The sequence below is a fragment of the Eucalyptus grandis genome, chromosome 1 (genome assembly GCF_016545825.1).
Source record: "Eucalyptus grandis isolate ANBG69807.140 chromosome 1, ASM1654582v1, whole genome shotgun sequence".
NCBI lineage: Eukaryota > Viridiplantae > Streptophyta > Magnoliopsida > Myrtales > Myrtaceae > Eucalyptus > Eucalyptus grandis.
This window is the reverse complement of record NC_052612.1, coordinates 38,893,542-38,964,423: the sequence shown is the minus strand read 5'-3', so window position 1 is coordinate 38,964,423 and position 70,882 is coordinate 38,893,542. Positions and strand designations below refer to the sequence as shown.

At 39.4% G+C, this 70,882-nt stretch overlaps 5 protein-coding genes across 10 annotated transcripts; 3 read left to right on the top strand and 2 right to left on the bottom strand.

The window, feature by feature from the left end:
• The first annotated feature begins 14,463 nt into the window (after positions 1-14,463).
• Positions 14,464-21,281, top strand: LOC104441352 (two-component response regulator ORR24). The gene is made up of 8 exons (XM_010054481.3): positions 14,464-14,585; positions 14,821-14,882; positions 16,641-17,135; positions 18,014-18,090; positions 18,236-18,272; positions 19,604-19,760; positions 19,927-20,335; positions 20,840-21,281. Exons 3-8 carry the CDS (start codon positions 16,745-16,747, stop codon positions 21,059-21,061), a joined length of 1,293 nt encoding a protein of 430 aa, XP_010052783.2. The 5' UTR covers positions 14,464-14,585; positions 14,821-14,882; positions 16,641-16,744; the 3' UTR covers positions 21,062-21,281.
• Positions 21,282-21,963: 682 nt separating this feature from the next.
• Positions 21,964-24,794, bottom strand: LOC104441341. 2 transcript variants are annotated; one of them, XM_010054469.3, is made up of 3 exons: positions 23,766-24,794; positions 22,462-23,668; positions 21,964-22,342 (listed from the first exon to the last, which is right to left on the bottom strand). In XM_010054469.3, the coding sequence occupies exons 1-2, from the start codon at positions 24,780-24,782 to the stop codon at positions 22,688-22,690; spliced, it is 1,998 nt and encodes a 665-aa protein (XP_010052771.2). In that variant the 5' UTR covers positions 24,783-24,794; the 3' UTR covers positions 21,964-22,342; positions 22,462-22,687. The 2 variants fall into 2 exon arrangements, with proteins under 2 accessions (XP_010052771.2, XP_018731384.2); XM_018875839.2 differs by having other exon boundaries at positions 21,964-22,276.
• Positions 24,795-32,424: 7,630 nt separating this feature from the next.
• LOC104441308 (probable serine/threonine-protein kinase SIS8) lies at positions 32,425-47,483 on the top strand. 5 transcript variants are annotated; one of them, XM_010054413.3, is made up of 18 exons: positions 32,426-32,750; positions 34,892-34,933; positions 35,027-35,287; positions 36,535-36,738; positions 37,248-37,436; positions 37,541-37,800; positions 37,931-38,029; positions 39,113-39,202; positions 40,848-40,943; positions 42,054-42,140; positions 43,105-43,222; positions 44,178-44,478; positions 44,721-44,844; positions 44,938-44,957; positions 45,206-45,362; positions 46,040-46,328; positions 46,858-46,930; positions 47,041-47,483. In XM_010054413.3, the coding sequence occupies exons 3-18, from the start codon at positions 35,039-35,041 to the stop codon at positions 47,109-47,111; spliced, it is 2,427 nt and encodes an 808-aa protein (XP_010052715.1). In that variant the 5' UTR covers positions 32,426-32,750; positions 34,892-34,933; positions 35,027-35,038; the 3' UTR covers positions 47,112-47,483. The 5 variants fall into 5 exon arrangements, with proteins under 5 accessions (XP_010052742.1, XP_010052759.1, XP_010052715.1 ...); XM_010054431.3 differs by lacking the exon at positions 32,426-32,750 and adding an exon at positions 32,801-33,138; XM_010054440.3 differs by having other exon boundaries at positions 32,425-32,750; positions 34,892-35,287; positions 44,184-44,478.
• Positions 47,484-48,827: 1,344 nt separating this feature from the next.
• Positions 48,828-51,616, top strand: LOC104457164 (formin-like protein 20). The gene is made up of 3 exons (XM_039299039.1): positions 48,828-49,148; positions 49,203-49,821; positions 51,194-51,616. Exons 1-3 carry the CDS (start codon positions 48,828-48,830, stop codon positions 51,205-51,207), a joined length of 954 nt encoding a protein of 317 aa, XP_039154973.1. The 3' UTR covers positions 51,208-51,616.
• Positions 51,617-55,268: 3,652 nt separating this feature from the next.
• On the bottom strand, positions 55,269-59,501 carry LOC104441299 (protein LIGHT-DEPENDENT SHORT HYPOCOTYLS 10). Its single transcript, XM_010054393.3, has 2 exons — positions 58,846-59,501; positions 55,269-55,565 (listed from the first exon to the last, which is right to left on the bottom strand). The coding sequence occupies exon 1, from the start codon at positions 59,377-59,379 to the stop codon at positions 58,849-58,851; it is 531 nt and encodes a 176-aa protein (XP_010052695.1). The 5' UTR covers positions 59,380-59,501; the 3' UTR covers positions 55,269-55,565; positions 58,846-58,848.
• Between the last annotated feature and the right edge of the window lie 11,381 nt (positions 59,502-70,882).

The following is a 70,882-nucleotide window of genomic DNA, read 5'->3' as shown; positions in this document are numbered from 1 at the left end:
CGTTCCTAAAACAAGCTCAAGACAAAGTTTGGAACACAATATCTTCCATATGAAACCCGACAAAAGTCAAGTGACCGAGCAATTAGACTAATTCAATGCATTCAGGTTGGAAATTGGAGAGAGAGCTGGTGCCACACGAAAGACGGCTCTTCATGAGGTCAGCTAGGCTATGCCTTAGGTAAAATCAAATGAAGAAACATGGGTCGAAACACAAGAAGCAACGGCGAGACAATACAGATGATCCTTCGATGTTCAATTTCTAGGAAAATTGTCCAAAAACTAATAAATCTATTGTATAATGGCTAATTTAATTTTAAAATTTTCAATTGTACTACAATCTTATACCTTTTTTAATGACGCCACACTAGATCTAAACATTTTAATGAGTTGTCAATCTAATCATTCATATTAATTTTGGCTAGATGTTACTGAAGCGGTACAATCTGCAATGATATGGATAATTTTTTTTTTTAAATTCCGAATTTATTATCATTTTTTTTTGTTAAATTTTATATAATCACAATTAATTGTTTGTTAGATAAAAACGTAGCTTAATATTTAATTATAATTAATTGTGAACATATTTAATTGGAGAGGCAAACGAAACTTGAAAAGATTTGAACTCAAAATTTTTAGCTCTGACTTCATATTAAGTTTTGTGGGACTACAGCCAATCACTATAAAAACTTAAACCTGTTAGATAAAATTGAACAAGGGCCAACAACCCCGTCAAATCGTAGGTAAGGGCTAGCAAGGATCACGAAGCTCTTGCCAACGGTGGGTGAGGGTTGCAACCCTTACTAGGGCCTATGAGGGCGCCACAGCCCTCACCTAGGCCTTTGCCGGCAACAAGAAGAGCGGGTGAGGGCCATGACGCCCTCATTTTGGCTCGCGGTGGCCTAGGCTCTACGCTAGGCTAAAGCTTGCAACTCCCTTGCTAGCCACATTGAGCACTCCTAGATTTGACTGGGGCTACAATGCCCTCTCCTAGTGACTAGTGGAGGTCATTGACACTTAGCATTGTCATCCTAAAAGAGGGAAAAAAAAATCAATAAGAATTAGAAAATTTTAAAATTGTCTACATTAGCACTAACCACACCATTTAGGACATTTGATGCTAACTAAACTGCGACATCAATAATATTTAGTCAAAATTAGCCGAGACGACTAAATATGCAATTTGTTAATAAGGTTTAGGACTAGTTTGATAAATTGTTAAAAGATTTAAGATTCAACTAGCTCAATTAAAAAATTTAGAATTAAATTGGCAAGTCGTCAAAAGGTTTAAAATTAAATCGACAAAATTAAAAGATTTGTAATTGAATTGGTTGCCTTACAATAAATTCATGACTTTTTAGATAATTTTCCCTTAGTTTATAATTTCTAGATTTGTAACTTAATTTTAGAGCCTTTAAAAATCCTGCCCATGTAATATTTTCAAATATATCGTCACATCATAGACTCTTCTTTGACGTGACCTGTTATATAAGCGTTTTGCTAGACCAAAATAATAATATGGACTGTCGTTTTCTTAGGTCTGCAAATATTTCTTTTTCTTCATTTTTCTTCTTTCTTTTTGGGCCACAATAGTGAGAGACGTACAGCGTGCAAGCTAGGTGGACGCCAACATAACAATCCGACATGAAGTTAACGGAAATTATGGCCATATCAGCCAACGACGTTGGAAGTTCTAATAGAATGATTGCTTTGATTGAATGTAAGATCAGGAGCTTGATCGAGCGCCAAAAAGAGAAGAAGAAGAAGTTTTATGGACTATTATATTCAACATTAAAGAAAAGTCCGTAAATCACCCGTGTCATTGTCCAAACTAATGTAAAAGTAGTAGCAAATTACACACAGCGACCTTTCATCACCAAGGGGAGTAAGTAGATTAAAGTGCAATTTTCTGCATAGACGTACGTGGTCCGGTAATCACCTTGATTTGGATGCATGGGCACGAGATATTGCATACTCAGTTTTCTGCTTCAACTCTTAGCAGCAGGTTTTCTTTGTAAGGCTGATGATTTTTATTCTTCTCACTCGACATCAAACTTTCTCGAGGTTGTGACGATGTAACAGAGAACCGGATTCACATTGAGCTGCTCTGTAGGTCCTCACTAGTTAATAAGCCCGTTGTTAAACTATCCTTGATAAACAAACTGATGAAAAGCGAATTAGGACAGCAAAATTTTGGATTTTTCGTTTAGGTGCTGGTTTCGAGCAGAACCGATTGCTCTTGTTCGGTGGTAATTTTAGTTAGACTAATCCCCCAGAAATTGGCGTGCTTTCCTGAATTGTATCGAGATATGTGAGCTGGGTGTATGACATATTCTGAGTGGGAAGTTTGTCCCAATCTTTTTCTTGCGAAATTTATATTCTCAAGATCTGTTCTTATATAAGTTGGAAAAGTATGGCCTCTGTAACAGTAATTGATGAATAAGTTGTTGTGCTTACCAGTTCAATGCCTAATTATAAAAAGAGGCTTTGCAAAATCTGCAAGGCACCATCTTTGCCGGATGGACCTGTCTAACATGAAGCTCTCGAAAGAGTTAACACCGGGCCACGTACGAAAAGATATTTTCCTGTGACTTATGCACTCATTCTGACCCATTAATGCATAGACGCTTCTTCCTTTTCTTTCAGCTGAATACTTAACTTACTGACCAAATTTAGATGTTGATCTGCATTACTGTACCATGGCAATGGCTATTTCCCAGAAATGAACTATGACTTACTTCACGAGCATTGCAGTGTGTCTAATTTGAATTGAAGGGAATCAAATTTAACATGCTTGTCTGAACGTAGAAACTTGGACTAGAACCAGCAACAGGATGCAGTATATATCAGCCCAGTTTTGTTCTATATTAAGCTGGTCAAGTCCACCGTTTTCACCCTGGGAAAGAAGTTGAGCACGAATGTCTGAAGCATACAATAATGTGTGTCTGCAGCTTTATCTTTTGGGATTCTAGGGACAGTTGACTGGGAGTGTGATTACTGAAGGAACACTGTTTGCGACTCTATCCAAGCAGAAGTGGCAAAATCATGGCCTCTTTTAAGTAGTAAATCTTATTCATGTCCAATTCTCGGTTGGACTTTCATTTTATTACAAAACTTCTTATGATGACATTACGAGGATAGAGGAATTTATTGAAGTTTTGGCATTCTTGGATGTTGTATTGTCGTTTCTACCATACACTGATGAAAGTTGCTTAAGCTGCAATTTAATTCAAAATTGACGACATCTCCATCTGATTGTCAGGAGTGCGTCATCACCAATCCCTTTGTAGAGCCTTTGGCTAAATGCATTATTCTGTAATCGAATATCTGCCAAGATTTTGCATTAGTGGGTGTCTCTAGAACTTCGAGATATGATGCATTTCTTGGTGGCAACGGTGAGTTTTTTCCTGTCATCTTTTAGGTCCCTGTCCTTCATCTATCGTTTTCTGGACTCAAGTCTGTCCGTGTTCTTGCATGAACTCTCATAACTAAGTCATATAAGGTGGAGACGACAATCTTTCTTTGCAAAAACCGAGTTTCCTGTGACATGAACGAGTATTGGATTTTACTGCTCGGAGGATATCCAAGATGCTTTTTTTTGCTCATTCCAAGAGAAACGGTGGATTTTATGTGTCAAGTGCTCTTAGAGCTAAAAAGTTGTCCTTGGGCTCCATACATCCAAACAATTGTGGCCGGTGTTTTATATGATGCCCCTCTATTTTTGCGGAAGAAAATATCTGCATTTACATGAATCTGATAGCTTCTGTGTGAGAATCTGCATTGCATTGTCCACCATTATTCTTTAGTTTTGATACGGTATACACCTGCTTTTAGAGATGAACAACTTGAATTTGCAGGCACATTCTGCTATTTGAGAGCCATACCATATTCTAGCTGCTTTTGTCTCGTGCAGATTGGAATGTTTTGCACGCCAGCATCCTCAATCATCCTGGAGTAAATGTTTAGCAAGCTTGTTTAGGAGGCCATGCATGTAAATTCACTGATTGCATTGATTGACTTGCACATGTAAATCTTCATCTTAACTACTTAAGTTTGTTCTTGTTTTAAAGTTCTTCTGGAAGTATGCTTACAAATTTGGTACCTTTTCTTCTCCATGTTTGTTATTGGATATCAATGTGTATGGAGATGACAAGAGGAGCTGAGTGAGTGTCAATTCACACATGCCTATATTCAGACGTGCATTTAGACCTCGTCTTTTCATTTCGGTCTTATTGATTTAGTTAAGAAAATATTTGGAGGCAATCTGTTGACTAAAGATATCTGATATGTGAAAATGGGTGCGTGATTCATCTTTAGGCGATTGGAGGAGTAAACTGAGTAACACAGAATGCAGTTTCGATAAAAATTTTGAGGAAAAGGAGAAGATTTAGTCACAAGCATTTCTAACTGTATCGCTTTTTCTCTTTTTGAGTAGAAATGGGCTCCTAGATGTTAAATCTATGTTACTGCATCCTGATGTATGAAAGGGGAAGCGCAAGGATCATAGAACATGTATTTTGAGTATGGACGAAAAGAATTTCATGAGAGATCATTGGATAGGCCTGGAAGTCGACAGACATCCCGTGGAGGAGATAATAGTGAGTTGTGACGCTTCGTTTTACATCAAAGTCTGCACCGAAGCAGCAGCAGGAGGGTTCCCTGACTGATAATCTAATCCAACAAAGTGGACTACTTTTTCGGCCAGCAGTGGATTCCTTGTTTAAGCTTTGAGTTTTTAATGGTATTTTAGGCTTGCTATCTATTAAAAAGACAAAGCAGACGTCTTATATCTTCATGTAATGGGGAGATTGCTAAAATGCTCTGCCTGAAGGAGTTGATTTTCTCCCTTGTTTTTGTTTTCCTAAAAGCAGTATATGCTACAAGAGTACAGGGTTGGTGCCATTGTTTTTCCTTAGAATTTCATGAAGAGGTATCTCACTGTTAGAACAACTGAACAGCGACAAGGGTGACCAAATATTTTTTAGCCTTGGGAAGATAGTTTAATGTGTTCCCCTTACTGACGTGACTCGACCTACAGACAGTAATACCAGCACCGTCAAGAAGCATAGCTATATGCAATCTCAAGTTCTTTTCTTAGGCTTTATCTCTCTGGGTGAAGCTGGAATTGCTTCTTGCATGCACGTGTGCTGAGGGAGAGAGATTTCACAGTTTCAGCTTCACCGTCAAACATATTCTGCTTTGACTGAGAATTTGATGCCGAACATGTTAGACTGCCTTCCATGGGTGACGAAGAATCCCCTTTTTAAGTCTTACATTGTGCTCACTCTATGGCGTGTGAATTGCATTTCCTTGTTGCACATGTTAATTGCAATTCCTTGTCCATTATACAAGCCAAGGTGCTAGCTATGGTTAGCACATTCCTAAGGAAGTATTCTAAGATAATGCCACGATCTGGACAATGCTTTAAAACAAATGCAACTCACCATCCTTATCTGGAGATTATTGGATAGCTCTGAAATGAATGCAATCTGTGACGCTTCTCTTGGATGCAGAGAAAGTCAAAAGAATAAATAGTCAACGCCTTTGCTTTGTTTATTTGTCATGTCCACTTTTGTTCTTAATGATCTCCCCCTCGAGGGAATTGGTCATGATTCTTTTAACTTAGGAACAGGACTCTTTCTGCAGCAAGACCTGCAAAGTTTGTCAAAGATGCTGAGATGGCCACACCAAAGCTGACAACCATTCTTTAGACCACAAGGGGAGGCAATATCCATTCTTTCATTGGACGACGGCCCCCAATATAATTTGGTTAGAAGAATTCCAACCCCCTGATAACTCTGATTCAGAGACAGCTGAGGTCCTGTAATTAGAATATGACAATTCTTCAGGCAGTGTACCCCAAGTTTTCACGTTTTCTTGTATCTTTCTGGGAAACATAGAGGCAAATGCCGTGTCGCTATTGTTTCCTGTCACTAACCAACAGTCCAGCTGCTTGAGGTAGTGTGTACGGACAAAAGCAATGTGCTCTGATTTTCTGACCTCAGTTCCTAGTATGGAATAGCCAACTATTCAGGTTGGAGCAAATCATTTGCAACTGACTACTAAGAAAACAGTCATGGCAAAGTCTGTTTGGTGTCTTTGTGAGAGATCCTAATTCGAGGCCCGTTTGATTTCTTCAGCCCATGGAGGAGAGGCTAATGCCTTTCTCTTTAGCGCATCATTTCCCAAATTGCTGTCTGTGCTGCCTTACAGGTTACACTCTCTTGTTTTCACATGCATATTCTGTCTCCAGCAATCTGTGACAGAGCTTTCAGTATGCTTGCCACAACTTCTTAACACCTTAAAACCTTTTCGCTATCATGGTTAATGTGAGGATGTGGGATTGTGGATCAACAGATTCAGTGTTTAAGAGTTGCACTACATCGAGCTTCTTCATGTTGTGTTCTCACAAGAGGCTTTCGCGCTCCCTTTCACAAAAGCAGTTCTCTATCGAAGTGACCAATTTGCCTTTTCATGTTAGCTATTATGGTCCTACTTTTGTTCCGCCTGGACAAAAATGAATGATGAACGAGGTTGTTGTAGTTTATCACGGTGGTGGAATGAGACAATTGCTAGAGCTTTGCCTCGGTTTTACCCAGGACTAAGGACAACAGGCAAAATTAGCCAGTTAACATACTTCCACAGAAGGAAAACATGATGGTTAAGACTTTCATACATGTGACAATTAACTTTCTTTTGAAATTAGATTGGAACGGATCCCATCTACAACCTTCGGAGGGTAAGCATTGACGTTATTCACAATGGTGCTACTTTTTGTGTGGACAGGGTTTTGCATTATGTTCTTTACTCTCTGAAAATCAGCACGGCTGTGCTTCTTGAGGGAAGGACCGTCTGACAGACCCTATGTTTGACAAGGAGAATGGATCATTAGCTGTGCTTCTCGTTTCCACTGTGAGGTCCAAGCCCAGCTCTCCTTGTTTTTTTTTTTTTTTTTTTTGGTCAGTAGCTCTCCTTGTTGACTCTGGCGTTGTTCCTTTATCTTTCGTCCTTGTCGATGGCCTCGAGCAGTTAAAGTCTCATTTTTGGGCTGTTGATCTCGTCTGTATGGGGTTGGTTAAGCCTTGGGTATTGAGTAGTTTGGCTGATGAAAGGATTTGTATGGGTCTGATTCCTTAGGTCCTATAAGCTGGTCCAGCATGGATCTTACCCCTGAATAACATATTCCCCTAAACTGAATTCAGGAGAGTATTCTTCTCCTCTTACAAAGTGAACTCACAAGAACCATCGAGGGACCAGCGGTGGGGGTGGCTACTGATTAAGGCGGAGGAGAATTTTTCGAGACGCTAAAGGGGTGAATATACAAATGGGTTGGACCATGCGAACGCAAGCAAACTTACATGAAGAATCCGAAGGGAGAGAATTGTTGTGCCTTCAGATGGCACCAAATCCCACTGTCCGTTCGCTCTCTAAGATCCCTTACTCCGTAAAACATGGACATGTGACCTTACAACGCATACATATTCCCTCCCTCTCTCTCTCTCTCTCTGCTACAGTGACTGAGTGAGATCGCATATGTAGCCTACGTTCGCGGCGACTCTTTTGCCGACGCAGCCAATAGTGCGCAGAGAGAGAGAAGGGGAGAGAGAGAGAGAGAGAGAGAGAGAGAGTTGAGGTCTAGATCTTTGAACCAAATAAACTGCATTTTAGTGAACCCAACCACTCCAAATATCATAACCATTATTCACATCTATATTCTAAAACTCTACCTGCTCTCAGATCGAACTCTTGAAATCTGCAAATCTACATGCCGACACATTTAAGTCTCCTTGGGCATTTCACTCTTTCAGGGGTTTAGTCTCTAATCTCCATGATTATCATTGACCCAAACCAACCACCCCCGGCCTTCTCTCTCTGGGGTCTGCGTTGCACAGTGGGAATTTTGACCCCATATTCCTTGGTTGCGTGGGCATTTAACTCGCTGTTCCTCATGGAAGCTCGTGAAGAACACGAGCACACGCATGCTCAATCTTTTTCGTAGTTACATATCAAGGCGATGAGCAGGCCGTTCCCCTTATTCGCCTCGACCTCAATTCAGCTAGCCCTTCTTAGATTTACCCACGGAGTTATCATACTTAGTACTTTCAGATTGCTTTCTATATATATGTGTCACGGTTGGTAATTCTCAAGTACGCATGAACCCTTTAATAAAGCTAGTATGAATACTTGGAGGTGGGTGAATAGGTGTTTAAATAAATTCTTGACAAATAAATGCATAATAGAATAAGTCAAGATAAAAGTCTAAATAAAGGTCAAAATCTATTATGTGAAATAGACTTCTTAAATAACCTATAAATGTACAATAAACCTAAGTAAAATGAGTTAAGGGAATAGAAAATTGCACATAAGTTTTATAGTGGTTTGTCTTAAATCAGGTCTACATCCATTCTCCTATGCCAATAGTCTATAGGCTGGATTTCACTATTGGATCAACAAAAGATTACAAATATGAGCACAAACATTCAGTGATAGATTGCACTAATACACTAAATCACACTTTTAGTGTTTCTCTCTTTCGATCACAACTTGTAAAGCTCACAAAAGAAGACAAGTATATTGAGATGAGTTCCAGACTTTGGAGTTTCAGGTTCACGTCTCTATCTCCTTATTAATCTCCTTAAATACTCCTCCATTTCGCACTAACAATTAGCCAATTATCGGAAGATTTTCTTCCAATTTACCCATCGGATAGAATAATTTTTATGGCCATTAAAGACAAAGAGAGAATCTCTACTTGATTCTGGTTACCCATACAATTAGGATCTAGGTTTCTATAAGTGTAGCTTCCTCATTTATATCCATGATTGATTTCATACAATTAGTGATTGACTCAATCAATATATATTTATGCAAAGTGAAATCCTTAACCAGATCATTAGCCATTGTTGATTACATTCTAAATTTATCTCGTTTTGGTCCTATGTCGAGTGCTCGATAAGTCTCATTCTAGACTTACTTCGTTCTGGCTTTGTCACATTCTGGACCAGTCAAAGTAGTATATTTACTTGGATTGTGTATGAGTTTTCTAGAATAGAATAGACTTTACATAAAGTCCTTGAAAGTTGCTCAAAATGATATATGCTTGTTCCAATACTTGTTCCAACATAAACATTAGAATTAGAAAGTTGACAAAACTTCAAAATCTAGATAGAGTTTTCTCAACACCCTTATGAGTGGAGCTTGGGGTTATTGGGTGAAGAGTGAGTGATGCAGAGGAAGTGAACACAATTGGTCCATGGGAGTGCCATCAGGACGGTTGGTGTTTGGAGTTTTAGATAAAAATATTATGTTACTTAGGAGCTCTAAATGCAAGGTTAGCCTTTCATGTACAAACAAGTTGAGAGCTAATGTCGCTCTTCTGATGAGGTCTTGACAGGCCGAAACCAATTGTCAAACCTAAAGTGATTTATTGTCTCACTCAATATACTAAATGCCAGAACTAAGCTAAACTGCCGTGGTATGATTTTATATGAGGAAACTATTCTTCATATTGTTCTCTAGAACAATTATTGAACAAAGGTCAGCCTAGTAAATTTTGCTCATTAGACACTACACGGGCTATTCAGCGGCCAAGGATTTGCCAGCCCGTGACACATGCAAGCATTTGCTTAAGCATCGTATCCAACACTAAGTCATCAGCAATTTAGCTGTGGGATTCCTTTCCCCTATTCAGGTGGAGATATGCATGGACTCGGGTTTAATGTAATCAGTTCTTCTGTAGCGGATTCGATATTTGCCTACCCAGCATAAAACAAAACATGTTCCTACACCATGACTATATTCTTTATATACGTGACATTGAGTTTTATGTAAGTGAAATAGATATGTATGCATCGATAGGTCTCTATAAATCGAACTTCTATATGAAGATGGATAACTTCTGCCCCTATAACTCAACTGGTAATAAAGTGAGAAATCACGTGCATTAGAAATCAGTTTATGGAATGATCGCTTCTGTATCTATTCTTAAACTGAGACATACGTATCCATTTAATTATGCATATAAATAATTATACACATTATACTCACCTGTTTCGCCAACCATACAATAAAGAAGTGAAAAATCATGTGCCTCATTGGAATGAGTCAACAGAGTTCTTTCGTTCAATTGACACGTCCTCTGTAGAGCTCATTGCGTGCGTGGCAGATGGTGTACATGTCGATCTCCTACTCCATTTTAATATGTTCTAATTATAAGAACCAGCAGGGACACCAAATCATTTGCATAGCATAGCGAATATCACCAACAACAATCTCTGTATCTTGAAGCAACTGAAAGTGATTGAGCAACCCCCACCGCCCTGTGAGGAATATTTGCGCTCGATGGGGCCCCAAAACTTCCGCTCTATATTCAATTTTCTTGACGTGGAGTAAAGAGTTTTGACCGATTTCAAGCCCTTGTGTTATAAATGAATACTCCATGTGTGAAAGCTTCTGCTGCGTTGCGTGGAAGCGTTGTGAAATCTTGGACAAATGGCATTCTCTTAATTAGTTTAGATTTGTATACACCCACACGTATTCCTCCAAAGACCTAATTTGGCGCGTAATGAACCGAGGAGTGCATGTGTATGGTGAGTCTGCATTGAGGAAACCCACTACCTTCGTCCTTCTTTTGTTTAAATTAAAGGGCTCAATCATGCAGAACCCGCAATTCTAGTTGGGTTAGCTCAAGGAAACTTGCAAATATTTTTTTAGCTCTAAGACAATATTATTCTGTAAGTTCTCCAATTGGATAAGAAAGACATTCCTTGATTTTGTTGGATGACAGTCCTCTCAATTTAGGGTAGTCCAATCAATTTACCAACTTGAAGAGGATGTGATATCAGCACTAGTAACTTTCAAAGCCTGGGATGTATCTTGGTTCTTTTATCTTTCATGTATTTTGTGGTTTTGCTTCATTTTTTCCTCCATCGTCCTCTATTGATAATGTAAAGCACACCAGCTTGGCCTCCGACTCTAACCACTGTCAACCTCAACGCCGTGGACCATCAAGATCTCTGTAAAGTTGGGTCACGATTGTGAACCCTGGACCATCTATTGCCCGGTTCAATGATTGCTGCAAGGAGGTAAACTGAAGACGTCCATTTAGGAGTGAATTGACATCATTTTACGATCTACAACCTCTTTCCTTCATGTATAACCTAAAGTCTTTATATGAACATTAACAGCCTTCTTGCCCAACAAGAAAAAAAAAGACATATACAGCTCCCTCGGCCCCTTTTCAGTGAACTAAATGTTCTTACTCAGAACTTAAACTAAATGTACGTGCATGGAATTTTCATTTAGATTAATCAACTTAAACAGATTCAATTGCACTTGTTCCTTCTCAAATGCATCTGCGAACTTCACAAAGTTGCTAGTCTTTATATGTTTGAACAACCCCATTGTCTATAGTAATCGGAAATGAATGAATAGTGGGTGATGCAATGATACATAATCAAAGACTGAGGTAGGACTTCACTGTCCGGCTTTAATATACAACGAGAGGACTAATTCTGAGAAAGATTCTTTGCCGCTGGTGCAACGTCATGGATTAGTGAAAATGTCAACCCCCATGCACAAGTAAAGACGGGACATGCAAGATATTATAATGGTACGTACGATTATTATTCATCTTCTTAAGTTCCTAACTACACAAGACCCCATGTATCCCTCTCTCTCTTCCCCTCTGTCCTATCCTCTTCCCCATCCAAATCATTACTTTAATCCTTCGAATATTTGTCCTCACCTCCTCGCTAGAATCTCTCTCTCTCTCTCTCTCTCTCTCTCTCTCTCTCTTTCTCAAAAGACTTTTTGTTGACATATATTAATATGGAGGTCACAGATTTCTAGTCAATTTTGAGTGTCTTGCAGCTAAACCTAATCCTTGAATATGATTCCTTATGGGGACTGCTTCTCTTCCCAAAGAGAGAAAAAGACTGGCTTTTCATGCATGGGGACAAAGTATTCAAAATCTCTCTGAAATGCCTTGGAAAGTAAATCCTTGGAAGCTAGGGAAATAGGATGGTCAAAGTGGACAAAACCCCATCTACAATTTATATTTTGTGGGATTAAAAAATTTATTCTTCAAGAACTCTCTTCCACTTTTCACCTTTTCTCTGTTCTAACTGTACTGTCCCCTTGTTTTTCGACCATATCATTTGAAAAGGAACCTTAATGAGCAGTTATGAAGGTGAAGAGGTAAGAGATTAGTCGCGCGCTTCAAAAGCTTAATCGAAAATTAACAGGTGATGTGCCCTTCGCAAGAAACCTAATAAATTAATGAATGGAAACATGAAGACTAGAAATGAGTAGGTAGATGAATGATTGCAAATTGCCAATCAAAAAGGGGAGCTCCCCTTTCGTAAAAGAGAGAAAAAAGTGAATCTTGAAACGAGAATCGAATAGACCACCCAATGTTATATGTTTGTGTTTCTGCAATCACTATTAGCTGAATGAAACTATTATAAATCCACCCATCTTCAACCAAGAGTAGCTATTGCTAGGAAGAAATCGAAATTTTTTGTTGGGTCGTACACAGAGATGGTGGAAGAACAAGGAGTGTTTTTAGGGGCAAACAAGAAATTCTTCTAGGTATGACTGTATGGCAATACCATAAGAGTCCTTGGCCCTAATTAGTCTCCTCCTCGTAGCAACAACTTGGTGGAGTTAAATCATTGGGGCAAAATGCTTACGCACGTTAAGTTTGTTCTCAAGTTGGAATAATAGGGGTCATCTAACATTCATCAAGAAATTCCAGAAGAGTCTCAGTACCAACGCTTCATCCAAATTTAATTCTTTGTTTGGTAGAGGTTTACCTAACCTGGTAAATCTCACATACCACTTCCAATGTTTATTAATGAACCAATTATGGAAGAAAAAGGAGAAAAATATAAGATATCTGTTCCTTTGAGTTGGCTATGCAGCTCATTAGAATTTAAGGCTGGCATGGAAGCGCCATCTATTGATGAAGAGATGCCGCAAGCGTTGATAGGGGCATGTGAACTGCCATTGCTAAACAAAAAGCTTACCATAACCGGTGAAAGTAACATGTTCATTTCTCAAAACTAGATTATGCATGTGCTACGTGCTCGCCGAATCACAATAACAGATCGTCGAGGACTGATTATGAGAGTAAAGGACAGATGATTGTTGACAGTATAAATGACTAATCTCTCTTATCTTAGAACGAATGATATGGATCATTTCTTGAACTTCTTGTAGATAAGTGCATGATGGTGGATTAATTGAAACGTGGGAATGGAGGGAAAAGTGGGAGATGATCCTTTAGTTTTATAATTTCAACTTAATTTGAGATCTATTGCTTTATTCGCAGGGTTATTAAGACTTTTAAGTCTAGAATTTTCTTTGACCGAAAAAAAAAATTGACTTTAACCATGAAGCAAAACACCTTTTTTGTTACGGCCATGATACATCATGTAATTACATCTTATATTAATATCTTAGCTGAATCACAACAAATATACATGTTCTTGATTGCTATAAAGACAATTTTTCACCAACAAGATCTCAAATGAAGCTTACTCCACGAATGGAATTCTATATGGAATCCTCTAATTGAAACATCAATTTTTTTCCTGAAGATGCATTTGTAGAGAATAATTGGTAAAGCGCTTGTGGTGGTTGGCGGATGAATGGACCTCCCCTTAGAAAATTCATTGCAAGGCTGGTCACAAAGCTCAAAGCTACTATCTGCGCCTCACATATTGAAGGCATATATATTTTCTTCATTTTGCACTATCTTTTTGTTAGCTAGTAAAATCACAATATATGGTAATCCTATATATAAGGATATTGTCCAAGCTTTTATATTTTGGCGTTTGTACGTTTGGCTAACCAACAAAACAGGGACCTCATTTTAAGGTTAATTTATAGTTCAATTACAAGAACAAGTAATAAAGTACATGGAAAGAGTGTCAGATAAGAAAGAGAAACCAAAAAAGAAATTAGCGGGAGAAATGTAGGTCGGATCAAGCTCGCTATCCGAGAGTGCATGCAGTTCTTTAAGATCGTTGCATGTGTGCATGATTCTTATCTTTCTCAACTTCGAGCTACTGAAATTAAATTTGATTCCCTCCTCAGTATTAAAATAAGGTTGAAAAGGAACAGAGAGGAGAGCAGTCCCATGCAAAGAGTCAACCAATAAAAATCATCACGGATGGGTAGGCAGCGACAGAGAAGGAAAGAGATAGGGAGGGAGGGCGAGAAAGGCCGAGCTGTCAAAAGAGGAATAAGAACGAGAAAGGGTTCAGAAAGTCACATGAGTTTCGACTCTGCCGCACAGGCACACAACAGATAGATGGAGGAGAAGGTTGTGGTTGTAAATGTAATCGTCAAAATAAGAGGGTGGAGAGAGAGAGAGAGAGAGAGAGACAGAGACAGAGAGAGAGAGCGCTTCACTTTCCGACAATAGTCTTTGTCCATTTAATTATTTATCTAGCTAACGTGATATGCATATATTTTAAGTGCCTAGCTAGCTCAGGGAATATTTGAAATGCTGAGGACTTGCGAAAAACCCTCGAATTTTCATACAGACGCTCTCTCTCATCTCTCCACTCACCAACGCAAATGTAAATCTCTCTCTCTCTCTCTCTCTCTCTCTCTCTCTCTCTCTCTCTCTCTCTCTCTATGAGCTCGTGTGTGCGTTCTTGCAGAATTTTGGTGCTTCTTGTTTGATTTTCATGTGTTAGGGTCTCTTCTGCAGGCAAAGCTTGATTTCAGGGTTTGTTCACTTTTTATTAGTTGTGTTGTTATGTCAGCTGTTTTAATAACCATGATCTCTCTCTCTCTCTCTCTCTTGTGCAGGTTCCTGGCCAGCTTAATTTGGATCCGCATGTTGCTTGGATTGAACTCATGTGATTTTGTGGGTAAGTCCCCAGAAAGCTTCATGATCTTTGATCCTCACGGCCGGCTCTCTCTCTCTCTCTCTCTCTCTCTCTCTCTGTGGAGAATTTTTTTTTCCACATGTTCTCTACTCTCTCATACTTCGACAACTGCTTCTAATTCTTCCCTTACTGATTTACACTTATAAATGAAGGACAGCTAATTCATACTAAAGCTGATATACACAGTAGCTTTCACGAATGAGATAATTGACATTGGATGAGTTTTTAGGTATTGGATCATTGTGATATTTCACATTTTATCATGAATGAAGAGTTTCGGGTAAGTTGATTGTGTGTCGTAATAATACTACCGTTAAAAACTTTGTCAATTATTCTTTGAAACAACTGGGTCTTAGACTTTTGTGGGCTATTCGGCAATGTTATTCTACCAAATTATGTCCTTGGTTTATCTAAAAAACAATCGTCTAAGAATTCGCATCCCAAAGTTGCCGACATTGAGAAATCCTATATATATAAATATATATATATTTTTTTTTTGGCAAAAGAGAAATCCTATATTTTGATTAGTGCAATTTCTCCCAATTGGCTATTTCTTAAAACCACTTATATCAATGTTTGTCAAGCTTTTGACTAAATTGAAATGTTAATTACGGGGCCCTTCTTATATTACAAAGAAAAGAAGTCTTTTAGTTAACATTCAATGCCAAAATGAGTGTGCACAAAATGGCTAAACTGTAAGCAAGTAGTTGATTTAGTTGGAAAAAGTCATCCTAACTTAGTAACAATATATTGCTTCCAGCCTCACTAATCCCTCCCTTAACTCGTGTAAGCAAAGAAAAGGTGTTGATCAAATTTTCATTTTTACCCCCGCTTCACAAGAATGTTCCTATAAAGTCATAGTACTTCAAAAGCATGCTCATAATGCTCATTATATAAGTTGTTTCCTTCCATTACTTTCTTTTTTCTACTGATCAGATTATTCCAAGAACACAGCAAGTCCAGCCTCTGTACCTTGGAACTAAGGCCTTAACTCTGTGTGTCTGTTTTGTTTTTTTTTTTTTTTTTTTTTTTTTTTTGGGGGGGTCCATTGAGATTTGTGCTAAACTGAGCTATTCATTAAAGTAGTAAAGTAGTATTATTAGCTCATCATGGACACATAAACCCGTGATAGTGTGACAAAATGAGTTATTAAGTAACTGAAATAATATCGAGAGGGAAGATGGCAGAAAAAAATTTATTCTTATTAATGCCGCCGGTCTGACATTTTCATTGCACGAGTAGTTCTCGAGATCATGACATAAATATGTCCACTTCCATGCTAAATAAGCACTTCCTTGTAGATAACTAGATGTGTCTCGGTCTGAAGACCGCTTGTACAAAAGAGAAGTCCATGGTAGCATACGGTAAAAAAGTCTTGGCCCCTCTAAGTTCTTGAGCATTGAGGTTTTAAGGGTGATGGCTTTTCTTCTTTAACTCAAAGACCCCGAGAAAAAAATTAGCAGAAGAACACAACTACCAGAACAAGGGGTCAGTAGGGAAAAATATAGAACAATGTCATCGGCATGTTATGGGATTTTCAATGGGTAGTTTGAGCTCCTCCTTATAGGCAAGTGAATGCACTTGAATGACTATGGTCATCTAGCTCATCGAACTTAAATCTCCATGCTATTTTTGAATTTTAGCACATTATCTTGATCGTTCATGCACCATCTCTTGCTATTTATTTGTTGTTAATTTTGAACATATTATCACCTAGTATACCTGTTTCTCTTTCAACAGGTAAATAGCTGGCCCTGGAAGATAGGGTTCAAGCTAAACCTTGATCCTCTACCACAAATACACTTATACATACATAATTGTACCTACCAAACGTGTATCTAATAATGACTGACGATAGGATTGAAATATCAGATGAAGATAAGAGTGATGGAGGATTCAGTAATGTTCAATACAAGACCAACTCTTCAGACAGTTGTGATCACAAATGCTTGTCATTTGACTTGAATGAAGCTGCAGATATAGAGAACGATGAGAATGGTCTCAGTGCTGATGAGGATGCTGACTCTTTGTCCAACAATGAATATAATCTTGACGAGGCGGCATCATCAAAGGTTGATTCTTCAAGCGGTAATAACAACTGCTCTAGTGACGAGGGAAAAGAGAGAACGACGACGGTTCGGCAATACATGCGGTCCAAAATGCCGAGGCTTCGTTGGACTCCAGAGCTCCACCTTGCTTTTGTGCATGCAGTTGAAAGGCTAGGAGGCCAAGAAAGTAAGTCTCATTTATTTAGCTTCCGTTTTCATGAATGAGTGGTTTTGAACTTTTCGTGGAAGATAGCAACTATGGGTGCATCGGTGCATCTTCTTGTGTGGAACACAATTCTTGAAAATAAAACCTTATAATTTGGAAACACCAGTCCTAAATGGGAGAAAAAAGAAGGTATATAGGAATGAGGAAGAGCAAACGGAGGCTAGGTTTTCCCTAGCTGGGACAAAGGGAAAGAACTCCACTAATAAGAGAACATTTTTGCAGATGTGATGACCTACTTTGATTACAAACAATTCTTTAGTTTTTAACTGTGTGATTCTTCAGTGTAGAAACATATTGAACAGCTAGGGCTGTCACCCTAACTCTAGAAAGGTTGCTACAGAAAAATTGGAACATTAATGAAGGAGATAGTTATAAGTCAGTAACATGTGGGATGGAATCATTCTATAAAATTTGATGGATGGACAAAGCTAATCATGATGATGAAAAAAATTCAAGCCCGATATTTCTTTTTCCTAGTAGTCTATTTTAGGTATCGTTTTAAATAAGGTCAAATAAACTTCTTTAATGATCTTCTAAGTATGTACATTTCCAAAAGGAAGAAGAGGAACCGAAGTAGTAAGAAATCCTTTGCTCGCAAATTGGACTAGATTTACGTACATGAAAATTGCCTACAGTTAGACTTATTTTTCCTTCTCGTTTATAAGCATTATTTAAGTGGGTCAATATAAAGGGACACTCGAAAACGGTCAAATAAATCGTGACCAAAACAAAAGAGGCACACAAACCCTAGCAATAGCAACTTCATCGGAAACTGTCTCGTTGCTATGTCCTAGGAGCCTGATTTGTATTTTTCTCCCTCTCTGCGCTGATGGGAACAGAAGCAACTCCAAAATTGGTGCTTCAGTTGATGAACGTGCGAGGACTAAGCATTGCCCATGTCAAGAGTCACTTGCAGGTACTCCAGGACAAAAATATGGACAAAGAAATTATTTTATCTTCTTAATTCGTGCCCTAAACCGAGTCATTTTGCAATATATTGTTTTTCAACTTTCAAGGTCTTAACTTTCGAGTCCTGCAACCTTTTTCCCCTTTTATTTCAGATGTACCGAAGTAAGAAGCTCGACGATTCTGGGCAAGGTAAACTTGGAACTTTACTTGATTAGTAGCTTAATCTCTGCGACATAAATTGCACTCTCATAAGCATCACTCCTTTAAATTTGCTCAATCTTAGTATCCTCTCTCTCTCTCTCTCTCTCTCTCTCTCTCTCTCTCTATCTGTGAAAATGCCTATGGTTGTGTCGTACTTTATGTTGCAAATTGTGCTGGTATTTTCCCTTTTATTTGCTTTACATGTGCATGTTCTAGTCGTTTCTTGAATCTCTGTTGTGCCTATGGTTTTGTCGTACCTAGAAGGTACAATCTAGTCGCTGTTAAATTAATAGTATAGGGTTTACTTCGGAACTTGTAGAAGGGACATACATGTTAAGCGCGAACTGTATTTTAGAATATTCCAAATAGGGGTCAAATAAGTCCGTAAGCTTTATAAGAATAGCGACAACGTGGGTCGACATGAGTATGGTTGTCTGGGTAGGAATCAGCATTCAACCTGGAAGAAGCTCATCTTTAGCTTATAGTGAAGAAGTGGCCGCAGCTAGAAGACGATTTCCCTTGGATGTGTTTTCAACTAGGACAGTGAGAAACGAGAGTTGAAAGAAAGAAGTGTTGTAAAGTAGGTCTACCCAATGAGAGTCTGCTTTATCAGTTATTGTTCTATTTGTGTAAGCTAAAAAAGGAAGTTATATTGGGTTGTCCTGAGCCTCTCTCACGTCAAAGGCTCGTTTAAGAAGGTTTTCTCTCACTTTTAATAAACCAACCATCAGTCCATTAGCCCATTTCACAAAGGGATGTAGGATAAATCTCAATAATCTCCCTCGCATGGTCTTGGGCCCTCTCACCCTAAAGGTTAATTCAAGAGGTAAGGCTTTCCTTTATATTTATATACCGATCATTAGCCCTTTCACAAACGATGTGGAATAAATCTCAACATATCACATCTTCAATCGACAAATTTTTTGATGTGATCTTATTTATGGATTTGAGCAAATAAAATCATCAAATCCTTAAGGCAATCTCCACTGTCATCCTTAGTATCTAAACATAGCAACGTTGACTTAATCAAGTGAAATTCAGTAAATATGTTCACAGAATGGACTAATTATTAGAAACTCTGTGTTCAAGACTTCATTGACGCGAGCCCCTCCTTGGGCAGATTCCTCCTTTTGCTTCTTTCTTTACATTGTGGATGATTTTGTTAATCAGCTCTTAGTTCGGTTTAAGTACTGGGCGATTCTCGAGATCACGTCTACTCTAATCTGCTTAAATCTGTCATTCATCGTTGCGTTCCCACCAATCTTTTAAGCAGAGTAAATGATCGAACACTCTCTCACATCCTTCAGTCTTATAAGCAGTTCTATCTATAACAAGTGCGCTAGGAAGAGATCATTACCAGCTTCAAGAAATCTATGGGAGACTCGGTGCTCATGAGAGCTACCCGAAGGACAGTCGAAGCCCATTTCTCTCGCCATTTTTGAAGCACGCACTCGACTTCAAAGCAAACTCCTCTAGGTATATACTTATCTAAACCCTTCGCATTCCATAGTTCTAAACATCGACAAGTCCTTCAAGACCAAGAATAGGACTTCGTTACTTACTTTGCATTACTTAAAATTGTTAGACATCGCTAACAAATCGAACTAACATCTTTATTTCTTTTTGCCTTTCCTTCCTCTAGATATGCCCAACCGTGGGGTAATTTGGCCGACCAAATGACGAGCCCTACACTATTTGCAAGTTCAGCCTCTGCGTTTCAGAACAGGCACAAGTTGGATGGTTCAACGTCATCGTTGTTCAGCATGAAAGCCGATGGGTTAACGAGAAATAATATGAGGGGACTCATGAGACCGAGCAGGTTTCTCGAGGGGAAGAAATGGCCTCCGCGTGAATTCATCGGGAGCCATGTTACTAGAACAAGGAGTTGCTCAAACATTTATCCGGACGATGCTTATAATAGTAGTATTGCACAGCCTTGGAGCACCATGAACAAGTTCAACCAAACCAATTCATGCACTCACATGCACATCTCATCATCAGCTGGTGATATTGTTGGTGATTCTCAGCTTCAACCGTCATCTCAGCTTGAGGTAATCTTTTGTTATACTGGCTAATTTTCAAGTACTCACCATATGTGAAATGCATAAATGTTTATTATCTTAGGCACAAGCAGTGAAAAATTTGCATGTACAGTGGTAGATGTTAGCTAGATTCATCAACTATAGTTGTCATTCTCACAGCATAATGCTAGTCTTACTAGCAGGAAAAATGATTATTTTCAGAAGATATAAAGTTCTACCTGGCATGGTAATCTACGAACATACTTTTACAACCTTTTGCATTAAACTAATGTACCGAAGGATATTTTGTTGTTTGAATTAATGAGAGTAACTTCTTCCTTCATTTTGTTCTTTTAAAAAATTTGCTGAGGCGCTTATAAGTCTCATCCTGTGAAGATAACATTTTAAAGTTGAGCTGTGAAGAGTAATTTTTTTTATCTCGAGATTATTAAACTGTAACTTGTTTCGGCAATTTACATATTGTAGATTGATTGATAACATACTGATCAATGTGGTTTCCGAGTTATTGAACAGTTCTGGAGATTGCAAGAGAGAAGAATGCAGCTCAACAATGAAGATGCAAGTCCAAGTTTGGAAAGAGTGAAAGAGAAGAAATGGCTGCCTGATCTACAGTTGAGTCTTAGCCGCAACGAGTTGGTCAGAAATTTAGACGAACAAAGAAGGAAAGAAGCAGATACGAATCTCTCGCTCTCCTTGGCTTCCCCGTGTTCATCAAGTCAACAAAAAGTACTGTGAAGAATTACAAGTACGTATTTGTAATCTGTGAAGAAATGCAAATTGATCGTATGCATGCTTTAGGCTGGCTTTTGGGTTGAGTACTCAGGATCTGACCATGTCAATGAGCAGAGGAGTGAGATCTTGTGTGGTACTCGAACTCAATGGCCAAAATATTGGAGAGTTACATTACATGCAATGTTCCCATTTAACGTCGTTTTAATTTCAGCATGTTTTATGTTGCTTCTTGTCCCTCCAGTTGACTTCTTAGGATAATCTAATGTCTATATTTTAATTTATATCATTCTTAGAGCTTCAGTGAATTTGGCGGGTTTCCAAGATACTCGACGACCTTCCTGGGCTTACCATATTTATTTCGTATATAAATAAATCCATCTGTTCAAGGCAAGAGCACTCTTGAAGTCAGTATCCTTCATCCTGTCACGGTTCTAATACCTTCGACAGTCCAAGCTCTCTTAGGGAAAAGTTCTATGCTCTGCTTCGATATCAGTTAATGAGCTCATCTAGAAGGTAAACTAAGCAAGCGCTTGTAGTAGTGTCATAACCAATATACAAGGTTTGCTGAAAGCTAGAATTACCAAACTGTACCCCGAGCCTACTTTGAAACCTAACAATAGACGTAATAAGACACTAAAACTGAATGATTCAAGAGAATAAAAAGTGGCTTCGACAATGAAAACCTGTTTATTTGTTCTGACATCCCAAAAAAGTGCAAGCCTATATATTAATTTAAGGTTTTGGTATAAAAAGACCCCGAACTAAGTAAAGGAATAAGTGATTCTGTGTAAGTACTGCATCGCAAGGTAAATGAATAGGCATACAAGAGGAATTAAGCTCCTAACCCTAAGAACATAAGCTCAAATAAAGGAGCAGTGCCTACCACTGCCTTGCAACCAAAGAAATATTTCTTGATACATAATTTATTTGGCTTTGCCTTAGAAGAAAGACTGTAGACAATAATTTCTCACGATTGCGATAGTTTAGTGCTAACAAACGATCGCACGAGCATTCCAGGCAAATACACTTCTGTTTAGGAACAATGGGTTCCCTTCCCACAGGCCAAAGCCCTACTTGCATAAGTTACCCTGTAAATTCTAAGAATGTGATTCTCTCCAGGCAACTAGCGCTCAATTGCACAAGGTTGTGGAGACATCAGGGCTTTATATACACCAAGGTGGACAGCGAGCTCTGTGGATGGTTTTGCAGGAAGGAGGTCTGCAAGATGAACACAACACCGAAAGAGAAATTTTGAGGATTGGCCTGAAACTCTTCTCACTTCACCTAAGCAAGCACAAACAAATATTGTAAATGAACCGGGCAGTACATTCTGGCCAGTCAATGCACACAGTTTAATTGGAACATAGAAATCATTAACAATTTTATAGAGAAGAGCAACTAACTTGTGCAATAGGTCAGAGCAGGACATAGGCAGGATTGGGTCTTCAACGAGTGAGGCCACACTGAACAATGCATGCATGGAATTTAGATGAGGTCAACGTTTACCTTGTGGCAAAAGCTCCAGTAATTCCTGATGAAAGAAGGAATAGTACATACACAAGAAAATGCACACGATAAAGCACGACTATAAACATTTACTGAAGTGCCCACCGTATGCTTTCTGAGAAGTTAAATGCCCCTCATTTGATCAGACTTTTTGACCGTTGTTTCCCACTTGGAACTAATATTACAGAAGTTGGAAGTTTTTGACCCGTCAGAATCAAGCAAACCTGGGGAAAATCGTGTAGGCGAGTTTCTAGAGAGTGTAAACGGCAAGGTACGGTTTAGCCAAGACTCTGACGGGCACTGTGGCAATGGTGGGGGAATGGGGAGATCTGAACCATTGTCACAAGAATTTTTAATGTCACCAGATCTCAAAGAAAAGTGGCATCCTAGATCATTCTTCCCATCACCACAGACTTCATAGGTTATTTTCACATCATTGCTCTGCCTGGACCTGTTGACATCAATTTGTGTATCCTCATTGAATCTATGGTGAGGAAAGGGTAATATGCAGTCGGTGGACTCTGATCTGTCATTCTCTGTCTCCGTTTCATCTAAAGCACTCGAATACTTGTCTTCCTCAGCTGAAAAGTCAACAGAGCAAGCTTCTTGGAACTTATAGTTCATTTCACCAGCTGCAAAATCATCTCGTCTGAAGTCAGGTATTCCTGTCTTATCAGAGGAACTTGTATCTGAATTACGAGATCTTATAACATGCACACGGTCAACATACAAAGTCTTCTCAACTGAGGGAGCTGTGAAGCCTGCATTCCCTGCATTTTCCTCACTACTCAGAAATTCTCGAAAGCTGGGGAGAAATTTTCCTGGAGGAATGAAGCCATCCACCCTCGAGTTCTCAGTTGACCTAGTATTCCCAAAAAAATTTCTCTCTTCTCGAAGAATTGGATGAGATGATTCAGTCTTGAAGTGTACACTGCTGACTCCTTGAAAATTCCTGCTCTCGAATGACCGATCTGCTCTTGGAGATTCTCGTATGCAAGTGATTTTGTTGATTGGGCTTGATTTGCTATTCAGCACAAGCTTCTCATCTTGAGTCCCAGGCACTTGATTGACGTACCTTTGCTGGCTTACTAAATCACAAGCGTGCTGCAATGGAGAGGACAGCCAACATCAAACATACATTTTGAGTAGAGTCTATATGAAAAATTTCAACGTGAAAAAGCCAAGAATGGTTCGTTTATACCTCACTGCTTCTTTCATTGCTAGAAGCATTACGTGAAGACTTGGCTTGCACCCTACGGGCTAATGAAACATGTCCAGCAGCCCGTGTCTTGACCCTTGGCACTGGGTTTAAGAGACAAAATGACTTCAGGCAAAAGCGATAAAGCAACCCACGGGCTTTGAAAGATGACTTTTCGGGCTCGTCAGATTCACCATCACTGTTGTCATCGTCGTCATCACCTCGGCTATCCAGACCAATTAATTCAGGGGCACAGTGGGATATAGCAGTTGGCCTATAATGCTGTTCTCGCTGCTGCTTAACCACATTTATAGCCCGCTTGACAAACTTTGGTTGCTCTCTTTTCAGAGGTTGTTTCCTAGTAGGACGTGGAGGCGTTTCCGATGCCATTGCTTGTGCTGCAGGCAAGAAACGATCCATCATGAAATCCTGCATTTCTGGATTCGTATAGAATTTCCCAGATACTCCATTGTCTAGACCATCCAACCCGCTTATACCACTGAGACTGCAGTTCAAAAAGAATGACTCAGTCCTAGAAAGAGTGTCCGGTGCATCGACATATACCTCATCCCCTTCCTCTAAAACACCCTTCTTGGAGCCCTCGCATGCTGCTGCTGCTTCTCCCCCTTTAGATGCGTCATTTGGTAGGACATTTACTCTTCGGGATCGAACATTGCAGTTACTGTTGGAGACTTTGTCCAAGGACTGCTCTTTAACATTCATAGTTCTGCCTGAAGAAAGCTTGGGGCTGGCAGGAGGTGGTCTAAGAGTTTGGATCTGCATGGTGCGCTCATGTTTGGGCGTCCCGGGGCTCCATTCCCATGTAAATGGCACTGTTCCTGGACTACTTATCGGACCTGACTTTAGCTCTGATCTGTATGCAGGAGGAAGAGGAGGGAGTTTGGCGAGAGGATTGCCTGTTATGCCCTGATCTCTAGCTCCTCCAGAAAAAGTTGGCGTCGACGGGAACCGCCTCGTAGAAAGGAGGGGCCGGTTGTAATTCAGTTGCCTATCTTCCATGACAATTTTCTATCCAGATATATTTCTGCAAATTGTTGATATGGAAATGAATGTCAAAGAGCTCACTGAAGACGCGAAATCAGACAAGCGGTGAATTAAAAAAAAAAAATAGACAAAGAAAGAAAGAACCGGAGACAAATGCAAACAACTTCTATGACTCAGGAAATGATGTTTCCAGACATTGACCTTTTTATGTTCTTCGGCAATTGGTATACATGAACAATTAACTGCACACTACGACCACCTCATCTCCAAACACATGTTAATGTTCCAGAAGCTCAACCACAGCTCCATTTGGTTTTGCAGGAAAAAGAACAAATTCCGTAGGAACAGTCAGCAGTCTATCGCCGGACATGAATCCAGTCATTTTTATCGGCACTTAGCAGAACAAGGATATTAGAAAATACTGAATGGGACCCGAATCCTTTCTTACTGACCCGCATGCCTTTTTCATGAGCACATACAAAAGGTGTACGGTTTCAGCACAACAAAATCCCAACCGATTCCATTTCAGGATTTTGTTCACAGGATGGGGTAAAGAAACATCCTAATTCCTTTCCCAAAAACACCTAGTCCAGTATGAGCTGAGGAAACAATCGAATGGAAACGAAAAATCACTTTTTGAAGTCCACCCATTTGAACACAGAACCAGTTCAGCCCGCAAACGACACAACCCCGAATCAAACCACGAATGCGACCAACGCCTTCTTCTCACATTCCCAGAAACGGAAAAGGAAAAAGAAAAAAAGAACAAGGCAGGACGTCGCCACAGCACACTCAACTCTATGAACAAAGTGAAGACATAAAGGAACAGACAAGCGGTCATCCCACCTGCGATTTACACATGAGAAGCAAAACTTGCTACGCAGCACATGCAGAGAAGGAAGCTTAGGAAAATACCGTTGGGAGACGACGACCCAGCAGAGATGAAGTGCAGTTACTGCTTCCAGAGAACATGCATTAAAATACGGAGGTGGCAGCTTGCGTTTGCTTCGTTGCGTTCGGTGGCAAGTACTAGAAATTCATGCCGAACCCGCGCTCCAATGCAAAGTCAAAAGTCAACGCGTGGTAACGAATAAAACAATCTAGAGATCTTGAACGGGAGAGAGAAATAGAAGGACGAATGAAGTAACTCGAGAAAAAGAGAGAGCTCACGTTCTCCTTATTTCCATCGGGTCGCGAGTTTTAGGATCACGTGACGGCCGAATGTCAAGCGAGAAGGCGATTGGACGAGCTGGAATTGAACAGCTAATCACTCCCCCCTCGAGTCAACTCGGCATTTATTAGCGTTCAGACCGATGGATTGATGGATGGACGGACGGTTGAGTCCCCCTTAAGTAATAAAGTATAGGCCTCTGTCCTTGCACCCTATAAAAAGTTGCACCCGAGCGCCTGCACCGAACGAGCAATTGATGTGGGCGGTTTTAATTAGTTCGACAGGTGCGACCGATCGATGATAAATGAGGTGAATGGGAGTCGGTGTGTTCGTAACAAAACCGAAAGATCGATCCTTTGCCTAACCCGTTTGGGCGCCGAGGCTCGTGGGTTTTTCAGAGAATGTGAGCTCGAGTGCAATGGAGACCGACTTTACAAAAGTTAATCGCTAGGAAATCATCGGAACCAATATGTTCGTGGAGATCCAGAGAGCAGGGTTCGACTCTTGAAGCTTACCGTCTTCCTTGATAGTTTCCCAAGTCTAAAGAAGCACTTAAAGTTGATCTATTCCGCTCGGTTTGATCCAAAACTCATTAGTTTCAATTGGTGTGACCACCAATGAGATGGGACCATAAACTGACTAGAGACGTGGTGCTCAATTAGATATTTTCATAGACAAATCCGATTTACTATTCAAAAATTAATTGAGTATGAATTACGCATCGCCCATTATAAAACATGCCTAAAGTAAACTTATGGACCTAAGCCTTTTGGAAGAGGTTGAAAAAATTATAAAAATAAATATTAGTCTAATCAAAATAAATTAAATAATATAATTTATGTATGTGTAAATTTAGAAATTACTTTTCACGGTAGAAATAATCAAAATAGATTTCAAGCATACAAAGGGTCCATTTGGGAACCACTTTCCAAAGCCCTTTGGAGGCCTAAAGATACTTGGGCAAATGCCAGCCTGTTTGGCAAAAAATTTTGAACCCACTTTCTCAAAATGCCAGCCTTATGAAGGCTGAAAGCCCAAGGCAGGGGGAGACTTGCCTTGGGCTTTCGGCTTTTTTGGCATGCCACACCTCGCATTGTTTACATATTCTTCTTCTTCTTTTTTCCCGAAATTATCCTCATGAATTTTTTGATTTTCCGGGTGCGTGCCCTTGTCGAGCACTGTTCATCTTCTCCGGGCGTAGAGAGACGCCGCGACCTAGGCGATCTTCGTCAGAGATTCGGGCGACCTTTGCGAGTAAAAGATCTGGTGGCCAAATGCACACGATCCCCGGTGACCGTCGCTTGCCGCACCGCGACCTCCGCATGGAGCTCGCTGGGGTCGCGCGACTCATCTAGTCCGGTGCGGTCGCGACCCGGATCTGGTGCCGGAGGCTCGGCGCGACCCGGATCGGGTCGCGCCTCATCGCCCCGGATGCAGGGTTGCGCGGCGCCGTGCGACCTCCCGCAACCTCGCCGCCCCCAGATCCAGGGCGGCGTGGTCCTCCCGCGACCTCGACGCCCCGGATTGAGGTCGCCAGAGGTCGAGGCGGCGTCGCGCGACCTCGCCGCCCCAGATCCGGGGTCGCTGGAGGTCGTGACGGCGTTGCGCGACCTCACCGCCTCAAATCCGGGGTCGCCGGAGGTCATCGAAGGTCGCTGGAGGTCGCCGGCTGTCGCTGCCCTTACCGGTCAATTTTTTAAAATTTTTCTTTTGCCAATTTTTTTTTTATCACAAATATCCTTAGTAAATGTAATTCCCCAAACACTATTTTGTTCAAAGTACTTCTCAAAGAGGCTTTCAAAGTGCAATTTACCAAACACGATTGCATTTTGGAAAACACTTTAGGTCTTTGCATTTTCCCAAGTACTTTCCCCAAAAATAGTTCCCAAACGCACCCAAAGACCTAAAACAAAGTAAAGCTTTTGCTTCCACACTTTTTAGTAAGATCGACCAGTTCTGCCACGCGATTGAGCTTCCGTCCCGCCTGAAGCACGTCGCCGGCGAATGCTTGTAGACCAGATAGGCCACGGGAGGGAGTTTCAAAATGAGAAATTCAAAACGTAAGCGCCAAACATCGCATGGGCTTTATAGGCGTGGGCCGAATTGCAGTGGCAACCAAAAGAAGCGAAGAAACCCATTATGGCCAGCAAGCGCCCACTTGATTTTCAATAAAATCTCAAGAGCGAAAGCGTGTCTATTAATCTCGCCAGCAAGCTTAGGTTAAAATAATTTGATCGCGATGAGCGTATGATTAGTCAAAGCATAAACCAAATCGCGCAATAAACATTAACATTGGACGGCAGACATAGCCTGCATTAGAATGGACAGAAATTCGTAATGGGTGACATCTTTGTCCCAAGAGTGGATGGTCGAGCTTTTTTCTTGTCACGTGTCGCGGCCGCAATATATCCCCATCTTGAGAATTGTTCTATTCGGTTGAATATGACCTTGCGATTGTTGTTTTGAAGAGCTTGTATGATTAACGAGTGTTGGATTACCGATCATGAATTTGAAAATTGTTGATTTGATTAATATGCGTTGGATCCAAGATTGGTATTTGGATTAGATGTTATTTTCGATTAAGAACACGGAAAAAACACGGGACTGTTCAAAGGGCTTTCTCTTGTGATTTTTCTAACGTAAGCTATTCCGGGCCGGGCCCAAAGTGAATCGATCCGGCCCGGGAAAAAAGATACCAGGTCTTTCTTTTTTATAAGAATATCGATTACGCGTAATAAAAAATTATTTATAATGAAAATTACAATTTTTTTATTTTCTAGTTCAATTTTTATGAAATATGTATAATAGAAGTCCTAAAACTTATTCAAGTCATAAAACTTAAGGAAAAAACAATCAAGTTGTAAAACTTATTGAATTGGTACACTTGAGTCAACACATTAACTCCACCATTTAAACTAATGAAAAAGGCTGATCTGGCTTTTCTTAAATATTTTCTTACCAACATGGCGATGGCGTGAATTAAATGCTAATTTTTAAAACCAAAATCTTAATAAAATATAATATAATATAAAACAAGTATTTAAAAAAAACACAAAAAGGGAAAAAAAAAGCCATAGGCCATCCTTGTTGCTGTTGTCCTTACCGTCGGAAAGCATTGCCAAAGGCTCGGTGACCCTCACCTAGTGCGGTTGACAAGCGTATTCGGCCCTCACTAAACCCCGCCAACCCAATCCGGCAATAGGGGCAGCGATGGAGGCCCTTGTCCTGTCTCTCTCTCTTTTAAATTTTATTAATTAAGATTTGGGTTAGTAGAATTGGAATTTAATCCAAAACAACATCATTTTAGCCTCGTGATTCATATTTTAGTCACATTATCGCCACATAAGAAAGATAAAATATTAAAAAAAAAAAGTTACGTAAAATTTTCCATTAGTCTAACTTGTTCAATTGTACTTTCGTGATGAAATTATCGATCCTGAGGATTGCAATTTGATTAAGAACGTGGAGAGTTCTGCTTTTCCAGTAGCTGGTGTTGAACTGAAGTGGACTCACCAAACAAAGGTCGCCACGCCCGCCTATCTCCACCGCGTGGCAACGTCGGCTCGAGTCAAACTCCGTTACTTAACCGACGGTGGAGACGCACCCGGTCCGCTCGCCCAACGCGGAAAGAAAGGCTTTTCCGAGCTAGCACCAGCAAACCGCAGAGCCGAGTCAACGGCCGGATTTAGGGCACGCCTCCTGTCTCAACGTCCGCAACAAAGCACGGGGGGAGGGAGTTCCACGCCATCTCGTTGCTGTAAAAGATTCCCAGTCTTTCTTTTCTTCGGCGTCGTCTCTTTGAAAACAAAGGCCTCAAGTCCTTCCATCGCGCTTGTCTTTTCTCGTTGGGATGCGGGGGTGGGACGATCGGTGAGGGATGAGACGGAGAAAAGGCCACCTGTTTCGTCCGAGTTTGACCGATGAATTGGACTGCACTGAGCCAGTTTTTTTGGATTATTTTAGAAGATGGGCGTGTCGTGTTTGACTCAGATCCAACGTGGTCGATCAGATTCAGATCCAATCATGGTAAAGCCGTAGAAGGAGACCCCCCTCCCTCCTTTCCATCTTTTTGTATTTAAAACGAGGGTCATACGGATTCGTGCAATTATTGATTCGCGGCACTCGAAAACCGATTCAGAGGCCGCGTGCGTTTAGATCTACTCGGAATGGGAGCGAGTACTTCGTCATTTTCACTTTCGAGTTTAATATGGAGATGGCGTCGAATTGCCTTTGTTAAATTGCGAACTCGACATGGATATGGTGAGAAACTTCTCGTCGATTGTGAGGTGCGTCGAGCAATTACAAGAAATATTTTTGGAGAGGTCCTTTGGTCGACTCTATCCTAGTTTTTGCACTTGGCAACGTGATAATCGGACGAGCTCTTGGTCTATCAGTCTAGAGATATTAGGGATCCGTGAATAGTGAATGAATGAAATATTGGTCATACATGTTGTTCCTTGGTCTTGGTATTTAGTGAAATGTACTCCAATTCAACTACTCTGGCATGCCTAATTGATTCTGAGTATGAGATTTGGAAAATTTTGTTAGGAGAGTGCATGCTCTTTTTGGGAATCCTTCTTGTGTGCCAGGAAAAAGAGCATATCTCTATTATTAGTACAATGATTGGTGCATATGTCTAGTTCACATGAATACATTACCTACAACAACCAACCAATCATTAGAAAGGATGTTGAAGAGGCTATAGGGCTATAAGCTATGTCCATTTCTCCTTTCTTATCACTCTCTAAGATGTATCCATATTCCCACAACTCAAACAAGTTTTCCATTACTTTGGATAATGTCATTGCCAAAATAGCAATTGCTACCAATGAGGCCGGTTCATGAGGGTACTTCACCTATGCCGCAAGATCAATCTTTGCATGCAAAGCGACTTTCAAGGATTTTTTCCAATCCCTAAAGGAAAAGGATAAGACATGACGTGCTTGGGGTGAGCTTGACATTCATAAAATTTCGAGCCACAATGGCCTCTACAACAAGTTTAACCAATCAATTAAACATTTGATTACTTCAAATAACAAAAAAGAAAAAGAAAAAAGAATAGTGCCTCTAGCTTGGCACATGAGCCGACACGACGCGTCATTGCCACTTGCCGTTCAATGCGCGGCACATAAATTTTTGCTGAGTGAAAGTAAATATACATCTGATAAAAATGTGCCTCGTACCGCCACTGCAACTGCAATTGCTGAAGTCAAGCACGGTCGCCCGTCCCTGGCCCGCGGCCATCGCGAATGACAGACTTGCAAGGAAAAAAAGAATCGGAATTCCCCCACGTGCAATGGAATTGGGAAGAATTTTCAATGCATGGTGCCAAAACAGGCACAGCGACTCGAGCTGGTCCACCGTGTTGGCCGGGGTACGAAAGCACAGTGCCCGCGACATCGACAGTGGAAAACACCTAACTCCGTTTTGTTTGGTTGTGGTTGGTGCCTGCGTTCGTTGGAACGGAAGTCAATAAACGAAGCGAAGCAAAGAAAACGGGGAATTTCGTAGCTCGTTTCGATGGCCTGCGTCTTTTTGGGTGCTGCACAGGCAGGATTCAGACGCTCGTACATACACGGTTTTCGATTCTCGTGAAATGTTAATTTGGAGCATTGATAGAACATTAATATGGGATTTCCATCTCCTAAGAAAATGACTAATATCATGAAGAATTTTTAATTAATATATTTATGATAAATTTATCAAAAACTAATTAATTGACTATTAAAAACCTAAAACTGAAAACCTAAAACTGATGTATTAGTGATAAACTAACTAAAATCCTTAAAGTGGTACATTTGTACCATTCATTAATTTCTACTAAATTAGACTAATATTGATAAAAATTACAAACTGATATACCTATAATAAATGAAAAATTAAATTCCAAATCAGTAGATCTACCAAATATCACGTGTCGTCCAATTTGATAAGTTGATGATAAGTTTAATCGAAATTAATGGAAGATAAATCAATTATGGGTTTATCAATTCGAGAACATTGATTTTAGATTAATTTTTCGTATACGTATAAGTGTGAAGTTTTGCTTATGATATTAACTTGAGGAAAGAATAAAGAGAAAACCAAATAATATTTTACCTTTTTCAATATTAAAAGTACTCTATCCTCCGGCTGGAAAAAGGAAAATAGTGGCGGGGCGCGGGTGTCTTTGTAGGTTTCACGCGGAAACGAAAAAGTGCGAGTCGGTTGGGCGAGCCAACCCTGCGCCAGCTGGCTGTCGGAGAGTGGCCCCAGATCTCCCCACGCTTTGCACGTGACTCTCTCCCCTCTCTCTCTCTCTCTCTCTCTCTCTCTCTCTATCTCTACACACCCGCCTGCAAAAAAGAGAGCAGGAGGAGGAGGAGAAAGAAATAAAGAAAGAAAGAAAGAAAGGAAAAGGAAAAGGAAAAAAGCCCATCCCTTTCCCCCTTCATCCAGCAAATTTCACCGTTCAACTAGCAAAAGCCCAAAAAACCGAGCCCCCCCTCGCCTCGTTTCCATCTCTCTTTTTAATTGCGCAACGCACGCACTTCCCCCTCTCTCTAATTCTCTCTCTCTCTCTACAGAGGAGACCTCCCGAACCGAACCGAACCGAACCTGACCTCCGCAGCAGCATCGTCTCCAATATAATATCGATACGTTCGTTGCGCGTGACCCCCTCCCTCCCTGTTCCATCCCTCCCTCCCCTCCTCGCGCTTCGGATTCGGGGGACCAGATTTGCTCCGCGCCGACCGCGATGCGCCGGTGACGGTTCAAATGGTCTTGGCCGGCGCGCCTCTGCCCCGCACCGCGAATGCCCGGATCTGCTGGCGGTAAAAATCCCCTCTCCCTCTCTCCCCCTCTCTCCTCCGCGTCGGTGACGCGGCGGCTCGATCTCGCCGTCGTTCGTCGGATTGCGGACGGTTCTTCGGCGAGTCGAGGCCGTCCAATGCGATTGGCTCGGTTGCGAATTTCGAATGGCGAATTCGCCGTTCCTCGACGGATTGCGCATTGTGCGGGGGAGTGTGGGATGTCCTGCTGCTGGAGATTTAGCCTGATTGGGCTTTTCGGCGGAACTTGTGTCGCGGCGGATGTGATTCGAGGACTTTAGCTGGCTCTGTCGGTTGAGCATTCCGATGGATGTCGATGTGCTGAGCTCAATCTTTGTGTCGCGATGCTGATTGCACGATGTGTCTCTGAGACATAATGGTAGTCTCGTAGGTCGGCAATCTCCGATTGATGCTGCCTTTTCTTAGAGATACTCTAGCTGTTGGGAAATTACAAATGTGGTTTTGGTCGATGAAATATATCCTCAGTTTCTGGCGTATGCATCGCCAGTTCCATGTCGATTATATATAACCGCGCATCTCACACCTACATTTTTCTATATGTCCTCAAATGTGGAATGTCTGTTGTCAGTGGATGCTCAAATCTATTAATCTGAAGATGCTATGGTGGATGTGTCAGTTTGTCGGAGTTGGACTGATAAACCAGTCATTTCTCAATGTTTCTAGCAATCTTTGACAGTCAAAGTTTTTGCAATGCTTCTTGTAATGTGATAGATTCAAAACTGTTTGGACTGTTTGCACTTTATCACCATGCTTGTTGCATATTTTCAGCTTAAAGTTCTAATATATGCACTTCACTGATGTTTATTTAAAACCAGCCTTTGACAGTAAATTTCTTCATCATATCGTTTGATGTGTGGTGCTGCAGCCACATGATCAATAACTACGCTGCGCATTTATGTTCCTTGATGTTAGTGTTGGTTTTACTTGCTGTTTGGTGATTGAACTAGACCATTTGTTTTTCACTGACACCGCAGACCGTCATGGACTGTTGGTATCAGTGAGAGAAAGGTAACTTAACTGGTGAACTAAGTATGAAGTCCACACCACGTCTCACCTGCAAAGTCTGCAGCGTAGTATATCGTGGTTTGCATCATTGTAGTAATAGTCCCTTCACTACACCCTTTGAAGAATGTTCAGAGTTGATCGATATTTTCAGAATTTCTGTTGTAGGGGCTTTGATGCCTCTTATTATTTTTCCTTTTTTAAACAAAATGTTTTACTTTATTTGGCAACTTAAAGATCCGGATGGAAGAAAGTCATTTACTATATTGGTTTTACTGCGCCGTTAAGTCTTAATTAGTCAAGCAATGATTTACTTGACCATCAGTTTTTTTGCTTCACATATTTGTCCATCTCTTAATAAAACATCCATTCTACTACTTTTTTGTCGTGCATAGATTTGATGTTTAAAGTGCAAACTGACATTTTTGAAGGAATATGAGTCCAATCTACAGATAGTCATTATTGTGGGTATACCGTTATAAGTACATACAGGAATTTTTTGACTTTCTAACTTATGGATAAAAGAGGCTTAGGGATTGACACAACATGCTGCTGTGTACATTGAGAGAATGTCAAAGGAACTGATCGGGGCATAAAACTCTTCACTAGATGCATGAAAAGGATGAGGGAGTGCTCAAACTTGTTTTAGTTTGCTCAATTTACTCTATATCATTCGTGCCTCTTCACTGCGACCTAGGTTGCCATGGGGCACCCCCAAGGCCGCTCTTCCTGCATCAGGAAGAGGGTAAGGCCTTCCGGTCTCAATATCTTCAACTATTTCTTCTCAATCTTTTTGTAGACGATGATTTGGGTTGACCGAGAAGTCAAGTAAGAAGGAATGGAACTGTACGAATAATGTCAGATGGTGATATAGGTCTTGGTGATTCAATATTTGCAATTTTCTAAGAGACAAACATGGCAGAACCCTTAGATCAAGCCAAGCAAACTGGACTTGTTTAGCCTATTTGGCATGAAGCTAATGATATTACTTTTGCTTGGGATTATGCTACTTTTTGCTGCTGTTTTCTGCTTGGAGTTATTATGCTCACTTCAGTGTTGAACTCCATTGCTTCTCTGGATTCAAGGTGTTAAATATGATCTTTCCTTTGTCTATTTGTCAGGTCATATGGCCCCCAGCTCACTGAAGTTAGACCGAAAGATATGTATGAATCACTTTTCTGTTGTCTGAGAAGTACGTTTAGCTAAAAAGCTTTTTCTATGGGGTAAGAAGTGGGCGAAATGCTTTTACATGTCAGAATTTTGAGGACATGGCAGAGACACGAGACGAGGCAGGGCCATCTGAGCAAGGGATTCCAACTGTTCCGTGGTGGCCTTCAGATTTTATGGAGAAGTTTGCATCTGTTTCCTTGGGTTCTCAAGAAGAAAGTTTAAGTAACAAAGAATCGCCTAGGAATACTGAGCAAGATGCATTGTCACCTCAGACAGCCTCTCAAATTCTTTGGAGTACCGGAATGCTTTCTGACCCGATTCCAAATGGATTTTATTCTGTCATTCCTGTAAGAACTAATTTTGATATTATTTGCCATAGCTAATGGCCATCTGGTCTGAACTAGGGCTCATCATGTGTTTTCTGGTTTATTAGCTGCTGCTTGTGATTATGCTTGGGCTTCATTTTTGAAGCTTGATCTTATATGGTTGGTGTAGCTAATAGCCTACGTTTGCACATTTAATAGAATTGTCCTGACATTTGTTTGTGTTATACAATAGAGACAATGTGATTATCCTGACATTTTTCCCTTCTTTAAGAAGTATTGCGATTCAGCTGTCATTTGTTTGCATTTGACCTTGGAAACTAGAAAGTGCTCAATTTGCAGTGTGCTTGATTATAAATAGATTCATCTTTCATTTTCAAATGCTTTTGTTAGATGTAAATTTGGAAAGACGCATGAAACTCAGATTTTCAAAATACAAGCACTTTGAAGTTTGGTCTATGAGATCCTACAAATCAGTCAGATCTGAAGCTGCAACTTTTCTATATAAAGCAAAGCTCCTCTAAGTCACTCTTCAAGTCCTTGCTCTTGCTAGGTTACGGTTAGTGAAAAGTGTATTGCTACATTTCTCAGTATTTTCTGGGAGCATCTTTGCTCCAGCTTTTTCTTCTTTTAATTAGAAGAGCTTTATTTTGTGGATTAATGGGATTGAAGCATGGGTAATGTCTCTTCATGCTGCCTCTTGTTTTTTAATGTTTATCTGGTACCCCTCTGCTGCTTTAATTTTACTTTTTTAGTGTCAGCCTTTGCAATGGTCAGGGCCAACTGAAGTTTCAGTTTCATTTCTATCCGCAATATAATGATTTGGATGATTTTTGGTAAACACAAGCTTAAGCATATTAGAAGGATTTCAACCAAATTTTGTTTAGAAAATGCAAAATTAGTTGACAAGTTTAGTTTGATCTTCCAGGTTTGGTGTGAAAATGATCCTCTAACTGCATGCAGTGCAAATAATGAAATATTTAATACCTCCACTAAAGAGTTCACTTGATATGAGCTTTATTATTCATGCAAGAGGAGTAATATAAAATGCTTCATTTCTGATTAAGTAAAATGTTAGATGCTTCATTTATTGGTTTTACCTAAAGAAGATTTTTGTGTTCCCAACAATTTTGGATATTTTGCAATGCTGTTTGATGTACTTTTATCTTGGTTCGTTTCCTTGAAGTTTGCCAGATTCATACGACTTCTTATGGAACTGTAAATATTCATTTTGGATATGGTTGAAAATTTGATCTTGGAACCATGAGCAGGAGAAACGGCTCAAAGAGCATTTTGATGACATTCCAACACTGGAAGAGCTTCATGCACTCGGTGCAGAAGGTGTCAGAGCTGATGTCATTCTGGTAGACTTTAAAAAGGATAGAAAGCTGACGATGCTGAAGCAGTTGATGCTAACTCTGGTCAAGGGAGCAAATTCAAATCCTGCTGCAACAATTAAGAAGATTGCTGGACTGGTGTGAACTTTTGACAGTTAGTGATTTATTATGCAAAATGCATTAGACATCCCTCCTCCGCAGCTCCTACAGTTTGCTGTTCCTCTCCCTGTCCTTCTGCCTCCACCCCCCTCCTCCTTTCCAACACGATGTAATCCCTGTGGTTGCTTTGTACAGGGTTTGTGGCAAAATACCTGCATCATATTTGGATCTGTCAATACTGTCTTCCATGGATAAACAATTGAAACAAAAAAACACAATACACATGCACATACCCATTTGAGCTTTTCTGGTTGTCCACCGTGAATGTAGTTTATCATTCTGATGTTATGTTGGCCACAGTAGCTTGAGTATCGTATTGTCATGTAGCTCCATAGTCTTATTGATCTTGTTATGTAACAAGTTGTCACGGATGCACTTTGAAACATTCACATAAACCCATGTATTTCTTTTGTTGAGGTCATGTATACTTTTTCTTATTGCAGAGAAAACTTATAGTTATTTGGCCACTGATGCTATTGCCTGAACAGGTTTCTGACGTTTATAAAAGGCCAAATGTGGAGAGCCCTGCAAAAGCTGCACTAGATGAGAGCTCCCTCATGTTTGAGAATCGCATTGTGCAGATGTTGGGGCAAATAAAGCAAGGTTCATGTCGTCATCGAGCTATTTTGTTTAAGGTTCTTGCAGATACAGTAGGTCTTGAAAGCAGGCTCATGGTGGTAAGTTCCCACTTGGAAATATGCTTTGTTTTAATTTTTGTAATTCACGCAATTTTTACTTTTCAACTTATTAACTAGGTTCTTATAAATGATTCTCTCCTCAGGGTTTACCAAGTGAGGGGGGTATTGAGTGTTTTGACTCGTATAAGCACATGTCTGTGATGGTTACATTGAATTCTATGGAGCATCTTGTAGATCTTATGCGATTTCCTGGCCAACTGATTCCCCGTTCAACTAAGGCCATCTTTATGAGCCATATTTCTGCAGCAGGGGAAAGTGATTCTGCAGAAAATGATTCCTGCGATTCACCGCTTGAACCAAATAGCCCACTCTATGGATATTCGGAGAAAGTGGATCCTGAAAGGTTAGTGTTTTGTATTTAGTTCACTGAAGAAGAAATTGGTACCGGAAACTTCTATTGCTTGTGTAAGGTCATCATGGATATGCTTAATGAAAATCATTCTTTTCTTCTAACTTCCCAATTCATTTTATAGTGCTGACAAAGATGAAAGATTGCAATTCCATCGAAGATTAGAGGCCTCGAATATTTCTGGACGGTCCTTGAGAGATATGATGATCGACAGGAAGTTGAGGTGAACATCTCTCTCTCTCTCTCTCCCCCACACACCACACACACATGGGCGTGCATGCACGAAACAAAAGCGTCATACTAGTCGAATCAATATAGTTTCCGGCTTGACCCCATGCTCGCCGCTAAAAACTCAACTGTAACTTGATTTAGTATGACTTTTTTGTCCTCCTGTTTGACTAGAAAAGAAAATAGAGATTATCAGGTTGGACTTAGCTCTGCTCGACTTAAATTCTCTGAATTGTTTTGACAAGTATATTACCAAGCACAAATAGGGGCTTCTAGAGGCTAGAAAAGTATCTAGAAAGATCAAAAGTGACTCAGTGTCAAAAGAGCTGCCACAACAATGCCAAAAACAATATGGTGGAAGGCCAACTATCTTGTGCTACACCAATGGAGCTTTCCCCATACTGAAAGATGCTGCCTACTACTTTCTTGATATATGTCAAAAATTAAGCTGGGGATTAGAAACAGACCAGCTTTTCCTATCTTTACACCAACTCAGCCCAGACCGGGTTAAGAGTTTCTCTCCGAGAGACCTGTGACTACCCATCTAATTTGGAAAAGTGACAAAACTGTATTCTCAAGTCTTCAAACTTACAGGTGTCAAAGGAGTAGATGAGAAAAAGATTCTGATTGGTTTAACAAAGAAAATGCTAATGTTCAAATTTTACAAACAGCAATCAGATCAATGAGAGAGGGATCAAATACTTTTTCCCTGCTGTGCCACTTTCATGTTCAAACAAATGATGGAGCACCATAAAATTCAAGATGATCCAGTGATGTAAATTTTAGTCACCAACGAGTTGGAAACTGTCATCCTCAACAAAAGATTTTCCAGTCCAATGATCACTTATTGAGATAGATAATGAAAAAAGAACAACAAAATGACATTCTATTTTGAGTGCCACCAACCAAAATATCTCCAGAAACAGTAATACAAAATTTGATTTTTATATTAAAGCCATGAAATCACAAGTAGCTCATGAATAGTTGGATCCACTTACATCCCTGGACTGTGCAACTGTTCAACTGCGAAAGTATAAGAGTTTAGATTTATCAAATCCTTTTTCTTTGTTCCTGTCAGCTTATCACAGAGTGAACCGAACATTGCAAACACATTCTGGAGACGTAGTCGGAGAAAGGTTGTTGCTGAACAAAGGACTGCTAGTTCAAGGTTTACGTTGCTTATTTATGCGTATCTTGGTCATGTGTTAATAAATTCGTTCTGGTTGCATTGAGGATATATCGAATGGTGCTTAATTCCCATAGAAATTTCTTGGAAAAATTACAATTTCTTAACTAGTGGAGTTGTCTGTGTATTCTGGGCATTCTTGTTGTCTGAAGTTATGCTATCCTGAGAGTTTCGGATAAATCAGAATATTTCATGTACTACATAGATATTAGGAATGGTGTGGCTTAAGATGGCCTTTTGCACAGCCTGTCAGGGGGTCATGTGTGCCATTGATCTCTCTGTGTATGGTTTCCCTATTGTACTTTGCTTATTTATACTTATCTTGGCTAGCTGTTGATAAGTCTCATATCGGTTGTGTTTAGGATATAGCATATGGTACTTCCCATAGAAATTGCTTGCGAGAAATAAGAGTGTCCTAACTTCTGGAATTGTCTTTCTGAATTCTGGACATTCTTTTGTTTGAAATTATGCTTTTCTAAGAATTTCAGATAAATGGGAATAGTTCACATGGTACATAAATACTAGGAAGGATGTTGTTTAAGAAGGCCTTCTGCATGGCCTGGCAGGGTGTCAAGTGTACCATTGATCTCTTTATATACGGTTCCCCTAATGTTCCATTTCTCTTCTGTGTAAGATTGTGTCAAGTGTACCATTGAGGACAGAGATTTAGACTCTGCTTTTGCATGAGCATGGCTGAGCGGGGTGAGGTGGGGTAGATAGGGGAAGAAGAAGTATGACATAGTGATCTGAGTGCTGACCAAGCCAAACTGAAAATATAGGCTTGCAGGCTTTTGAATGGGCTCTGGCCTGAACCAAGCCAGCTTCTGTGAAATTAGTTGCAAATTATTTCTTTCTATGTGAACTAGTTTGCATATATGTACTTGTCAGTATATGTGAAACAAATTGTTGCTACTTGAATTGTTGTCTTTTTCATATTTTACCCAGTTGCGTGTCATCTCAAATCTTTTAAGTGCAAAGAATCACAAAGTGGCATACACTAAGTTCCATACCTTTTAATCCTTTTTCTCTATGGTTCTAGTTAACTCTACTTGTCTATCTTACGCAAGTTTTCATTTAAGCAATTTGATTGTACAGACTCCAGAGCTGTTAGATGCTTCTGTGTATTTCCATTTAACCTGCCAATATCAAAGGAATTTTTTGGTCTATTTATAAACTATCATATATATATATTACTTCATAATTTGGAAGCTTACAATGGATATGTAATCTGGTTGGATTGGGATTATATAATTACAATCGAGTACAGATTCCAGACTCAACTGAAAGCCACGAAATTTGAGATCTCAATTCTCTCTCTACTAGTTTCAATTAGGTTTCAAAATTAGTGCATTCAATCTATGACAAACAAAAGCCCTAGAATTTGGGACTGGTTTCATCAAGTGGAGATACAAAATGCAAAACTAGTAAATTGCGGTAAAGTTATAATAACACAAAACTGAGGGATACGTGCACCTGCTTTTTTGTTGGATGGCACGGGTCAAGGGTGATCGTCTCTATTCATTGATAGTTTGGTCGAGCCTTTATTTTTTCATCAGTAGGTGTACCTTAATACTATGCATGAGGAAAACTACTAAAATGTATTTTACATTACTTTTGTTTTTTCCAGCCCAGAGCATCCTTCTCTTCGAATTCGTGGACGGTCAATGCTAAGTGGTGATAGGAAGTTACATAGAGATTTTGTCAATGAAGCAACTTCGTCAAGGTTACTATGTTCAGTAATGTCAACTTTTTCTTTTGCATTTTATTTAAGCAAGGAAGTATAACGTTAGTATGCATATTCGCTTGAAGCTCCCAAAGGATCTTAGGCATCGAAGAGCACAATAAAATCTTTTGCTTGAGTTTCTACCTTTGGTTCTATTCTTTTATTGTTACTGATGGTGTCTATAGTTTCTGGAACTTGGTCTTTGATGTGATTGTTAGTATTTGTTTTTACACAACCATAGGTGCTAACTGTGATTGTTTCTTGTGCTCTCTTCTTTGCCTAACATCATGGTTTAAGAATTTATGGGTTGGATTGCATGCAAATTATTAAATTTGCCTAATACTTGGTTTAAAATATAAACAGCTGTTGGAAATTTCTTCTTTGTTAGATGTCATTTGGATTTCTCAAGTAAATAGCATTTTTTATATTCAAAAAGAAAGGGGAAAGAAAGAAAAAAGAGAGAGGATAACTTTATAGTCAGCACTTCTGTATGGTTGGTTATACTTCCTGATTTTTCTTTATATATTGGAAATGCATTAAATTTTTTGAAGCTGTATCTTTTCATGGAAAAAAAGGATCCTCATTCAGATTATCTGTTCTCCTTGTTACAACCAGTGAAGTTCTTTAAATCTTGGCTCGCCAATTGAAGAGATTAATTGCAGCAGCTAATTGTATTTCTCTATTGCTAGTTACATATTATCTAATAATTGGTTATATTTACATGGTACATTTAGTGTATTCTCCTGTAATATTAAGTATTGGTTACATTAACTATCGGCCTACTTCCTAATAATTTCACATTTGGCATTTCTGCCTTCGCTAGTTATACATGATGTTGAGGTTATGCTCGAATCTTGAATTTTGTGTCCGATCTTTGTGACATATTGGATGCGTTTTGGCTTTGATTCCTGTGGTAGGTGAAAATTTGCTGAGCTGCTAATTCAGAAAGAAAGTTGAATGACTTTGTTACTAGGACAGATTTCAGTCTTTGATTCTGTGTGTGTGCTCTGGTTAATGAGTCAATGTCTGAATCAGAATCGAACTTCCATCCATGAATTGGTCAGGTCTTAATTTTAATAGCAGCTCATCTAAAATCGAAATATACTGCAGGTCAGAAGGTGCATCCACTTCAGAAGCTCGGAGGATACGAAGAAGAAGCATAAGCATCACCCCAGAGATTGGCGATGATATCGTAAGGTTGGTGTTTACTTTGTTCTTTGTTTTTTTTTGTTCCAGGACTACTATGTTCTCGTGAATCAACATCATGGGAAGAAAAAATCTATCTTTTACTCATTTGTTAAACTACTTCAATATGGTTATGCTAGCAAAGGAAAAAAGAAAAAATGTAGGTTTTCGTTTCTTATTTTGGGAGTAAACAATGATACTTTCTTATGAATTCCTACTAGAACTAGTTCTTCTTGTCATCTTCTTTTGTAAAGTATAAACTAATCTAAGTTCAATGCATGACAAGAAACAGTATCATCTGACACTCTTATATGTACACTGTGACAAGTAAACTGCACAAGCTCATGCAAAGACAGAGACTTGGCATGATTTGAGTATTTCAGAATTATGTGCTTAGAGAAGCATGAAGTTCATGGAACAGCCAAGGAATGTGCTCAGAGAAGCAAAAGGAAGTTAGAATATTGAAGTTCATGCACAGCTAGGAATGTGCTTCTGTCAATTCGTATGTTTTATTCTGGATTCTGGAACATTTTCTCCTTCTCGTGTTGTGAAAGATTGTGCAATACTATCCAGTAACCTCGTCAGTTGTAGAGATATAGAGGGTTGAGTGACCCTCTTTCCTCTTAGGCTCTGAGCCAATTGCACTTTTAGTTTTTTGTGAAGATTAATCTCTCTATGAAGTTCAACAGTAGCATCCAGAGATTTGGAATTTTGAAACTGCAAACTGGCATGTATCTAACACAAAGAACTCATTTAATACAGTCTAGATTAGTGCCTCAACTAGTACATGGTCACAAAGACTAAGAATCATAGGCACCTTCCGTCTAAAAGTACCACGTGTATTGCCTTTTTTAGGTTGTTGATTATTTGCCAATTCTATAGCTTAATCAACATTCTAAGGACTAGTTGTACGTGTTTTTGTAAATTCTTAAGCTGGCATCTTCCTATTTCTCAGCACATATAGATAATAATGCAGGGCTGTGCGGGCAATGAATGAGACATTGAAGCAAAATCGACTACTGAGAGAGCAAGGGAATGAGAGGTCATTCTCTTATACTTCAGATGAAAGAAATAGCAAAGATCTACAGAAAGATGTACGGTTTCCATTCAACCGTCTGCTATCATATCCTCATATGTCTAGTGTGATTTTATTTACTCGGGGTGGCTGCATCAATATTCGCACTGTCCATTTAATATTTTCTAGCACCAATGAATGAAAGAACAAAATCTTCGTCATGATTTTATCATGAAGGAACTGCAAATGTTTGCTTTGCATCATTTTTTTAATTTTTTATGTTTACTCATGCTGTGTGATTTTTCTTTCATGTGCTTGCTTGAAGCTGAATCTTTTCTGTGTTCAAGCTCCATATATTTCATGCTTCTCTCGTTGTTGTTTCTAGTTCTAGGTCAGGCGTGTGTCTCTGGCTATGTTAGTTTGTTTTCTTTAAGACGACAGAGAGTGTTTGTTGCTTCAGCACTTTCGTCTGACTTTCTATATCAATCATATAAGTCTCATCTATTCTAAAATACACTTGTCTTTGCTTGATTAGGTTGATATTTATTTGCACATCACCTTTTCTTTTGTACAATATTATATATAGCACTACTGGTATATTTTTGGGTTTCCATCCAAAATTATTGCTGACGTGGTTTTACATTTTTTTTTGGTTTTTATCATTCTTGTCATATCCTCTACATTTAGTTTTTTGCTGGCTATCAAGTGTGGCATATTGACTACTAAGAAAATTGTGTGGTACAATATATGAGCACTGGTATTGACCACTCTCATGGACTACCATCACAACTGTTGTATCTGTATGGAATTGATGACTGCCATCCCATTGCAATGACATACTGATCATGGAGGCATTTACAGTGACATGCTTATTCTAGTTACACCCTCTATATTCCTGGTAGAGATTTTTTAAACTGTTTCCACATTGCTATGGGGAATGCATATGAAAGGAACATTTAACTTTCTTTTTGGTTTTATGCTGGACTGTTAATCTGAATCGCGAGCAAAATATGACTTTTATTTCTTTGTTCTAGCCTCAGGCATCAAGTTTCCATTTTGATGCTCATGATGAAGTCTCCGGTGGAGTATCTCCAATGTATGATCGGGAGAATATAAGTTCTCAGAAGGCTATATCGTTGCCCTCATCTCCTCATGAGTTTAGAAGTCAATCTTCTGAGAGAGACCTTGTAGTGAACTATCCACACAACAATGAATTGTTTTCGACGTGGAATAAAGTTCTGGAATCTCAAATGTTTAATAACCAACCTTTACTTCCGTACCAAGACTGGAATATTGATTTTTCAGAATTGACCGTTGGGACTCGTGTTGGGATAGGTAAGCCTGTGTCGTTTCTCTGCTTCTTTGGGATCTTTTTAATTTTGTACTTACTGTATGTTCTACAATTTCTGAAATGATTCTGAGTGGATTGATGATAGTTCCTCGTGATTATGGTGCCATTCCACATTCACAACTTTTGTTCCAAATGTTTACATTAAGAGCTCTTTCAGAAATTGTTAGCTCATTGAATTCTAAAATCTCCGGATAATCTAAATGTTAATTGTTCTGTCAATGTGTAGGGTTCTTTGGAGAAGTTTTCCGTGGCATATGGAATGGGACGGACGTTGCTATCAAGGTTTTCCTAGAGCAAGATCTTACTGCTGAAAACATGGAAGACTTTTGCAACGAGATTTCCATTCTAAGGTTTGTGACACTGACCTGTTGATTATCTTATCCACAAGGTGTATCTATCTGACTTCATGTGCTTGTTCTATGCCTACATGGATCACCATTCAGCCGTCTTCGACATCCTAATGGTAACATTCTTTTCTTCCTTGTCCTTACACTTACACATTTTCATACTGGTTTCATTTTCTCAATATAAAGAGAGTAGATGGTATACGGAGCATATGCAGACAGGGGGTTATGTATATGGAGCATCAATCGAATGATACACAGAATATTTACTTTTCTACACTATTCACAATGCCAAAGGAAGCTCAAATTTTTTAACAAATTATTGTCTATTATATAGCAAATAAAGCAACCCATTCTGTCCTTGCAGTGATATTATTTTTGGGAGCATGCACAAGGCCCCCGCATCTTTCTATGGTAACTGAATACATGGAGATGGGCTCCTTGTACTATTTGATCCATTTGAGTGGTCAGAAAAAGAAGCTTAGTTGGAGGCGGAGACTGAAAATGATACGTGATATATGCAGGTTTGTGTGATTCCTTAACATCAAAGATTTTCATTATGTCTGCTTCTTTGCGTAAATTATATTGCATTGCGTTCATATTAATTTGAATCACTGTTATGGCATAAAAATAATCGGGCTCCATAAAAGTGCGGGGGTATACCCTCATTAATAAGAGAACTGTGTTGAACTTATGGAGACAAAATGCTACATCTTTTATGAAAAGATATTTCATGCCTTTCAGTTCTTGACATTTGAACTCCTTGAGTTTAGACAAATATCCACACGCAGAACTGCATTAAGAGTCTTGTCAATTTTTTTCCAATCAACTCAATGGGGATGCACGTTATTCCAGTCATTAAAGTAAGGAATGCCTGCCAAGGGTATAATTTGGTTAACTCCATGGACTCATCGGAAAAAAAATTTACTTGAACTTCATACAAATCTTTGACCTGTGTCAAGTGATTTTAGTGGAACAAGTGATCGTGTTCTTCTCAAGATAATTTGAATCACAACATTATAATAACTTGATGTTTATGCATTTAAGTTTGTTTAAAGGTTTTTGTGGAAGATTAAGCACTTGGAAATCAAGTGAACAGAATCCATAAAGCCAGACTTTACGTTGTGTTATTCTACCTTCTTTTTACTTGCTGCTTAATTCCTTCATTTTTATTGTGTTGACGTGCATACACTGGAAGCAGGGGGTTGATGTGCATACACCGGATGAAGATAGTACATCGTGACTTAAAAAGTGCTAATTGTCTTGTTAATAAGCACTGGACTGTGAAGATATGCGATTTTGGCCTATCAAGGATTGTGATAAACTCACCCATGAGAGACTCTTCATCTGCTGGAACACCAGAATGGATGGCTCCTGAACTTATACGCAATGAACCCTTCACTGAGAAATGTGATATCTTCAGCCTTGGGGTGATAATGTGGGAGCTCTGCACTTTAAATAGACCCTGGGATGGTGTGCCACCAGAGAGGGTGAGTAGGTTGTTTTGACTTTACAACTGCATGATGTGTTTTGAGTTTCAGATTGTTTTGATTTGAGAACAAGTAAGTCGTAGCTGTTGCTTAATCCCATCCGAAATATTAACTTTGGCACACATGACATAGCCGTACAATATAATTTTGAGAGTTTTATCAAGTGGAACTGGCATGGGGGCACAGAAATACTTGTGCATTTGAAAGGAAGATGACGATGAGAAAGTGGGATTTGTTGTGATTGATAAAGAAAAGGAAAAAGGACTCACTGCATGAGCGAAGAAGTGTTGCCTGAGATAATTGTTTATTTGAATTATGGTAACTGCCTTTATTTCAAGTGCTATTGCTTGATGGATTCGGAGTTGCTGCAAAGAATAGCGCACATCATAGTTGATTAATTGTAACAGACTCAAATGCCTAGCTGTGTTGGTTTTTGAATTGTGCATTTTAAGCGTACTTAATTTGGATTTTTTCTTTGACTTCTGTGATTGGGGATGTGCAATATCATGTGGGTCCTTTGTGCTGTCAGGTGGTCTATGCAGTAGCTAATGAAGGATCCAGGTTGGATATCCCCGAAGGTCCCCTCGGAAGGCTAATCACAGGTCCTTGTCTGTCCATTCTCCAATTTTGAACTGACTTAAGTGTTTCGTGATGGTTCGCACTTTGAGTTGCTTTTCTCAAAGTCTGATCTTCTGTGATGTGCCCGTTGCAGATTGCTGGGCAGAACCACAAGAAAGGCCGAGCTGTGAGGAGATTCTATCCCGGTTGCTCGACTGCGAGTAATGTCACTGCTACTGGAACTCGCTGGTTTGTGTATAGAAAGTCTGGAAGAGTTTTTGACGCTTTCTGTTTCGGCTTTAACCCTGTAAGCTGTAAAATGATTTTGCAAAATGAGCATAGAACGTCAACGAGTTGTTCGGTCCAGATCTTTTTTGCGGTCCTTTTGTTTTCATCTTTTGTGAGTGGAAAATTTCGGCTCCTAATTGATTTTGGGCCAGGTTTGGCCGAGGTCAACAAATTTATATGGGAAAATGACGAGAATCGGCTGGAGAATAGTGGAACAGGCGTGACTATGTTCAACTGAATGGTCGTTGACAGGAGTTCAGAGCCTGGGCTAATCTTAGTGTATTGATTGCCAGACGACATTATCTTACACATATCGATTCATATATATAACTTGCGGAATTGCTTGCCTACGGTTTAGAATGGCTTATTCAAAAAGGTGAAAAACGGGAAACGGATGGCAACGATATCTTCCGTGGCGCTTATTTTTGGGGGAAAAGTTTTCAAATGATCTTTTAAATGCCGCAACATTTGAACGCCATTCACTCGAGTGACTTTGAAAACTCTGATGTGGTTCACGGCGGTAAAGAATCAAATGTTTTGGCACTTCCTCATATGAGGGAGGAATCAAGATAATTTTGAATCATAACTCTTGCTCACATGGATATTTGTAAAATGTTTTGGCACATAATGTTAATTTGATTATCTAAAAACTTCTGGTCTGACATCTTTTACATTGGAAATTTGAAAAAAAAAACGGGGATATGAGCCGAAAGCCAATATTACAACGGTGTTATTTGTTGTAGTTATCCTTTGTTTTGTTACTCAAAATCAAAATCGAGGAGCAAACATTCTATCCAAATATCTACAATCACAAAGATTTATTTGTTTTCTTAGAATAAAGAAGGGGAGCGAGAAAAATTTTCTACGTCTCCCGTAACTTTGCATTTGTTTTTTTTGCTAATGTGGCTCTGTTTTGAGATTCAACAAAGAACCTTGGAGCCTCGTGGAAAGGGATTTTAACTTTTTTTTTTTTTTTTTTTTATCAAAGTGATCGGTCACCTTACTGCCAAAACTCTATGAACAGTCAATTTAGTGCCGAAAGAACATTTTAGAAGAGTCCATTCAAATAGCTTCGTCGAGCCACATCAATCTTTTTAGGGTCAGACTTCCAGTCACCATACATAATCATCCAAGTAATTGCTCTGCGACACGGTTACATGACCATTCGAAAAAGATTTTGTCCCCAAAGCAGACTCGGTCGAGTCACGATTCTTATATTTGGATTGGCACTAGAGAGGGAGAGAGGGACGGATGGAACGGCCGGCGGGGAGTGAGACGGTGAGAGGCCAAGGCGAAGAGAGCGGGATCGACTCGCTTTACAAAAATAGGAGAGTTGGAGGAAAGCCCAAAATCGCGAGTACACACACAGAGCCCACGAAGAATAAAACGAGCGCTCTCTCTCTCGCTCCGACGCCCGCCGTCGGCTCAAGACCGCCCTCCGGCTCCGCCGCCCCGCACCCTCCGAACCAGCCGGCCACGCCCTGATTCAACACTTGGAGTCGGGGGTTCGTTTCAAAAATACAATCTTTATTTCTCTCCCCCACCCCCACCCCCACCCCTCCGACCCGCGCCACTCCACCATCGTCGCCCTCCTCTCGCGTGTCCTCAAGAGAGACCTCGCCGCCGTTCGCCCCTCCATCGTGTCCTCCCCACATGGAGCCCCCAACGGACTCCCCGCCGTCGCCCTCCCCTCCGCCCCAGCGCCCCTCCTCCGCCGCCCCTGTCCCGCCGCTCCGCGAGGACTGCTGGACCGAGGACTCCACCTTCGCCCTCATCCACGCCTGGGGCGACCGCTACCTTGCCCTCGACCGCGGCAACTTCTCCCAGCAGGACTGGCAGGACGTCGCCGACTCCGTCAACTCCCGCCCCGCTTTCGTCCCCCCGCCGCCCCCGCCGCGGCGGCGCCGCCGACGGCGACCCCCCCTCCTCCCCCTCCGGCGGCTCCTCCGGCAAGGCCCGCCGCACGGGCATCCAGTGCAAGAACCGCATCGACACGCTCAAGAAGAAGTTCAAGGTCGAGAAGGCTAGGGTTTCGGATCCCCGCGACGGCCCCGGCGGCGGCTACCTCAGCCCCTGGCCTTTCTTCGCCGACCTCGACGGCCTGATCGGATCCAACTTCCCGCCGACGAAGCCCTCCCCGTCGCCGACCCCCCCGCCGGCGGCCCCGGCCCCGGCCCCGGTCCGATCGAGGGCGAAGCGAGCGCCCGCCCCTCAGCCGGCGCGGAGCGCGCTGCCGGCGGTGACCGTGCCGGTGCGCCCCCGGAGCCACAACCGGACGAAGCGCGCGCCGGCGAGGCCCCCGCCGGCGGATCGCTTCTCCGGCCGGCCTTCTCGGCGGCGGCGGCGGCCGAAGAGGAGGAGTCGGAGTCGGAGCCGGAGCGGTCCAGCTCGAGGAGGACGAAGTCGAGGTCCGGCAAGGGGGGCGCGGCGAGGAGGGAGAGGGGGTACGCGGAGCTGGCCGTGGCCATAGAGAGGCTGGGGCAGATATACGAGAGGGTGGAGAGGAAGAAGGCGAGGGAGATGATCGAGCTGGAGAAGCAGCGGATGCAGTTCGCCAAGGACCTGGAGCAGCAGCGGATGCGGTGGTTCTTGGAGACGCAGATTCACCTCCAGAAGATCAAGAAACTGAAGCAGACCCCGATCGACGGTAATGGGCTTCGATTTTCCGACCACATTCCCCGCGATTAATCCTTGAATTCCCGGTCGGAACGCGATTTCGCTCTGTTTCGGTCGCGATTGTTCGTCAAGATTCGCAGTCACTAGGAAAAGATTGTTACTCGTTCTTCGGGACGTTGCTATTGCTCGCCGCTATGTGCCCCGATGCAGCAGGGCAACGGGACAGAACCATTTTGTTCGTATTTGGTTACGTTGTTGACTTGTGCGGGAGAAGTGGCGATGTCCATTTTTACATGGTTCGGCCGTGTTTGGGCTGTGGGATGGGCCGTGGGAGTTAGAGAGTGCCTGTCGCTGTGTGACCCTGTGGCTTTGGGATGGGGGGACAAAAAGCCTTATTTGGAGACCTTTGTAGTGGCCGCCACTTGGGCGGGTCTGTCTCTCGTTGCAAAGTTTTTTCCTTTCGGCGTGAGCCTTGTCGCATAGAAGATAGAGAGCCGCTTCATTTTCAGACAGCGTGTCTACAGACTTCCCTCTGATAGTGAAAAGTGCGGGTCTTGCGAGGCCTGATGTCGGGACCCGAGTGCCTGGGATGTTGGAGATTCGGATCGTGGGACTGCCCGAAAGAATTCTTAGGTCGATGGTTTACGTGCTCCTAAGTTAGTCATGACATAGCTTCCACGTTCGGTTGGGTTTTCTGATTGAGAAGTGCTTTGATGCCTTCTATTTTCCTATCTGATTCGCATTGCATCTAGCCATTTGTTTCTGGGTTCCTAGGATTCAGCGTGTGCTTAAGCACTGCTCTCGCGTTCTTATGACATTCTCTGGTTCTGGAAGGTTGTGTGGGTCAACTCCATACCAAAAGGTCCCCGGCTGTTTGGCACTTTCTGTTTGATGCTTATATCAGTACTCAATGCTGTATGTGCAATTTCATAAGAATCTAAAGTCTTTGGATGGGTAGCTCAATTGAGACTTCTGCATCTGTCCTATAAACCTGTGGAAGCATATGACTTTTCAAATGTGGCTGTAGGCATAGATGTGCAAAAATAGTGAATGAAGTATCTTTCTATTCTGTGCATGCATTTCGCTTTTATGTCCAAATTTTTTGCTGTACTGATCAAGATTAGAAGCAGGTGATCATATCTTCAGGGAATTTGAAATTGAGGGAAAATTGTCAAATTTCTTTTGAATTCCAAGAATATGAACATCCTTCAAGTCTATGATTTTAGAAACTATTGAACTTTACAAATTTATTCTTCCAGGGAGTTAGAAAACATGTTTCTTTTACCATGCTCTTCAAAATTACATTGGCTTTCAAGTTTGAGCCTGCTCGGGTCTTGCACTTGCAGAAATTCTGCAATTATTTTGCGAAGAATGCTGAGTGAGTGTGATCTTCATTGTTTCAGAGAGCTACTTGTAGATGGTCATGTCTGGGAGAGCCTGCAAGTCCCAGCTCCAAACTTGGTATCGGCTTTCCTGCCTGCGAAAATGTTCCGGTCCTCTCTCTAAGCGAGAGTTATCAGGAGGTACTATTCGACGAAGCTCAGCTCAGGAAGAAGTTTGGTTGCTTTTTGTATTTTATTGGTTAGGTGAGAGTTAGTTTAATGTTTCTTTGTGGGCAAGAAGTACTAGAATTTACAGATATAGGTTGGATCGACCATGTTAATATCATATCCCAGATGTAAAATTTCTCTCTTTTTTTTTTTTTATCCTCGAGAAGCTTTCACAGGACTTCCTATGCTGGAGGTAATCTAGGCCCGATTGTTCAGTGCTTTAACTTCTTGAACTATTGGTGTGTTCGAAGTAATTGAGAATGAGCCCTTGGTATATATTGCTTCATCAAATGACTTACCCCTTCGACTCAATATAAAAATAAGACTCAAAAGATAGTATATTCTCTGTCAAAAGGAGTAGTTCGACGGTTTAAAAGAAGCGCGTTTAACGTTGCTCTTGAACTTTATTGCTCGTGTAGAACGGTTCGTTGAATTGAATTCTCGAGTCCAAAGCACATATAGGAAGAAGGAAAGGGATCTTGATTCAAATGCGTTGAGTAAAAAAGAGTAATCTTACAAAACGTTATGCTAAGTGCCGGATGGAATGGAGATGTGGTAAATCACTCTGTTCATCAAGTCTGCAAGTCAATCTGATTTAGGAATTAGGGGCTTTACTGGATGAAACAGGCGAGTCTGTTGGTCAGACAAGACAATACACGGTGCAATGGGTGGGGCTATCTCCATTGACAGAAATGAGATTTTACTTAATCGTTCGATGGGCATTTAGTAATAATCAAACCATAATGTATTCACTTTCCTTCTTTTCTTTTTTATTTTTCTTTTAATTCTTCCATGTTTATGTTGGATCTAGTTGCCGTAGTTATGGACATGTTTTTATTTTTATATTCAAAGAAAATTTTAAGTGGCTATTACCGTGTAAGAAATTTCCAAAATACCTACTTTTTTTCTTTTCATGTCGGTGAGTGAATTTAACGATTAATTCCGTAAGCAGGACTAACTTTAACAGGGTCAGATATCTATAAGCTTATATATATATATGTGCGCGCGCAAGCGTGCATATCACAGGCATAATTTTTTTTTAATCAGTTTTTTTTTAATATACTCGTATTGGGCTGCGGGATGAGAGGATGAAACCCAAAAACCCTTTTTAAAGATTTGCCAATACAAAGCAACAATTAGATTCCCCAATGTCTAACCAAAAAAAAAAAGATTCCCCAATGCAAAATTTCAAAAGATGAAATTAAATTAAATCAAAACTTTGTATAAAACGATTTTGAAAGGACGGTCGAATTTAATTAATTTTGGATTGACAAAAATTAATATCAGCCATGGAAGGTTTATGAAAACTATCTCGGTGCCTCAATGTGCATAATTTTTTTGATTCATTGTATGTAGTCTATGTTTTATACTCCTTTAATTTCTTATAAGCTCCGTGTAAAAGTGCTCCAGAACAATAGAGAAAAAAAATCACCAATTCTGTAATATAGAAAATAAAGAGACTTGATTTTTTTAAAGACTAATCAAATAATAAATAACGGATTCACCAAAAAGAGAACCTTTGAAGTAGAAGGAAGATTAGAGCCCCCCCAAAAAAAAAGTAGAAGGAAGAAAAATGGATTAGTTGCCATAAGGGCCTAACTTTTATTTTTATCTTATAAATAACACTAAGTTTAAATTTGAAGGAAATAACTAAATAAAAGAAAATTTTCCTAAATTGAAAACCATCAATAGCGGTATTATTTGCCTAATGAAAATAAGGTGGATTAAGTCATGCGGGAAGTGAAAATATCTCCACCCATGCAGAAATTTTATGGTACCAGACATCAAAGAGGCCCATGTCACTCCCTACAATGACTGCTACAAAAGGTCCAATCTTAAATGTTTAAGTCTAAGATAAGTGAATGAAGCTTATCTATTAAAACAAGTCATTGCACAATCGAGGATATGATGTTCATTCATGTACATATATGCCGTCTCTTTCTATTTAATAATTATATTTTTCAAATTGAATATTCTAATAAGGTAGCAGAGTCTAGTCCTCATCCTTCATGTCACATTTGAATTTATTTGACGCATGGTTGCCTGTTCTTCGGTTCCATGTGTTCTTTATGCGACTTTGGTTCAATTTTTGTGTAAAAAAAGTGGTAAAATGTACTCCACATGGACTAAATAGGAGATTCCAATGAGTGTTCATACAAAAAGTCTCTCTCCATCCAATAACTTAATATTTTCATTTGACCTTTCTGAAATCGTATAAAGGCACACTTCAGCATCCTTCATTCCACATATGAATTTGCTTCTAATATATTTTCCCTCTCTTGACATCAATCATATTGCTTATATATGATATTTCAAGGGCCCGTAACTTTTTCTTGACTTAATAATTTAATTTTTTTAATGTTAAACTCTCTAAAAAAGAAAATGTATATTGTAAGATTTTAAGTTGCACTTTCTGGAATGGTATAGAAGCGTGCTTCTGCATTCTTCATGCCACATATAAGTTTGACTCTAATGTGATTTCCTTTTCGTTTATGAGATTTCAAAATTTTGGGTTCTTCATTTCACATATAATTTGTTTCTAATGTAGTTTTCCCTTTTTGGATATAACGCACATCACTTATATATGAGATCTCTCTCTGTGTTTGGGGCCACGACTGCCACGATCCTTTTTTTTTTTTTTTTCTTTTGTGGGAAATACCTTGTTAATTTCAATAAATTTTTACTAATTCTAAAATAAATAACATATCTTTAATCTCGGCTGCCCCCAAAATTTCATCCTAGATTCGTCACTGTGTTCTTCTCTAAATTGTCATATCTCTCTCTTTCTCTCTGTCAATGTTGGGAATCAACACCAGAATATTAAAATTTCACAACTTGAATACTTTTCACAAAATTTTGTGATTAAATTGTACTCTTTAACCAATTTACAAGACTTGAACTGTATTTATCCGTGTTGTTTCTTCAAGAAGATAATTTATAAACCAGTATGTTCTCCAACTAGTCTTTCCTCTTCTTTCATTCTTTCTTTCTCACAAGTACGTAATCTTTATACATGCAAGACCGATACATGTGGGAGTACTGGTGCTCCTTTAAAGCCTAAACAATCATTTTTCAGGTGGTTATTTTTATGGGCCTAATTCCTCAAAAAACATCCTTTAACTTTAGGTCTAGTCCCAATTATAACCTGAATTTTATTTGTCTGATAAAAAATCTTCAACTTTTTATCTAATGATAATTCTACCCTAAGCTACTTTTGTCTCATAAAAAATCACTTTCTTCTACTTGAGTCTTATATTTGCCTTTGTTAACAGTTCATCCAAATCGCCTTTAGTGATGTGGTATTTCCATGTCATTGCTATAATTTTTCCCCAAATTTCAGATTCAAGAAAATGCCTTTTGGAGATGAATTTCCTTGTTGGTCCAATCGACATCTTCTTGGATCTAAAATTTGCGTAAAAATTACGTTAATTAAGGTTGGTCTTCTTTAACTGCTCTTATTCTTTTGAGAGTTTTCCTTCCATTTTGTTCGGGGATCTTTGGTTTTGTGCTTGGTATTCAATCTCTTGTTCTCAAGAGTTTTCCATCTCTTGTGGTGGAGAGCTCGCGCTTAGGATGCTTGAATATCTTGCGCTTGGGAGTTTTTCAAAGAAATTTTGGATAGAGGGTTAACGGGAGCAAATTTGAAATTCTAGTAAAAGTTTGTGAATATTTATGTGACAAAAAAAGAAGAAGTTTGGGTAGAATTGGGATAAGATTTAAAGTTGGAGATTTTTTTGAAACAAAAAAATGTTTAGAATAAAATTGGAGTTAGACATGAATTTTTCATGATGTTAAAGCCCTTGTTTATGTGTATGGGCTACTTACGGACCCAAAAGACAACCTCTTCCTTCTGTCGATAGTTCGGGCTTTTATGCAATCGTATAATTCTGTATAAGCAATTTACATAAGCAACCATATTGCAAAATGAGAAGAGAAGTAAGACAGATATGATATACATCGATATCAGCAAAAGTCAAAGTACATAAAGAGAAAAGACTGCATGAAGCACAATCATATACTAACAAGAGTTGGTCGCTGTGACATAGTAATAGTACTCAAGAACGTGAAGCAAAAAATAAGGAGGCCTTCAGGCGTACCAGCAGCCCCAGGTGATTATTTACATCATCAAATTGCATTGGCTCTCTACCAGGAGGCAAAAGCAGCGTGGGAAACCGCAAAAACCTGCCATTTTCTGTCTTTTCTTCTGATTTTTATTAGCATGAGCCTGCATTAAAAGTTCATCACCCCATATCAGAAAGTAACTACATCCAGAATGACTCTCCTAGGTATAGAATTACAGTGAAATGATATATTTTCTTTTTGGCACCAAGAGGGAAACATGTGGGTTGGCAAAAAAAGAAATAGCAAGTGTAGAAAGCATACAATGGTGGCCACATGAAATCGGAAATTAGCTGTGTGAAAGTAGTACATTACCTGGTGGTTTTAGTATTATTTGACAACTAAATAAGAACTTCTAATTAGGCTTGTTTTGGCTTAGCATTTGAGCCTTTTTTCTTGAAAGAAGATTATTAACTACAATTAAGGATGTGGCATCTCAATTCCTCAACCAAAATCTAAAGTTTGAAATAGCAATCATGAATTCCTAGTTCTATGTTTGTGAGTTGAATAAGGAGAAAAAATATCAAAAAATCCTATCCAGATTCTAATTCAAGAATTATCAGTCAACCGGATGCTAAATCCTCATCAAATCATTATGTTACTGAGCCTCTCCCTTGTGTGAGACGAACTATTGATAGAAGAAAAAGAATAAGAATTTTAGATCGAAAAGCTTAATAAAAGAAGAAAAATTGTATAGATACAATCTTGAGATAACCTGGTATAGCCAGAATCAAGTGGGTACAAGGTCCTCATCAATTTTTGATCTTACCAGCTCTTCCGTGTCAGTGATATACTATTGACGAGGTCAATAAAAGAAGGAAAATCTGTACAGATACATTCTTGAAATAGCCCTGTATAAACAGAACCACCCATCCCTTGCAACATTTCAGTACTGTTAGACATGTACATTGTATTATTCCAAGATAGTCTAGGTCAGTAAAAAATGTTAAGTTCGGCAGTAATAAGTATCACGTAGCGTTGGTATTCTACAGCAGCATTTCAAAACTGGTGTTTTGTACTGGCATTTCAAAACTGCATGTTGGGATTTAATTCTTCAGCTCGACTGTATGTTTTGAAGTTTAGAGAAAAAACTACTAACGATGGACGGAAATCAAATGAACACAGGTGAAAAACTTCAACAATAGTACGTTAGGACAGGTTTCTGGAAAACACTTCTCATAAGGAGGTAATTAGAAAGTTCACAGAAAATGATGTCGTCGCAAGAAGATTATATCTGTGACAGAAGGTCGGTGGCTAATGAAGAAAGATCACGAAGTCCCCCTTTTTTTGCGTGTACGTGTGTTTTTCCTTTCTCTTGGCTCACATGTCACTTCAAAAGCAGACAATATAAGCTCTTTCGCAAGGTTAAACCCAGAAAAATTCGTGGGTTTACGCATAACATGTTTCCCAGGCAGATATCATTTTGATTCCTTGTCCAAAAACTGTTACATAGAAAAGTTCAGGAACTTGACTCCTGCCTCCAAAAGCATCAACCCTTTTTGAGATTCGTTTCTGTAATTCTTAGCTGTTGGAGTTTTGTCTAAGGAGGCATGGCTGCTTTCAAGGCCTAAGTTTAAAGATTCTTGGCACACCAAAATCCCTTAAGCTACGTACAATATATAATCTTGCGATTAAGCTGATCTGATATTGACTGTCTAAAAGTTATCTTCTGTCGTCCACCTTTATTTTGTTGCATTCAGATCCAATGATCGTTTCTCATATATAAATGATATATTTTTTTTGTCAAAGAAGAGGAAAGCAAGAGCTCTCTATTAGGTTTGTTTGAATCTTCATTCAGAGGAGAATTAATGGTCCTTGATATTTTGTCATAGGATATCAAGATCCCAGTTAAAATAGACCTTACGACTTCTTGAAAGTGTTTTAAGTCTCAATGGTGTTAAGAGATTTCACAGATTTCAGACCAAAACCTTCTTTCTCCCCAAATTCTTACTAAGATTAACAATTTACTGAGTAAATTTTCGAAATTTTTAGGAAAGACTTAAAACGAGTGGGAGATGAAAGCAACTGCGTATCTACGCCTGGACTCTTGCCTAAAACTTTCTTTTGCGCTTGAAAGAACACGTGGAGTATACTGGGGGATGATAAAATGATAGTTGTGGAATAGTTTTATCAAACATAAAGCTCATTTGATAATCTGTGATCCCACATATTCAAGGCACTTTGTGATAAAAACAATTCTACACCCTTGACAAAAATAGCCATGAGTTGTGTTATGGCAAGACATAGACGCGGTGAAGTTACAATTTCTGATATTATGTGGATAAAAGATATTGAGAATGTAACTGTTTAAATGAAATTATTTATTCTCTATGCTTCTTTCTAGATATGAGGAAAAGAGATGATACACAACAAATGAATGTCGGTTGGACATTTGATAATATAGGGGCCATTGGCATTAATAAGATCCTAATTCCAAGTCCTAGATTTATGGAATATTAGACGGGCAATGATGGCGTCTGCCACAAAGATTTTTATATGAGAAAAGGCCAATTCCATGGGCAGTACAATATCGATGAAGGATTTCCATACGAAACCTTAAACTTAGTTAATCATTTCTTTCCATGGATTTGATCATTGTAAATGATGTCGACTTGGAAAAGTGTTCTACGAAGATTCACCCTCATGGGGGCACCAAAATCTTTAAAAATCTTAATAGACCCAAATTTGGGGAAAAGTCATTCAAGGAGCCAATATAAAATATATCAATGTACCATGAACACTGTTTTCTGCATGACAGGTGATTATACAACCATAAATTTGACAGATACTTATAGGAGATTGAAAAGGATGCTTCCGTGGATTTTTCAATTAGCTCTATACTGTTCTCGAATCTGAGTGTATTCATGCTATAATATTGATTGTGGATCTCAGCAAGCTCACAGCTTCACACAAATTCAATAAGATATTCCCGAAGTACTCAAATGAAACTAGGGTTAAGGGAGTATGTACAGAAAGAGCGGCATTGGCCCAGATTCTAGACGTCGATCATTTTCAGGAATCAACTCTCGTAAATTTCTTCTTCTATTCACAACTTCTTTGATTGATCTGTTAACCCTCTTCCTCGGAGACATTAATATTAACCCAGTAAAAACATCAGGTCCCAAGTAATGCTTGATGTTTCACGACAGAGTTCACCGCCAATCTATGAAGCTAGAATTGGTGTCGACAGATATAAACTATGAAAAAGGAAGATGTGTGTGTGCTCATCAAAGTGTAAGAGAAGCCAGGTAATGCTGATGCTTCACAACAGAAATCACCGCCAATCTATGAAGCTAGAATCGATGTCGACAGTTATAGACTATGGAAAAGGAAGATGCGTGCGTGCTCATCAAAGTGCAGGAGAAGCCAAGTAGAGAGATTATTACCGCTTAACCTTGGAAATGCATGGTTGAACTTGATCCATCACCGCCCTTCCCTTGTGCTGAAGTGGCCTTCTTCTTCTTCTTGTATGGAATTCCTCTTGCCTTGGCTTGGCACTCCCTCACCTCCCTAAGGTACACCCTAATTGCACCGCTAGCAAAAGGGTTTGTCTCCGGGGACCCACCATTCTCCTCGTAGGCAGCCCGGAGCCTCCCGATCAGCGCGTCCAAGCTGCCCCAAGCTTGGCGGAGGGGGCACGTGCACGGCGCGGGTGGCTCGGGCTGCCCGTAGAACACGCACCCTTGCAAGTGGACCTTGGTCTTGCCAAATTGATCGAGATACCGGAGGAACTCAAGAACATGGTTGCAATTGCACTGTGAGAGCGGGACTGGTGGCCTCTGGTTCCGCAGATAATGGCCGAACGTGTTCCAATCCCGCCGCTTCTGGGATTCATATCGGCTTGGCGCCACCGGCTGCTGGTCGCTAGGAGATCTGGATGACCCCAACTCGGCTGTCTCCTTTCCTCTTTCACTTGACATCTCTCTGGACGAAGATGGGGTGAAATCTTTTTTCGACTAGTTTTGATTAATATGGCACCATTTTGAGGGTAAAACAACAGGAGGACTTTGGAGTGGAGGAAGAAGACGATCACATCATGGGGCCTAATTGCTTAGACATTAGCATATGGGCCACATGAAGTTGCTTTCTCTACTTCTTGATATTTCGAATTTTACCGCTTTGTTTATTAATATAGTGGTACTAATGTTTTACTGTACGTTTCTCCAGTAAAATGAAAAACGATTCACGCTATTTGTCAACATAAGCTTTGTCGTTCAATTAACCTAGACAGAAACATAACCTAAAGATTTTAAGCTCGTACTCACACAAACGTCATTCATTACGATGAATGAAAAAAGAAGAAGAAGAGAAATCATTAACCTTGACTTAAAAACTTTCACGCGTCTGAGACTTTCGTATCAATAAAAATTGTTTAAATATGTAATAACAGACGAGTTCCTTAGTTTGTAATTATAAAATAGTACCAGCATGCGAAATTCTAATAACCAAAAACTTTCGAGCGCCAATTCTTGTTACATAAGTGTATAAACTGTACTCTTCCACAACATCATTCCAGTAGAAAGAGCAGCCTTAGGAGTCAAGGATGGGACTCCTTTAAGCCATTGGTGGAATCCCTGAAAGCGAATAGTACAATTTTGACTTTTCTAAAATGGAGAAGATTGAATGAATGAGATCTATGCTTGAAGATTTCATGTCGCTATTGTGCTTGTCCTTTTCAGATATATACAACTGAATGTACACTTGTAGAAGCTCTAGAAAACAAAGGAGTTGCTAGAAATACTCAGAAACTTTGCTCTGGAGAGATTCTAAATCAAGTTGCTTGTCAGGATTTTGGAAGCAGAGCTCGTGCATAGAAAATATGGCCCTGGAGAGGTCCCATTCCTAGCCAATTTCGCGGAGGACTTCCTTTTGTTTTCGGAACCTAAAATGAAAAGGAAAACTTTAAAAAGGACCTTCCGGACCTTGTTACTGTTGACATTCTTTATTTTCAAAATCACAACTACGCACCTTTACTTTTTTAGCGCATGATATTACCCCTCCTCTCTTGTTGTCGAGGACGAGGAAGACCACCAAAACAACCTCAAATCCTAGGTCGTCGCAAATCGGCCATCTCAATTCTCGACGAAACTGAGAGATTAAGAAATTCGTTTTCTGGGATAAGTGAATGATTAGGGTTTTCTGGAAATGGTTGATGGAGAGGTTTTAAATGGACGTGTATGAGTGAAAAACAAAGCTGGGATAGAAGAAGCTCAAAGAAATTGTCAAATCATTTCTAAACATATTATATGGATGTTAATTTAGTCATAAACTTTTTAATTTTACCACTTTAGTCTTAAACCTTTACGCGAAATTCAATATAATTCCTCTAGCTAATTTTCGTCAAAAATTACTAATGCAACCGTTTGTCACATAAAATGACTGATGTAATTAGACCGCCATGTCGGCGATTTCTCAGCAAAAATTGATCGAAATGATTACATTTGATTGAAAAATTTAGGATTAAATTTAAGACTGATTGGATAATTTTCCTGAAAGAGCCACCACCAATCAAAAATAAAGAACTTAAAGTTCACCACCTAGCATAAAAGAATACATCACCAGCCAATGATTAAAATACTTTTGGTTCACCACTAGAGGATTTGCATAAAGAAATGAAATAAGGAATTCACTCACTTGAGAGGAAATCTCATGTATATTCAAAATGCAAGTATGGTATGCTCCTACAAATAAGATTGCACCTTTATAGATAAAGGGACTTTGCTAAACAAACAAAAATGACTCTTTGAACTCTAGAAAGAGACAAAAAAAATAAAAAATTAGAAGACTTTCTGACCCCAAAAAAAAAAAAAAAAAGAACTCTAAAAAGCCATAATGCCTCTTCGACCATTCACATAATTATGACTCTAGAAATTGATACACACCTAATACTCATAAAAACTAGGATTTGAGATTGACAATACGATTTAGACGCATAATAACTAGGACTTGACTTTCCAAATTCATCCACTAGTCTTGGAAGTCGATAGATAGTCATGGGAATCCATCAACAATTACTTGGCAGTTGATCAGCAACCATGAAATCAACAACTAGCCTTGTGAGTTGACAACTAACTCTGCAGGATCGGCAACTTCAACTTGGACCCATTGAATCATGTTGTGATTGAAATTTATCTTTTTCTTGCATGAGCAATGATTGGGTTGGATCAATTGATGAAATTGAGTTGGACTTGAGAGTTATTCTATGGAACCCGACGCTTCCATATCACCCTCCCCAGATTGATTGAGATTCGGCCTCAAATGTGATAGGCCTTCATCTTCAAAATAAGGAGAAAGGTCTCCTACACATCGAAAGTTGCCGAGCCGCCACATTCTCTTGGGAGATCAACCTTTTACACATTGTTGCTCATTCTATCGAGCACTTTAAATGGGTCATTAGCTCCAAGCATGAACTTGTTCTTTAATCAAGATGGAAATCTCTCCTTCATTGAGATGAAACCTTGAGTGTATCCACACAAGATCACCTAGTTGAATCGAGCCTCCTTCAAGTACTTGTTAGCTTTCTTTCCATAAGTCTCATTTGCCTTATGTACTCATGAAGCTTCTTCAAAACATTAGCTCTCTTTCACCTTCATGGTTCACTTGCGAGTTGTTGATATGTGTGAAAGGATTGATCTATAAACAACTTCAAAAGGTGATCGATCTGTGGTGTAACTTGGTGATTAGTTATAAATGTTAAATCTCAATCCTTCAAAGTCTTACCTAACAAACTTCAAAAGGGGAGGGGGTGAGGGTGAGGTTGTTTTTACTCGGTTTGGCTATATGTTTGCGGATGACAAGTGGTGCATTTAGCACAAAGCATCCTCCAAAGAGTTCTTCAAAGTAACTAAAAAATTGGAATCACAGTTTGACACAATGGCCTTAGAAACCTTGAGTAGATGAAAATTCTCCTTGAAATACAGCTTAGCTGTGTGAGAAGTATCATTCGTCTCATGATGCAAAATTAAACGTTCCATCTTCAACAGTGATCAACTACTACCATGATGGCATCTTTCTTCTTATGAGTTCTTAGGAGTACCATAATAGAATTTGTACTTACATCCTCCTGAGGCTGCATTGGAATTGAAAGTAGAGTATAAAGCCCTTGGTGGAAATAACTCTTCGCCTTTTGACATGTCAATCATTTGGAAATGATTGCATATACATCCAAACTCCTCTTTGGTCAATAAGTTGTCCTTGAAGGGCTTCAAGAGTTTCATTGATTTTGAAGTGGCCTGTCAATCCTCCACCATGTGCTTCTCAAATCAGTAGCTCTTTGAAGGAACTCTTTGGTGCATAGAACCTATTTCCCTTAAAGAGAAACCATCCTTTATCTAAGTATCATGAACTCCAGGTTTGCAGTTTTTGATGATGAGTGAGAACTTTGAATCTTCAACATAGAGTTGTTTCATCAAGTTGAAGCGAAAGATCTTAGAATCTAGAACATTGAGTATTAAACACCTTCTTGATAGGGCAATCTACTACAACATTGGTCTTGCTATGTTTGTTTTTCAAGAAAAAAAGGAAGAGGGAATGAAGGAACTCCACCAATTTAGTGTTATCAATTAAGAAATTTGTTTTCTGGGATAAATGTATGATTAGGGTGTTTTGGAAATGGTTAGTAGAAGGGTTTTAATGGACGTGTAAGTGGTAATGAAGTTAGGAGAGAAGCTCACAACCAAAGTTTTACGGAACACAATACTAGCCAAGGATAAGGAACTAAAAGGTCACCACCGAAGCATAAAAGGAACACACCACTAACCAACTATAAAATACTCCTGGTCTACCATCATAGGATTTGGATAAAGAACCGAATAAAGAATTTACTTACTTGAGGAAAATATTGTGTATATTCAAAATGCAAGTTTGGTCTGTTCGTACAAATGAGATTGCACCTTTACTTATGGAGGCACTCTACTAAGAAAAAAATGACTCTTAGAATTCTAGAAAATCATAATGACTCTTGGATCAATCACATAATTATGACTCTAGAAACTAGCAATACACTTGACACTCATAAAACTAGAACTTGAAACCAACAATAAAACTAAGATGCATAATAAGTAGGACTTGAACCTCCAAATTTGTCCAATAGTCTTGGAAGCTGAATAACCACCTTGGAAGATCGATAGACATACAAGAGAATTGACTAGTAGTTACTTGGTAGTAGATCATTAGTCTTGAAATTAACCACTAGCCTTGTGAATCAACATTTAACTCTTGTTGGATTGATATCTTCAACCTTAGACCCACCGAATTTGGTTGTGTCGAAATACACATTTGCTTGCATGAGTAAATTGGGTTGGATCAATCGATGAAACTTGAGTTGGGCTCGAAAGTTGTTCCATAGAGCCTAATGCTCCCACATCCATTCGAGGTAGTCTATGGCAACTCACAACCTCGTATTGGGATCACTATTATTGCAACCTCTATCTAATGAAATATGTTTGAAAATATAAAATTGTACATTTAAAGTAATTAGCCTTCTTAAAATAGGTAAATTTTTTTTTGGTTTCCAAGATGTCTCAAAAAGTGATTTTCTTTTCCTTTTCCAATTACTTATTTTAGTACCCTAGACACTTTTTTTAAAGAAATCCAAAATTGTATATTTAAAATAATTAACCTTTTTTTTTTGTCAAAAGACATTTCCATTCATTGCCAAAACGATACATGCTAGAAAATCTTAAAAGTCACAATAATAAGGCAACTCCATAAAGCTCAAAACAAATTAAAAACCGGAAATCAAAGCATATCATTAAAGCATGGTTGGCAAAGTTAATTAGAGGCTTATTTTTCAAGAACAGATTTATGACTGAATACAAGCGAAAGGATTTGCTCCCGATCATTGAATCCCATAGCATCATTAGTGATAAGCACATGTCGGGAACCCCATCTGTAGTTACAAATTGGTCTTTTGGCAGTGTGCACTTAGGTTCGGTGTCCTCAACACTGTCACCACATGAAGATAAAGCTAATTAGCCTTCTTAAAATGGGTACTTTTGTTTTCAAACTGTCTCAAAAAGTGATTTTTTTTCCTTTTCCAACTACTTATTTTATTACCTTAGATACTTGTTAACAAAACTCCAAAGAACAATATCGAAGACAAACATTTATTTACTTGGTTGAGAATTTCAAAACTTGGAAAAAGCATTGCTGCCTTAATCTTTAGAAGGTAAAAAAAAAAAAAAAAAATTCAGTTTCGCATTTTGATTGAATGTTATTCTGATACTACTTGGCACACGATTTCCAATTCCTTAGAACAAATTGTAGAATGATGAGAGACTTTGTTTACACAAAATATTATCTATATGACAAAACAATGGTGGGACTCTGACACCCCCACATATGGTCACTACACGACAAAGAAGTAATGAGATGAATCTTTTTTTTTTGGAGGGTGGGGTGGGAGAGAGAGAGAGAGAGAAAGAGAGAGACACATACAAAAACATATGTAGGCTCAGCACTCACACTCTTGTTTTTGCTGAAAACTCGTTTTGGCACTTGTTCTTATAATCTGGTTTACAAAAGTATTAGGCTTTTGTCCTGATGTGATCATATAATGGAACTTATACTTAGTAAGGGGGTGTCATTTTCTCAGATGAATTAAATTCCTGTAGGCCATGATTTGAGGGTGAAGAAGGAAACCTGAGGTGCACGTCAATTTGATGGAGATGACAGGCAACCAATCTCTCGTGGGTCCACCCAGAAGATACTCCCCCTCGAAGAAAACCTGTTTCGGTTCCCATTAAATGAACAACAGTCCTGTACCTAAGACGGTCGTCACCAACATATCCTTGCCCGATGGGGGCATGATAGTGCTCGCACTGTTGAGCTTAGGTGCCATTCACTGAATAATAATCACGAGCCGGCGATTCATTAGGACTTTAGATATCGACCATAAAAAATAAAATAAAATTAGGACTTTAGATGGGCCGAACGATGGAAGCGTTGTGCTACTACACATGACCTTGAGAAGGAAAAATAATCTTTCCAGGTGTTCTACGGACAGTCTCATCATAAACTATAGTCTGTATCAAACTAATGTACTAAGACATGAATAGTTACTTCGTGAAGCCTGCAATCAGTTGACAAGGCGGCCCTTCGAGCCAATTAAACTTTATCTAGATCGATCACGGAAAGTTGGTTGCCCAATCTTAATTGAGACGTCGAGGACCCGACAGTCACTAGATGTAAGAAAACTATGATGCAAAACCGTCAGACAAAACATTTAGCGCCGATAAAAGCTAAAGCCCTAAATGCTTTCGCTCCGAACATGATTAGATAGATTGACACTCACACGGAGACTAGTGCAAATGTGATGTTTTTGAACAACCACGCATTAGTTCCTGTAGCTATATTGAGGTTTTTGTAAGATAGTAAGAGACCAACAACAGTATTGCTTGCCCGTCCACCGAGATATCATTAGTCATTTGACGCCTTGACCTTGTTTAGTCGCACACTGCAAAGCCGCAGATATTGATTTTTCTTTTATAAATTTGACCTGATGCAAATCGCGTACTTAAATTCCAATCGAAAGACCGACATCGAGTCTTACGGATTGATTTCAAGCTTTTTGAGACCGACGTTACACTTCACAAAATAGATAGCAAACAATTATAAGTGACAACAAAACTCTTATAACTTGCACAGACTTGCAAGAACTGTTCGAAAATCACGAAAACATTTTCCGCATCCTGAAATGTGTTACACCCTCTTGCAGTTAGAATCATTTATGAACTTGCCTCTTTTATTTTTGCGACATGATCCCTTGAACAATCTAAAATCGTGTGGTACATATGTTTATACTTGATGAATTCGATTTGGCGTGACACTGTCGGTAAATTTGGTAGCAAAATTCACATACGAGCTCTTTATTTGTGCATAAAACATTCGAGAATGATTTTCTGGTGATGGAACCTTAGAAAACAATATATTAAGGGAATCACTGTACAAACGCATATACTATAGAGAATTATTACACAACAATGAAGGTACAGCAGAGACTTCGTAAATGAGGCGAAATATACATGGTGTTTTTGCACGATTTAACCTTCACTATACGATATTTTATGAAGGTAAATTAAATAGATTTTGTTGACTAAAATTAGACATTGATGGTTAATAAAAAAACCTAACACACATCATTGGTCGAGGGAAACATTGATATTTGGACTTTGTTTATTTCATGACAAATGAATGATTTGAATTATATTTTTCCTAAAAATAATTGCTTGTACCACTTAATTAATTAATTAATATTTTTTTTCATAACCAACAATAATTTATTTCTAACCATTTTAGTGAATAATGAAAATATTTTTCATTCATTCATTTTTATTAGAAATAGCGGTAATCATCTTCGAGAAAATATATTTCAAATCACTCATTTTCTATGAAACAAACGAATCCTAAATTCTACATGCCCTTCTAAGTATTGAGATGGGAATATGAGCTTTTAAGGAGCACCATTAAAGGGAACCATTTAATGGCCAACAAATTATATCATTCTTGGATCAACAACTTTTACATAATGAAAATATGGCATATAATGAGACACTTGACGCACTTTGTTGTAGTGATGCATCATTGACTATGTTTAAAAATGTTGTGTAACAAAGGGTTCCTCAATCATGCGGTCTAGTGATAACATGACTCTTGATCTATGCTGTCATCCTAATCAATGGATGACTATACAGATATATGATGTTTTGACATAGCAAGTGGCTACTTCTTTCTCCGGATGAAGATTATTTATCCCGAAAGTATTTCAATAAGGTCTCAACTAACCCTAAGATGTCAACGTACATCAATAAAGTATCTTTCAACTGATATGTGTTGAGATAACTATGTGATCAATAGCATGTAGATGATTCACATCCATCGTCTCTCCACATTGGAAGACTAAAGTGTAGAAACATCGAACTATAATTCTATGAATGAAGTGCAGTGTGCACAGTCCCTCTTATAGTTCTTTTTCTCGTAAGAGAATAAAAGGTTTATCAATTAGCACTTATTATCTTACCTTTCTCCAAAAGAATGCCCGAAGACTATATTTTCATCCCATCTTGAAAGTCTTGAAAATTTTCTATACTACAGCATTGGCATCCATATAATAACGGAATCAATGTACTGTATCCTAGGGTTAAATTTTATAATCGTCACTATTTTCTAAGCCATTTTAGTCGAACTATTGCTTTCTGCAACGATCGTATAAATAAGCAGTCTGAGAAAATGTACTACTAAAGTTCTGCACTGCAATGCTATATCCTGGAACACTTCGGACTGTATTACTAAGGATTGTCGCCATTCATCTTTTGTCTTTTACCAATCATTTCCTCACTTTTGTATCCCCTTGTGCTCTTGTTTTCTTAATTTTTCTTCTTCTTTTCTTTCTGAGACTTTCATCGTAATCATGGCTCCAAAAATATGACATGAACGTGCAGCTTGTCGGATCAGTTCTAGGCCAATAATGTCCTTCCCGCACTTTATCCCGTTCTCCATTTGCTTTTTCATTGCATTCAGGTGGATTCGGTCCTTTCATTTCCTGTGAGCAGTATACGTCCAGATGCCGATCCATGGTCGTCTGAAATTTTATTTTGGTCATTAGACATACTTTCTGGATGATTTCACTCAGGTTCTGTATGATTCTTAATGGTACTCTCTTGCTACCAATCGATAGATAAAGTCCAAGAATCATGTCCCTGTCATTTCCTTTCTTTTCCGTTTAAGGGAAACGGGATCTCAATTAATAACTGTTATAGAAAAAATGGTGGTTTCCACTTTCTCTTTTATTTTTGGATCAAGTAACAGGATTTTCACGACCGTAGAATAATGGAGGGGATATCTGATTGTAGATTTATTGTGCGTTTCCTATATTTGAAGTATTCACATGTTATCCATTTGTTGGATGGGTGTGAATCTCTCTCTCTCTCTCTCTCTCTCTCTCTCTGGTCGACCTTAATTAGAGGCCGATATAAGATCCATGACGGTCTACAATCTCGATTCTAAGTGCTGGGGCGCAGAGAGAGAGAGAGAGAGAGAGAGAGAGAGAGAGAGTAAAATAAGGAGTTAAGAGTTTGTGAACTAGAGTTCTTATTTGAAATTTGGTGGATGAGGTTAAGAAGAGTGGTAGGGGCAATACTGAAAAGGAAATGAAAATTTGATGAATAAACTCCTACATGAACCGATACAGTCGGAAGCTCAACAGCAAAACTGAACCCATTAGAGTTAAACGGCTGATTTTCAAAATAGAGAATACAAATGAAACTGGGGCAAGAAAGTGGAAATAGTTCTTAACGATAAGGGTGGTAGAAGGACAAAAAGCTTGAAGATGTGTGCAAGTCACAAGACCAAGAGGTTCATCAGAAACTCCTAATCGGTAGACCACCAATACATAAGAGAAAAAACATGATTTCAATCGTTCATGTTTAGAGATAGAAATTGCTTTAATTAGGTGATGATAAGAAAACATTGATAGCCCTGAGAGAGATGCTCACGAATCATGTTAACCATTTGATAGTTGGAAAACATAGAGTTTCCCTTTCTGGAAAAATTAATTAAGCACAAAAGCAAGCACGTGATGCCTTGACTTGTAGAAAAAAAGGAAATCTATGGCTAGCCTAACCTATCGATGTTTGGCGATATTGTTCTGTCAAGACAAGGGTTGCGAGAGTAGTTTACGTATTAATGACGCTGTTCATGCTACCATAATTTGCTTTCCAGCATATAACATGTATATATATACCAATATTTATTCTTGTTCATGCTTGATACAAGAAAAGATCCTTTTTGTCTCCTCCATTTTTTTGGGGTCCATTCATATACTTTGGCTAACCACCGAAACTTTCTACAACTCTACCTTTTTCAGGCTTTAGGGTTTCTCTTTTCCTCTTTATCATGCACTATTCACGCCTTTTGAGCGGTTGCGCTTTTTTGAAATTTCTAGCCCGACCCCTTTTGGCAGACTGCGACGACTGAGATTAGCCTTCCTTGTGGATCGTGTTTCTATATCTTTAGTTATTTTCGATTTCAAATCCTTTCTCTTATGATATAGTGCAAACATAATAAATTCATGTCTAGCCAGGACAAATCGAGGAGAGTTGCGCACTCTTTATCGAGAAGCGGTTGTTGCGAAAACGAATTACAAAAAGGATAAGGCCCGGTAGTTGAGTTAAGTTTACCAAATTAAGTGAGATGAACCGTCCGCGTAATCGTGGTATCTTACCCTTAACGTGTCTTATCATATTCAAAAAATATCTTAGATTTAATAATACATAAAAGGGAAGAATGGGTCCAACTTAAAAGGAAAAGTTCTCTTCTATCAAGGTCATTTTTTGAATTAGGCAAAACCATATAATTTTGTGGCACTGTTGCTGTCATCGTCAACATTGTAACTTCTTTTACAATCAAAGAGTCTTCTCGTTGATGATGTAGAAGTTTTGGACTGCCAACTCACAATAATGATTCTTTGAGAGATCAATTATGCATCCACTAACCATACCTAAATCTCGATGTGATTCTAGTGACACTCGATGCTTTTCTTTAGAAGCGTCATACAAACGCTCACTAAATAGTCAGATTTAGTATGACACCTAAATCTAACCAAGATTTGCGCATGGAGCGACAAAGATTTAATCACAATATCTAAGTTTTGATACTTTTTTTGTGGTTGCTAGTAACCATTGTACCCTAACCAACAATCTTGACTCTATCACCACCTCTTTGCTCTCCTTTCCCGCTAATTTCTCCTAGACTAGAGATCTAATTAGTCCTTTTCATGGTTGCGTATCAGATGATGAAGTTCCAGATTGTTCTTAACTCTCCGGCAGCTAGCTCGAGCAGAAAAACTGAGCACATACATTAGGCATATATGGCCCGTTAAGGGCCATTAATGACCATACAAACTTGTTAAATGCAATGAAAATCCATCTTGCAAAAGTAGCAGCTAGAAAGATATCAATGATTAGGAGCATATGTTCGCTGTTAGGTAACATCCAGAGCATGCACGCTTATAATGATAACTTGTCTTTAAAGGCTCCTGTAGTTACATGATTACTCCTTCTAGCAGGTGCGAATCGTTTTGAAGTTAATCAAACCCTCATTTCCCCTGGGTCACTTATTTGGACGAGAGACTCGATTCAATGATCTTTGCTTGATTGATAATTGCTTCTTTTTGGGCTAGGGGATTAGGCCACTAGGGTAGATCTAGAAACACCAGTTGATAACCACCCAGGATTTCATCCAGATACCTGAAGTCGAATGTCATTGCTGTTTGCTGTTTCTTTTATGCACTTTTAGCAGCTACGGAAACAAAGCTAAAGACTCCTAAAAAATCTTAACTAAGAACTACGGTTTCTTTCTTTGGCAAGATTAATTACATGTTATTAAACTATAGTCATTCTCTGCTAAATCCAAGAAAAAAGATAC

Excerpts from the sequence above, each read along its gene's own strand:
- LOC104441299 (XM_010054393.3), bottom strand. The coding sequence starts at position 59,379 with ATGTCAAGTGAAAGAGGAAAGGAGACAGCCGAGTTGGGGTCATCCAGA.
- LOC104457164 (XM_039299039.1), top strand. The coding sequence starts at position 48,828 with ATGGAGCCCCCAACGGACTCCCCGCCGTCGCCCTCCCCTCCGCCCCAG. Across the intron at positions 49,149-49,202 it reads GCCCGCCGCACGGGCATCCA|GGTTTCGGATCCCCGCGACG; the intron begins GTGCAAGAACCG and ends CGAGAAGGCTAG.
- LOC104441341 (XM_010054469.3), bottom strand. The coding sequence starts at position 24,782 with ATGGAAGATAGGCAACTGAATTACAACCGGCCCCTCCTTTCTACGAGG. Across the intron at positions 23,669-23,765 it reads GCAATGAAAGAAGCAGTGAG|CACGCTTGTGATTTAGTAAG; the intron begins GTATAAACGAAC and ends TCTCCATTGCAG.
- LOC104441308 (XM_010054413.3), top strand. The coding sequence starts at position 35,039 with ATGGCAGAGACACGAGACGAGGCAGGGCCATCTGAGCAAGGGATTCCA. Across the intron at positions 35,288-36,534 it reads GATTTTATTCTGTCATTCCT|GAGAAACGGCTCAAAGAGCA; the intron begins GTAAGAACTAAT and ends AACCATGAGCAG. Across the intron at positions 37,437-37,540 it reads TTGAAAGCAGGCTCATGGTG|GGTTTACCAAGTGAGGGGGG; the intron begins GTAAGTTCCCAC and ends TTCTCTCCTCAG.
- LOC104441352 (XM_010054481.3), top strand. The coding sequence starts at position 16,745 with ATGACTGACGATAGGATTGAAATATCAGATGAAGATAAGAGTGATGGA. Across the intron at positions 18,091-18,235 it reads ATGTCAAGAGTCACTTGCAG|ATGTACCGAAGTAAGAAGCT; the intron begins GTACTCCAGGAC and ends CTTTTATTTCAG. Across the intron at positions 20,336-20,839 it reads AACCGTCATCTCAGCTTGAG|TTCTGGAGATTGCAAGAGAG; the intron begins GTAATCTTTTGT and ends GTTATTGAACAG.